The following is a 72089-nucleotide window of genomic DNA, read 5'->3' as shown; positions in this document are numbered from 1 at the left end:
CAACCCATTTCACTCCTGGTAAATTCGCTCCCTAAAATAAAATGTAGATATAAAAAAATATGTTTTAATGTTACATAATCGCTGGTGGCTGCCTGTAGTTGAACGACTGAATACATTCGATAATAGCAGGTCACTTGCTGGTCTTACCAACCGCAGCTGACAGCATTAATTGCCAGGCTTAGGATGATTCACTCCAAGAACAGTCATGTATAGTAATTAAAAAATATATTTAGATAAATTAATATTTTATATAAGTATTACAATTTAGTGTCCCTCCAATTCCTCAGGACAGGTCTGGCTATGGTATTCCTGATGAATATAGATTCCCAGATAATTGAGAAAAGAAATAGGTTGACGTGAGAAGACTCCAGGTGTCCGCCAGGGAGAAGGTCTGGAGGGCAGAACTTCCAAATATTACCCAAATATAAACATTTCACCTGCTGTACACTCTTCAGGCGGAGCTGGAGTCAGTGTTGTGATAAACAAGACACAAGAGACTTTCACGCGACGCCTCACGAGTTATTATACACCGTCAGTGTTTCATGGTGGATTTATACCTTTTTATCGACCTTTCTAACTGCTCCCGTTTCACCTTTCTCAGACTATTTATTGAAAAATGATTGAGATGCTTTTCATCTCTTGTATTCCTTATAGCCGCTGATGTAATTGATGGTGTCGAGGAGGTTGTCGATCCTGATGATCTCCCTGAAGAACCTGTGTCTAAAATGACCTACACTCAATGTGACACTTGGGATGCCCCTAAGAGAACAGAACACTATATGCCTGGTACCAACAACAGTTTGGAAAGTTACCATAACGCACGTCAGCGCTCAGTGACGTGCAGCATCACAGTGTTTGGAAATTCACCTCAACTTTGTTTAGCACAAGTGAAGAAAGTTTAGTTTAATCGGAGTAACAACAACGAGAAGAGGAAATATAAAGTTATGAACAAATGGCTGGATGTTCTCCTTGATCCAGATAACTAGATCATTTTTATACCAGTAACACCTTATAACTTGTATACAGTATAACACTCTTAATTTTTAATAAACGTAACTATTATTGTTCTTTTTTTTTTCTTAAATAATCTCACTTGTATTGTTATTTTTTTTACACTAACGAATTATTTCTGAGAGTAAATTTACCATGAGTCACGATACTGCAGTGAAATTACCGGAAGTGAATTCTCCGAGAACTATTTTTTTCATATTTTTCGATGAATTATTAATATTGGCGGCACTGACATATTTGTTCCTTTTATTGGCATCTTGCGGCACTAGACTAGACTACTATTACCCTGAGAGCATTACGTTGATTCTAAGTCCTTTTATATTGGTTTCTCTCGGCGTTAATATTCTCCATGCAATATTTTCTGAGGACGTTTTTCAAGTGGGGCTTTACTTAACTTGTCCTCCGGGGCCTGTTTTGTGTGTGTGTGTGTGTGTGTGTGTGTGTGTTTGTACTCTTTAACTCTGCTATTCTTCCATTTAGTCTCTCAGTTTCTATTTACTACCATTCTCTCTTGCACTACACCCTACCTACACCATACCCCACAAAACAAATCAGAACGTGACAAAAAACGCAAAGTCATATCAATGGTCCTCCACATTATGCGTTACAGCAGCAGCCAGTCTTTCTAAACTTTGCAACAGCTCCAAGCAAAATACGACCCTGCCCGCTGTTCCTCGTGATCCCTGAAACTTTTTGGCAGCTCTCAACCAAACTTTGACCATAACTGTAATTTTCACCCACCCACCAGAACACTCACTATATCAGGCATCTCGGGAAGACAATTGGAACTCTCTGGATTCCTAAAATGGAGTTGTTTAGGTCGAGGAATCCTGGTAAATAAAGCACGATTTTCGATCTTATGGGTTGGTGTTGCAAATGGTGAGGGTGAGGGAGGTGTTTGGGTGATGAAAGTGTTAAAGTTTGGGTCTGATAAAAAGGATGTTGTTGTTGTTGTAGTTAATGGGAGTATGTCTAGTTAGATTTTTCTTGTTCCTACATCCATGCACGTATTCACACCCATGCAGCCATAATCACTAGTTACATCCATCCATCTAACCACACAAACACAGCCATGCATCCGTAATTACGCCCCCCATAGTTACGCCCACATAGTCACGCCCACATAGTCACGCCCATATAATTATGCCCCTATAGTGACGCCCACATAGTGACTCCCATATAGTAAAGCCCATATAATCATACTCCCATTGTCACTCCCCTATAGTGACTCCCATATAATCACGCCCAAATAATACTGCTCCCATAGTCACGCCCACATAGTCACTCCCCCATAGGCATGCCCACATAATCACGCCCATATAGTCACGCCCCATAGTCACTCCCATAATCACGTCCCCATAGTCGCCCCATAGTCACTCCCCATAGTCACTCCCCATAGTCACTCACCCATAGTCACGCCCATAATCATGCCCCATTGTCACCGCCCCATAGTGACGCCCACATAGTCACGCCCACATAGTCACTCCCCATAATCACCCAACATAGTCACGCCCATATATTCATGCCCCCACAGTCACGCCCACATAATCATTCTCCCAATACCACCGCCCCACAGTGACGCCCACATGTCACGCCCACATAGTCACCCCCATAATCATCTAACATAGTCACGCCCATATTCATGCCCCCATAGTCACGCCCACATAATCATGCCCCCATAGTCACGCCCACATAGTCTCTCCCCCATAGTCACGCCCACATAGTCTCTCCCCCATAGTCACGCCCACATAGTCACGCCTATATAATCATGCCGCCATAGTCAGGCCTTCATATTCACGCCCACAGCCATACACCCAGTGACTGATTAATTACCCTCCTCCCTACTTCCTAATCTTCTCCCCCTCTTTTCCCTCACCTCCTCCCGTCTCCCTTAACACTCCTCCACACTCCCCTTCCCACCCCACCCCCCTTTCCCCAACCGCTTCTCCTCTACCTCTTCCGCTTCTTCCCCTTCCTCCCCTTCCTCCCCCTTTCCCTAACTTCTAATTTTTCTCATAGTATCCCTTCCCCTTTCCCCCATATTCTTCAACCCCCTCCCCCAATTCTTATCTCCTAACTCCTCATCTCCCTCTCCGTTAACCCACACCTCAATCTCCACCCACCCACCCACACCCTCACCCCCCCTATCTACACCCTCACACACCCACACCCCCCCACTCCACACCCCCCTGACCCACACCCCACCCACACCCCCTCACCCCCCACCCACACCCCCACACCTACACCCCCACACCTACACCCCCCACACCTACACCCCCCACACCCACACCCCACACCCACACCCCCACCCACAAACCCCACCCCCCACACCCACACCCCCACTCCACCCACACCCCCTCGCTGACAACCCCACACCCACACCCCCCACCCACACCCCCCACCCACCCACACCCCCACCCACACCCCCCACACCTACCCCACCCACAACCCCTCACCCCACACCCACACCCCCACCCACACCCCCTCACTCCACCTCCCACACTCCCACCCCTTCACCCCCACACCTTTCCCTCACACACCCCCCACCCACACCCCACCCACACCCCACCCACACCCCACCCACACCCCACCCACCCACACCCCCCACACCCACACCCCCACACCTACCCCCCACCCACAACCCCTCACCCCCACACCTACCCCCCCACCCACAACCCCCACACCCCACACCACACCCCCACACCACACCCCCACCCACACCCCCACCCACCTACAACCCCTCACCCCCACACCTACAACCCACCCACACCACACCCCCCACACCTACCCCCACCTACACCCCACTCCCACCTACAACCCCCCACCTACCCCCACCTACACCCCACCCACCTACAACCCCCTTGGCCCCCACACCTACACCCCCACACCTACACCCCCCACCCCCCACACCTACACCCCCTCACTCCACCAATAAGACAAAGCCATAGAGAATAATGACTGTGTACCAAGAGCTGATTAAACTCGACTCAGGAGGAAAAAAAAAATTAATATGATCGATTATTTACTGTCCCTCTCACCTCATCTAGCTAGGAAGAGTAGTTATGGCGGTGTGTGGACGTGGAACAGATAACCCTTCCATATACTCACCCTTCCGTCCCTTATACTGTCCCATTTCGACCTTTTACTTTTATCCTATTTTTTTTTCGATCTGTTTTCTGTTTTCCTTTTTCTTCTTTTCATTTTTTATTTTTATTTCTTCCTTCCTTTTTGTAATCTCTCTCCTCCCGTTTATTCCATCCCTCTTCTTCTCTATCTTTTTTTCTTGTTCTCTCGCACTCTTCTTCCCGTTTTCCTTCTCCTTCTCTCCTCTTCTTCTTCCTTTCCTTATCTCCCTCTCCCCCTTGTGTACCCTTCAAGTCTCCCCCTCCCACCTCCTCTTCTCCCCGCTCCCTCACTTCCTCCCCAACATCCTATCCTCCCACAGTGTAATTGAAGGTCGCTGGTTGAGGGGTGAAGAGGAGGAAGAGGAGGAAGAAGAAGAGACGAAGGGGGAGGAGGGGGGAGGCGAGGGAGGTGACAGAGGAGGAGGAAGTAAGGGAAGGAAGGAACCCGAGGGGAGGAAGGGGTAATGAGCCGATGATGAGGTGATGGGGAGGTAGTAAGGGGGAGGATGAGAGAGATAAGAGGGGTGGGGGTGGTAAAGTGATGGAGATAATGAGGGAGGTAGCGATGTAGGGGAGGAAGAAGGAGGAGGGGGGGAGTTAATGAATACGGAGGAAGACCCATGGAAAGGGTGGGAAAGAGGAAATGAGATAATAAGGTGGAAGAAGAAGAAGAAGAGCGATAGGAGATGAGGAAACGATAATAATAATGGAAGAGATAGCTGATGGTAATGATGATGATGATGATGTTGAAGATGACAATGATGATGATGATAATTATGATGGTGAAGTTGAGAGAGTGTATGACAGGGGAGAAGGAGTTGAATAATGAGATATGATGAAGAGATTAGGATAAAATGTGACGAAAGGAAATTGAGTCAATTATTTCTCCCCTTCCACAGCTTTACCGAGTCTGTAACACACACACACACACACACACACACACACACACACACACACACACACACACATGCTATATTTGTTTTACTCTTGTATATGAACCTAAATGTGAAAAAAGTGGTCGTAGTGTCATTATTGAAGTTAACTATTTATCCAAAGCGCAATATCTCTCCTACACTTCCCCCAAAACCCACAAATACCATCAAGAGCAACAAAAACATAACACACGAGACATCTCCACCGTCAAAGTTGAGGAAAAATGAGGTGGGGGTTCCTCAGAGACGGACACACGATGAATGTAGTGAGGAAATAGTAGTTCTGGCTGACGGGAGGTGGGTGGGGTGGGTGGGAGGTGAGTGGGAGGTTGGTGGGGTGAGGAGCTGAGTGCTGGGTGGGGTATTGGACGGGGTTCGAGGCGGGGCGGGGTACGGGGTGGTGTGTGGGACGGGGACTCGCTACCTACTATATGACACTCTCCATCACCGAGATTTTCGCCAGCCACCTTTCCACTCTTTTTCTTTTATTATTATTTACGTCTGTGTGTGTTATAGATCAGTAGTGTAACTTACATGACTCTAGGAAGCCTAACATAACTTTAACTAACCTAACCTAACGTGAGCTATTCTAACCTAACTTAATCTAACTTAGCCGAACCTAATTTAACCTAACCTAATCCATCCTGACCTAAATATCAGCGGTTGTTGGTTGGATTATAAGGTAAATATTTGTGTGTGTGTGTGTGTTTATATAAAGTTAGATTACTGAAACAACAGGTTATTTGTGTTTGTGTTTGTTTGCTTATATTTGTGTGATATATGTTTGTTATTTATAGCTGAAAGAAAAAGTGGAACACAATGTTATCTAAAACATACACACACACACACACACACTTCAATAAGCTCTTGCTATAATAACAAAAAATCAGTACTACAAGTCACATTAATTTAACAATTTACAACATTATAATAAAGGAAAACTAGAGCATAATGAATAAATAAATGATGAATAATAAACTATACTTATTGACAAAGCTTGGAGAACAGTTTGCCTATTCTGAGTAATTCAGTCAGGTCTTCACACTGAGGGTGGTATCACTTCTCACTACCACGCAGGACAGAGGTTCATACACAAAGAACTACATCATATTCATTAACAGTATATATAGGTCAGAGTCATGTGGGTAGTAACACTGTTCACTGACATGCAGGACAGAGGTTCATACACAAAGAACTACATCATATTCATTAACAGTATATATAGGTCAGAGTCATGTGGGTAGAAACACTGTTCACTGCCATGCAGAACAGAGGTTCAAATACATTAGAAGTCATATTCTATCTGAGGACTAATCAGTGTGGACTTGCAAGTTTTGGATAACAGCAAGAATGTCCTCAAGCACTCCTGATTCAATGTAAAAATTGCAAAGTTCATGATACAATAAGCTAGGTGGCCTTAAGTCTTTGACAGTGTCACATTCAATAATATAGTGTTCAATTGTATGCTTTGAAGGTTTATCACAAAGTTTACATGCTGAGTGTTCCGGTATGGGTACAGCGTTACTAAATAGCAATTCTGGCCACGACTACATCACATTGTCTGGTTCTGTCCTTATGCTGGCCATGCATTTCTCAATTCTTCTGGATCAGAGTTCATGATTTTTACCTGAATGTTTTTAAGTACAGCATTGGACAGGCCAAGGTCACGGTCAACATTTGCTGTCTTACATGCTTCATTGGCGAGTTCTATCAGCACGGTCATGATACCTAATTCCAACATGGGACAGAATCACCACACAAATTCAATACGAAGGTTGTTCTCATTAGCAGTTATCACATTTCTTTTAATATCACATACAACTTTAGACATAGAACCTGACGGGCTGTTCATTGATTTCAAAGCATTTTGGGAGTCACAGAATATTACCCCACTTCCATTTTCTTTGAGGTAGTCTGTGGCTAAGTAGATTCCAGTTAGTTCAGTTTGTGTTGTGCTGGCCCAGTTGTTCAGCCTTTGCTTGTTTGATACTATCATCTCCTTTTCTTTATATATTACAAATGCACAGCCTGTTCTACCTGTGTTTGTCTGCACAGACCCATCAGTAAAAGCATAACATTCACTTGATTTAATACTCTCTATGTGACTGTTAATAGTTTCTAGTGTAACACATCTCATCACATTGGTGTTTTAACATTTGCTTATTACTAACAGGAGCGTAATAAATAGGAACTGATATATCCAGCCGATACTAATAATGAATAAATACTAAATAATGAATAATTCATCGTCTTGTAAAACTTATGCTTCACTGTTCCAACAAACTCGACCGCGCCACCACGACCTTAATAAAAGTTTGTGTTTACATTAGTTTTACAATGTTTCACGCCAACGTTTAGTCAACCCGCACGTTTTTTTTGTATGCTCTCCTATTATTTCATATGTGTTTATCCTATTCCCTATTTGTTAGTTTTCCGGTTATTGTGTTGGGATTTATTAGTTATTGTTATTTAAGGTGTTGGTGATATTTGCAAGTTACATATTTCTTCTTGTTTTGATTTTCTTCTTTGATTTGCTTTCTTCTTATTCTTCAGCTTGTTTTAAGTAATGATGTTACCGTAAATATGTCATTACTGATTATATTCTAACAACTATTACCAGACTGTTTAGTAATATTTAATGAAGTTGCTCTCTCTCTCTGTCTCTCTGTCTCTCTCTCGCCCCCCCCCTTGTCAGCTATCCTTCCCCTCTCCGGTTTTTCCCCTATTCCCCCATCTCTTTCTCCCCTCTGCTGGTTCTTCTTCCCTGAGGCTGTTTGTTTCCTCCCTAGACTCGATTTGGTTCAGTGCCTCAAGAGATTTAATCGTGTTTACGTATTTGTATTCTTCTTTCTCTTATGTCTGCTTCTTCCTTCTTTGTGTTGTTGTTATTATTATTATTATTATTATTATTATTATTATTATTATTATTATTATTATTATTATTATTATTATTGTTATTATTATTGTCATTCTCATTGTTGTTATTGTTGTTGTTAATAATTCCTAACAAGTATTATATATTTTTATTTTATTATTTCCTTTTGTCGATATAGTTTGAAAAAAAAATGTTTATCCATCCCATCTCTCTTTCTCCTCAATTTATCATCATTTCCTTCTATACAACTTTAATATAATTTTAATTCTTATCTTCTGTACTGTCCTACCTCTCACATTCTCTCTCACTCCCTCCTTCTCTATTTATATATCTCTCTTTACTTCCTCCTCATCTCCTACACACTCTCACCCTCTTCCCTTTCTAAACATGTTGCCTCTGTTTCTCCCATTTTATCGCATTCTCCTTCTTCTTCTCTTTCTGGTTTATATTCTCCTTTTTACCTATTTTTGTATCTATTCTCTTTTCTTCCCCCTATCTTTCTTTCCCGTTTTCTTTATTCCATTTAATTGTACTCTTCCTTCCCTCTTCTTCTTCTTCTATCTTCTTTTTTGCAGTTATCCTTCTATTCAACTCGTATTCCCCCTCTCTTTATTTTCCAATGTTGTTTCTTATCTCTTCATCTTCTCACATGTCATTCTCTTCCATTCTCTCCTCCATCTTCTCATATCTCCCCTTCCTCCCTTTCTTCCTCTCTATTTATATCTTTACATTTTTCTCTTCTTCCTTGTCCTTTCTTTCTTCTCCCTCACTCCCTCCTTTCTTCTCCCTCACTCCCTTCTTTCTTCTGATTTTATCTTCTTTTTTTTCATATCTTCTTACGTTCCTCCTTCTTTTCCCGTTTTTCTTCCTCCTCTTTTTCCTCCCATTCCAACTCCTGTTCCTCCTTACGTCCCTCCTCCTCCTCCTCCTCCCACCGTTCCTCTTCCTCAACCTCCTGTTCCTTCTTCTCTTGTTCCTCCTCCTCCCATCCCTTTTTATACTTGAGTTCCATTATTTCCTCCTCTCATCCTATACCTTTTAGAGACGCGCACTGCATTCCAGGTCTGAGTAACCCCCCCTCCCCTTCCCACCTTCCTCTGCTCTACAGTATCACCTACCCCCTCCCACCTCCCTCTGTTCCATGAGTATACCTCCCATCTATCTCTATTCCATATGTCCTACCCCCTCCCACCGTCCTCTGTTCCATGTGTATCACCTACCCCTTCCCACCTTCCTCTGTTCCATTCATTCATACCTCAGTAAGCGCATTATCTCCCTTTTCCCCCCATTTTTTTTATCCTCGTCTTCTTTTCACTCCCTGTTTACGTGTCTTTGTTCCCTCTTTTTAGTCACCGCCTTGTGTATTTTTATTTATCTTTCTCAGACAGTGTTTGTAAGGTCTTATTCCTGTATACACTATGGCGTCTATCTCTCCCTCGTGTTTTACTAATTTTTTTACTGTCCATAACTACAAGACAGGGTATTATTTTCGATCCTATCTGTCTATTTATCTGTCTGTCTGTCTGTCTGTTGGTGTTCCCCCTAAATAACTCAGGAAGAGGTTTGGTTGATATGTGAAAAAATCCATATGATAATTTATGGATGAAAATCGCGGGAAAATTAACCAAATGTTGTTATGGTAACGATTGGCGCTCTGATGACACTGGGGGGTTGAAGAAAACGATGAGATTAGACAGTTTTTAAGGGTGACTACATTAATTTACCCAAACAAAGAGAAAAAACAATGAAAAGTGAGATAAAGAAACGAGTGAGAAAGCGAATAAGGGAGAAAGAAAGAGAGCTGAAGGGTATAATAAAAAGAAGTAAAACAAAGAGAGAGAGAGAGAGAATCCTTCATCAGGTCTCAATTCCACATAACAAACACTTTTCATCACGATTTCAGATACTATTTCATTATCATCCCCCCCTCCCCCTCTTAAGACCTATTTTTCATCCTCCCAAGTGTTGTTATTCTCTCGTTCACTTCAGGAGAAAAAAAATACTCGCATCTAATCATTACTCTCTCTCGCTCTCTCTCTCTCTCTCTCTCTCTCTCTCTCTCTCTCTCTCTCTCTCTCTCTCTCTCTCTCTCTCTGTGTTATCGTATTTTTTCTCTCTTTTGTATTTTCTTTTCTTGTCTAATATTTCTCACTTTCTTATATGTTCTATCTTATTTTATCTCCATTTCTTATTTTTTGTCTCATAGTAGGATATATTACTCCCATAGTAGGATATATTACTCCCATAGTAGGATATATTACTCCCATAGTAGGATATATTACTCCCATAGTAGGATATATTACTCCCATAGTAGGATATATTACTCCCATAGTAGGATATATAACTCCCATAGAAGGATATATTACTCCCATAGTAGGATATATTACTCCCATAGTAGGATATATTACTCCCATAGTAGGATATATAACTCCCATAGAAGGATATATAACTCCCATAGAAGGATATATAACTCCCATAGAAGGATATATAACTCCCCTAGATATTTTTATTCTCTCGGCGTCTCCTGTTCGCTTTCTTGCACACTTTACGACGAGGGATAATATTTCATCTTTTGTTTTCACTCCCTTGATATATTTGCTAGATATGTCAGCAAATTCTCCTCCTCCTCTCCTCCTCCCCTCCTCCTCCTTCGTGCCCCCTCTCCTCCGCCCTCCCGCTTCCCTCCTTCTCTCTCCCCTCTTTATTCCTTCTTCTCTTTCCCTCTCGTTTTTTTGTCTATTATCATCTTGTTTTCCTTAGTTTCTCTGTGTTTGTTATGCGTTTTTTCCACTTGCATTTTCCTTCTGCATCTTTTTTTTTAGTACGTTTTCTCCTCTTCTCTCCTCCTTCTTTCTTACGTCCTACTCATCTTCCGCCTTCTCCTCCTTCACCTTCTTCTACACGTTTTTACTTCGCTCGTATTCTTCGTTTTACTCGTTCACACCCAGCCTCATACACTCTTTTTAGCTCATCTTCTCCCACTCACCCTCTCCCACTCACCTTCTCCTAGTCACCCTGTCCCACTCACCCTCTCCCACTCACCCTCTCCAACACACACTACCCTACCTCTTCCCCACTCAATACCCACCCCCTTACACACACGCACACACCCAATCTACCTTTCCCATACACTCTTTTCCACACACCCTCCCCTTACACACTCCCTTACACATGCCTTCCTCCAACACACTCTCCCACAGATATCCTCATTACTTTCGCCAACACACCCTTCCCCACACACTCTCCCTAGCAATTCCCCCACACATTCTCCTTTACCCACACCCTCCCTCACCCCCACCACCCACCCCACCCCGTCACCCCCACATCCCCCAAAACTCTCCCCTCCCCTCCTCTCTCACCATGATGACACCTTGCACTATATCTGGTTCATTTCCCCCAAGATTTATAGTAGTCCCCCTTTAGTCTCCGACGCTCGTTTTCTCCCTTGTATTATTATTACCCCTCGCCCCCCATCCTCTTCTCACACAGGACTTACAAGATAAAAAGTTCCTCTTCTTCTTCTTTTTTTATCCTTTTATTCACAAAGAAATTCCCTCTCGTATGTAAATTTTCACGATTGTTGTGTTTGTTAGCTATTAAGGCGGGGAAGGAAGTCCATTACACGTTCTTATCTACCTTGTTTACAGTATTTGAGAGGGTAAACAACAACAAGGGCTTTATTTATAAGTACACGAACTGTTATGTGATGTTGGTGTTATGTTATACTTGTATAAGAGGGGGAAGGGGAAGACATGGTTAAGTTTGGGGTGATGTTTTGTGTTTACATTGGTAGTCTTAAGGGATGTGATAGAGGGATTTTGTACTTGATGGGAATTTAGGGCAGGATAATAAGGATTTTTCATGATTACATCCAGGGAACAATAGAGTTAGATAAGAGGTACTGTACTTATAGTGTGTTATAAGATTAGATACGAGGTTTTTGTACATAGGTTACGGGGCTATAGAAAAGAATAGTGGGCTTCGTCCTGACGTTAATGGAGCTTTAGAGCTGAAAAATGAGGTTTGTAAATGGATTATCTAAGGTGAAACACACACACACACACACACACACACACACACACATACACACACACACACACACACACAAACCAATCCATCCCGGGAAACACACATTAAGGACTTATTTTTGGCTTAGGTTAACTCGTATTTGTTTCAGTCTTTCGTGTATTTCTCTCACTCTCTCTGTCCCTCTCTCTCTCTATCTCTCTCACACACACACGTACGTTAACACCTTCATGTGAATCTATTAACACAGTTCCATTGACCTTAAGACTCACGGTGACCTACATTACACCGTCTATCTTCTCTCATTCAGAAACGTGACCCACAAACACGACTCTCACTCACTCATATTTTTGCTTTTATTCTTATTGTGTTTTTGTTTTCCATCTTTATATCACTTGTCTCCTTTGATCTCTTATGTTGGTTTATTATTTTTCTCTCTTTATTTCTGCTTCGTGGAGATGAATGGAGATGAATGTTGAAGTTATGTAAGATTATATTTTGTTTTGGACTTCCGTTGAATATGAAGTTTTGAGTTGTTTTGATAATGTTTTCCTTAATAATAATAAATTATAATAATAATAAACGGTTTATTAATAGAGTTGCAGCCGGTGGCTGAAAATATACAGACTTACATTTGATTTAGACATAAGATATAATATGCATTGAATACATTTACAGGGCTGTACAGTACATAAATGAGGAGTTGTTTATTATTTTAACAATAGATGGGATGGTGCTATTCTTATATCTATCGGTGCGGGCTCTTATGGGCTGAATTTTGTTGTAGTGGGGGGCTGCAGGTGGCAGGAGGTGGCGATGGCGAGGGTGTTGCAGTAGTCCACTGCCAAACCTTTCCAGTGCTTGGTGGTGGAGGCCACTGAGGGATGGCATTTCCAGGGTGGAGAGAGCGTTTGTGTAGCCGGAGTATTCTGCGCCGAGCATGATTCTGCAGGCCCTTTTCTGTACCTTCTCTAGCTGACGTTGTTGGGTGGAGTTGAGAGAAGACGTCCAGGCTGGTGACGCATACGTTAGTTTGGGGAGAATAAAGGCGTTGTAGATGGTCCTCAGCTCTGGCGTGGGTGTCCCAAGTGACCTAAGTCTTCGTAGCATGTAGAGACGGTACGAGGCTGCCTTGACTGTGTTATTTACATGGGCCTTCCAGTCAAGTTTGTTGTCTATAGTTACACCCAGGAGTTTGGCAGACTGCACCAGCTGGAGAGGATGGGCACCCACTGTGACTGCTGGGGCTTGCACTGGAGTGGTGGCGGTATTGATGTGCATGACTACGGTTTTGGTGTGGTTGATGGTGACCTTGTTCTCCGTAGTCCATGCCTGTAGCCTGTCCAGGGTGCCTTGGAGCGATGAGTAGTCTGGTGCGGTGTTGTCAACTGAAACCCCCACAGTGCAGTCATCCACGTACTTCCACCTGTGAGGAGTGTCCGATAGAGCGTCGTTGATCAGGATGAGGAAGCACAGTGGTCCCATCTTGGTCCCCTTTTGTGTGTGTGTGTGTGTGTGTCTGTGTGTATTTTTCGTGGGTTCAGATATACAAAGAGACTCAGTATATAAATTTAACTCCTTGGTAATACTAAGTGAACGTATCTGGTTTAGGTAGAGTCTCTGTGTGATTCTAGTGACATGTTAGACGTTAAGGTGTATTTTACGATTCCTGTTACGAGGAATTTTTAACTTACGATATTTATAAAGGGAATCTTGGCCTAGGTATTTGGAGTTAGTTTAAAAATATTTTGGGTATTTATTTATATATCTTTTTCTTTCTTTCCTCTTGCTTTCTTTTTCTCTTTTCTGTCTCTTCTCTTCATTCTTCCGTCTTTCTTCTATCCTCTCTTCCGTCTTTCCTCTCTCGTCTTCGATCTCTCCTCTCCATTCTTCCGTCTCTCCTGTTCCCCTCTCCCGTCTCCCATCTCTCCTCTCTCCTCTTCATTCTTCCTTCTCTCCTGTTCCCCTCTCCCGTCTCCCATCTCTCCTCTCCAGTCTTCCGTCTCTCCTCTTTCCTTTTCCCCTCTTCCATCGAGGACCCCGACCCACTCACCTCTAATAGACACTCTCTCCCTTCACAAAAACTCCCTCCACTTCCCTTCACTTCCCTCCGCCTAAAGTCAGTAGTCGTATCCTGTCTCTTGTCATATCTCTTTACACTGTTCATTACTTACATCTTTTATGCTTTTCCTTGTCTCTTTTTCTCGTTTTTTTTTCTTCTTCTGTCTCCTTTTGTTATTTCTTTACAGTGGTTCTTATTTATCTTATTCGTTTTTTGTCTTTTCTCCCTCTTTAATTGTATCCTATCTCCTTTTCCATTATCTCTTTTTAAATTATATATATATTTTTTTACTTTCATTAGAGAAGGAGGCACAGGGGGAGGGGGAGAGGGGTGAGGGAGATGGGAGGAAGGAAGAGGGGGGTGGGAAGGACAGGGAAAGAAAAGAGTGAAGGAAGGAGGAAGATGAGAGTCAAAGAATATCACCCCACCTCCATTTTCTTTAAGGTAGTCTGTACCTAAGTAGATTCCCATTAGTTCAGGTTTGTGTTGTGCTGGCCCAGTTGTTCAGCCTTTGTTTGTTTGACACTATCATCTCTTTTTCTTAATATATTACAATTGCACAGCCTGTTCTACCTGTGTTTGTCTGCACAGAACCATCAGTAAAAGCATAACATTCATTTGATTTAATACTCTGTGTGTGTGTGTTAATAGTTTCTAGTGTGACACATCTCATCACATCGGTGTTGGAGTGGGGAACCGATGGAGGGAGGGAGGGAGAGGGAGGGAGGGAGGGAGGGAGGGGGGAGGGAGAGAGGGAGGGGGCAGATGGTCGTATATATCCTATTTTCTGTTGTGGATGTTGACTTTAACTAGAGCTTGGAGCAGTGTTTTGGTAAACTGATGAAAGGACTAACCTCGAATGGAAAATGGATTGTGAAATTTAAAATCCTCGGTAAATAGTTTCGTCATCTCTTTGTTTACGTTTTGAATGATTGGTTCATTCATTAAACCAATTCCTTGCTGTTATTTTTCTCCTGATTCTATATTTTCCTCTTTTTGCTTTGTTTATGTCTTCTATCATCTTTCTTCTTCCATTCCTTAATTCCACTTTACTTTTATTTTACCTCTTTCCTCCTTCTCCTTCTATCGTTATTTTCTTACTTCATTTCATATTTGATCTACCTTATTTCACCTTAATTTCATCTTTCTCCCCTTCCCTGCTCCCAACCTTCCCTTTCTTACTTGTTTTCAGTTTTTCTTTCTTCTGCGTCTATTACTTCTCTTTCTCTCTTAGTTCAATCTGTCCCTCCTCTGCTTTCTTATCCACTGTGTTCTCTCTCTTTCTCTTTCTCTCTCTCTCTCTCTCTCTCTCTCCCTCTCTCCACCGGTCCCAGCCCCCTGCCTCAGTTCAACCCTCTGCTGTGTGACCCCTCGACCCTCCTAATGCTGGGAAGGGAAGGGAAGGGACGGGAACGAACGAGAGAGGAAGACAAGAGGTTAATATGGGAAGGGGAGGAAAGCTGTGATGGAAATATGGAGATGGAGGGGATTGACAGAATAACCTCCCCCTCCCTTTCTGCCTCCCTCCCTTCCACCAGCCCTCTTTTGGTCGGATGAAGAAAGACAGGAAAACCATGTGGAAGGGAAAGGAGGAGGGAGGGGGATAAATATGGAATATGAGGGGAGGGAGGGGAGGAGGGTAAAAAGGGGAGAGGAAAGAGGAAATAGAGATATGGAGAGAGAGGGGATATAGGGGGGTAGACATGCAGATGAATGGATGGTGATGGATTGAGTGAGCGGACGGATGATAGGAGGAGGGAGGGACTGGCTGAGGGAGGGTCGAGGGGGCGGAGGGAAGAAGGGACGGAGGGAAGAAGGGACATACGGACAAAGGGACTGAGGGAAGGAAAAACAAACGGAGGGAAGGTCGGAGGGAAGAAAGTATAGAGGGAGGGAAGGAGAGACGCAGGGACTGAGGGAGGGAGGGAGGGAGGGAGGGAGGGAGGGAGGGAGGGCATGTACCGGCTGTGTCTCATTAGACTTGGAAATACCTGACGCTAAACTTTTCATACCATTAGATGTCTTTACAAGTTGGTTTATATTCACAGTGATCAGATAACGCAACCGGTCCAAACCTCCCGAGTGTGTATTTTTTTTATTCTTGATATTACTTAAGTGACACGGACACATAAACACTGACATAGCTGATACATTGATATGTCTTGTACATTAATATTGCTTCTACATTGATATTACTTATATATTCTTCAATCAGTGATAAAGTTGTGTATGTTCTTATTAATAATATTGACGCTGTGTATATCTTAGCCTATATGTCCTTATATAGTATAGGTAGGATATTTTATAAACAAAATTCTTACTATATTCAATATTGAGAAATTGATATATGAGATTCAACAGAGCGTTGGATTTTCTGAAAAGAGGAAAAACAAATATTCATTCATGGACAAAACCCACAAATATTACAGTTAGGTTACGTTACGTTAGGTTATGTTACGTACTACGGTTAACGGTGTCAGGGGGATACATTAACCAGGTGATCATTAATATCCAGGGAACAGAATCATAATAACCCGCCGAGAATTCAATTGTCTGTCAACGCCGACGAGAATGACGTGTGGGAAAATCCATCCAAACCGTATTTTTTTTTCCACATGTCGATTAGTCTTGCATTCAGGCCACTCGACCATCCATGGAATGTTCCACTCTGCTTACTGCGGGATGTGTCGAGTATTCCCATGGAACCCTTGAATTATGCATTCCAGCGCCCGCTCCACACCCCCCCCCCTACCCTCCTTGGCCTGACTGAGCCCCTCTACCACAGTAAACATTCCAGAGACGCCCACAAGTGACTCCACACGCACACAGACACACACACACACACATACATACACACACAGACACACAGACACGCACACACAGACACACACACACACACACACACACACACACACACACACACACACACACACACACACACACACACACACACATTACCCCCCAACACCCAACAATTTCCATATTCCAGAAGGCAATTATGCACAATACCCGACATTCCAGAATTTAATAACATTATTTTCCAAACATTAAACTTAAAATTCCCTAAAATTCATCACAGGCAAGATACTGGTGATAGTACTAAACAGATCAGGTTAAATGTCAAGATGGAATTATATATCTACGACGATTCCAGTGCATCTCCAAGCTTTACGAGCGCTATGCAAGTCAGAGCGCGGTAGAGGTATGGGTCCTGTGGTTACGCGGTATGGGGTGACGTGAGGTAGGGTGGGAAACGTAGGGTGAGGTTACATGGGGTGGGGATAGGTGGGTGAGGTAGGGTGAGGTTACATGGGGTGGGGAGGGGTGCTGTAGGGTGAGGTTACGTGGGGTGGGGCAGGGAAGAGTTACGTAGGGTGAGGTTACGTGGGGCTGGGCAGGGAGGAATGACGTAGTATGAGGTTACATGGGGCAGGGAGGGGTGACGTAGGGTGAGGTTGCATGGGGTGTGGTGTGGAAGGGTGACGTAAGGTGAGGTTACATGGATTTTTTATTTTGTGGTGTGGTGTGGTGACGTACAGTAGGGTTAGGTTACGTTTTATAGGGTGAGGTGGCGTGTGATTGGTTAGTTGGTTAGATCTAAGGATGATAAAGAGGCTGTGTGGGATTGTTTGTGCAGGAATCCTCAGGATATGGATGTGGTAGGGAGGGTAGTGAAAATAGGGAGGAAGGGAGTGGATTGAGAGTGGGGAAGAAAGGGAAGATGGGAAATGCCGATGGGGAGAAAGGGGATAATGGGGAGAGCCAATGGGGAAAATATGAGGGGATGGGAAGGGAGGGAAGGATGTGTAGAGCCAATAGGGAGAGAAGAGAGGATAGGGAAAGGGGCTTTAAGACGTTATCTCAACAACTGGTCCGGCAGCTTTCCTCAACAATGATTCCCCCACTTCCCCCGGCCTCACAATAACATGTTTCCTCTGTCGTTTTATCTACTTCCTTTCCTCTCTTTGTGTCTTCCATTTATCACATCCCCCCCCCCCCCCCATCCCTCTTTCCTCCCTCTTTGCTTGTCATACTCTCTCTCTCTCTCTCTCTCTCTCTCTCTCTCTCTCTCTCTCTCTCTCTCTCTCTCTCTCTCTCTCTCTCTCTCTCTCTCCGTCTCATAAAGCCTTGTCATGGAGCATCAGGAATGAAACTAAATCTCATCTCCGTTGTCTTATTCTTCAGTTCGTCTCTGTTTTAAGTCCTCCGTCTCTCTCATCCGTTTAGATCTCTGTTGGTAATTTGTGACTGACGGTGTTTCCTGTTTGGTTGTTTGTTTTTGGCGAGGAAGTTCCAGAATACCAGACACTACTCATAATAAGCTTTACTAAACTTACTCACTACCAAGCATATACACTCTCCACTAAGCATACACACCCACCATCAACCATACACATCCACCATCAACCATACATATCCACCATCAACCATACACATCATCCACCAACCACACATATATCTACCAGTTACACATCCTCCTCCAGTCGCTTATTCCACCAACCACACACACACTCACACACTCACCTCACCAACAACACACCCTACCAACCACAAACCCCCTCAGGCAACAACCACACTGTCCTCACCACCTAAGAAGACCCCCAAGGCGGTCGGTCACCCACCAAACTACCTGCTGTAATTATCGCCAATTCTCAAGATAAGATCCTAATTGGTTGACTCTTCCAAGGGAACCTCAGACCACCTCCTACAGTCACTCTTTTGTACTAATACGATGTATCTACTCATGGGCGTGGGAGAAGGGGGATATGGGGCGTGGGGGAGGGGGTGTGGAGGAAGGGGGATGGGACGTTGAGGAAGGAGGATGGGGCGTGGGGCGTGAGGGATGGGAGGTTTAAGGAAGGGGAGGGAGTGTGGAGGAAGGGGATGGGGCGTGGAGGAAGGAGGATGGGGCGTGGAGGAAGCGGATGGGAAGCGTGGAGAAAGAGGGATGAGGGCGTGGGTGGACTGGGGGAGCGAAGATGTGGGCGTGGAGGGCATGGAAGAAGATAGATGGGGGCGTGGGGGCGTGGAAGAAGGCGGTTTAGGGCATGGGGGGCGTGGGGAAAGGAGATTTAAGGTGTAGAGTGAGTGGGAGAAGGGGATGGGGGCGTGGGGGAAGAAAAGAGATGAGTCATAGGGGACTAGGAGCTGGGGAAGGAGGAAATAGGGGCGTGGGGATTGGAAGGTGGGGACTGTAGCGTGAGGGAGGTGGAAGGTGGAGAGGGTGGGGAATGGGGTAATGGGATTGAGGTGTGGAAGCTGGGGGAGTGGAATTTAGAGTCATGGAATGTAATGGGAATAGGATAGGTATGGAGGTGCCTAAAGAGAAATAGGATAGTTAAAGGGAGAGACAAAAGGTTAGTATGATAGATGAAGGAGGCGAGAAGGGTAATGGTGTGGGATAGGGAATGGTGTGTGGGGTCATGGGATAGGTGAGAGAGATGTTGGGATAGGTGGATCAGGTAAGATAAATCCTCATCACAAGTATGTTAAGTTTGTTTGAATTTATTATAGAATAAATATACCTCCTTATATAAACTGAATTATATATAGTCATACTTCATATACTTATTATAGATTATATTTCGTGTCAAGGTGTAGTATAATATTGATTCAAGTTTCACACACACACACACACACACACACACACACACACACACACACACACACACACACACACACACATGGGAACACTGACTGACTGTTCTACTCCCCACATCACCTGACACGATGACTGGACAACCACACTTCACACACCTCTTAGTAAAGTCTCCCACGACACAGAGAGAGATATTGAGATAGTTATAAGCCCATTACAAAGTGGCGTGTAATGGTACTACTCACACCTGCCGTCAGCCGTGAAGTATGATAAGAAAAAGTGTTAGCAGCCTTGAGTGGCGATTTTATCATACTGAAATTAAGAGTATTATTGAATCTTAACTTCAGTGATGTTCAACTATGAGTATTATTAAAACATTTATAAATCCATCCTAACTGACCGTATCACCGGTATAATAAATTTCAGAATACTTATAGAAATTTATTGTATATAACACCGGATAATGATACTTTTCTCTATATTGTTATTATTTACTTTTTACCTGTCACCCCCCGCCCTACCCCCCCCCCCTACACCCCCCTAAAGAAAATAGAGTGGTGAGGGGGTGGGTGTTATTTGGAGTATTTCTGAATATTATAATAGGTGTTCCCCATCTCCAGTTTTGGTGAAGAAAATTAAGTGTCAAACCAAGTGACTTTTTTTTTTTTAATCTCAGCTCTAGGGATCGTTATTTATGAGTCAATTTGGATCACCTGAAGATAAGACACCATAACTTATTTAACCTGATGATTAAACACCTTAATGCTACGTTGGGGGGGGGGTTAGTTAGGGTAGATTAGATTAGATTAGGTTAGGTTAGGTTAAGTTAGTTTACATTTTGTAACTCTTAAGTTATGTTACTTTATGTTAAGTTAAGTTAGGTTAGGTTAAATTACGTTATGTTAAGCTACGTTATTTTAGGTTACGTTAGATTACGCCAAGATAAGTTAGGTTAAATTGGGTTAGGTTAGGTTAGAGGTTAGACTACATTAAGTTAGGTTAGCATTCGGGTGGGGGGTTGGGGCAGGGGTTGGTGTTTGGTGGTTAGGTTGGGGTTTCAAAATAAAATGAACCCTCACACACACACACACACACACACACACACACACACACACACACACACACACCTCCCCTGCACATTGACCTCGTTAGTGTGAGTTATAAAGATAGATATATAATAACTATAATGATGACCAATTTACTGGACACATCCCCGGTATACGAGTGTTGTATCGTCACCCAACTTAATCATATTTATGGGATGATTTAATGAAGGTCGTGAAAAAAGTTGTGTAAATAAAAACATGTGTGGATTTCTTTTTTCAGTTTGAGGGAAAATTATCGTGTTTTCCTTGTTGATGAGAAAGAGTTTGAGGGAAAATTATCGTGTTTTCCTTGTTGATGAGAGAGAGAGAGAGAGTGAGACGAGGAGAGAATAATAAAGACAAAAGAGAGAATGATAGACAGAGACGAGAGAGAGAGAGAATGAAAGACAGTAACGAAGAGAAAATGATAAATAGAGACTATAGAAAGAAGGATAGACAGACGAGAGAAACAAAGAGAGAGAGAGAACGCGAGAGAAACAAGTGTGGGGTAGAGAGAGATAGAAAGACAGACAAGGACAGACAAAAACAGAGGGATAGAAACAAAGAGAGAGAGAGAGAGAGAGAGAGAGAGAGAGAGAGAGAGATTTAGAAAAAGGAGGTTGAGAGCACTGTTGGGTTTTTCGCTCTGTTCGTTTACTCTTTGTATACAAAACACTGTGTCGGTCGGTGTTGTGTGTACCAATTGCTGCTATGACAATTCCTCACATTCTTTTTTTTTTTTTTGAGGCAGAGAGTAACTTACCTTTTTTTTATATTCTTTGTACTCTCAGCTAAGTCACTGCACTTTATCACTGTTACTTGTAGTTGCTTATCATTGTGTTGAATGTTTGTTTATCGGCGTGCGGTTGCTTCTCGCTGTCGTACTCTCAATAGAAGTCATTGTACTTTATCACAGGGACTCGGTATCGAATTTTTTATTCATTTTTCCCCCCCTTAGTTCTCTCAACCAAAGTCATTGTATTTTATCATAGGCACTTTTACATCAACGGTATTCTACTTCTAGTTTGTTACAGTTGCGCATTTTTTCTCGTTTTTGTTCCCTTCAAACACAGTGTTGTAAACAGTTGCCAGCAAAAGTCCTCCCACAGCCCTGTGTAGCAGGGCTGTGGGAGGACTTTTGCTGGCAACTGTACATTGTCAGAAATATACTTATACTCATCCCTAGTATCATCGTCTATGTTCACTGGTGGGCATTAATCTCCCTCTTGTGTTTTCATCTATGTACAGCTTCCTATACATATCCGTCTCTTACTTCATTATACATTTTCCTTATTGTACTTTTTAATAATTTCCCTCACATACAAGTTCGTGGAATTTTGTGATCTAATTCCTCTTTAATGGTCTTTCTTCTTCCTCTAGAGTTCAATTGTAATGCTTCAATCTTATAATTATTGTACGGATTTCCTACCTCCGAGGTTTCACTCTCTGTTGATGTTGCTGCTTATAATACATTAGTACCTGATGCACCTATCGTAACAACTTAATTAACGTGATACATCGTCAGTTATAATCCTACCTTTGATGAGGACAGTTCCATCTACCGTAGTCCAGTTTTATATATTGGTATTTAGACAACCTGGAGATGCCCTACGTGTAAGGATGATTGTCTGGAATTATGAGTACTACAATCACGCTTTGCAGTATTATAGTGTCGTCACTACTACCATTACCACTACCACTTACCGAGTATCACTATTACCATGACCACCACTACCGTCACTACTACCACCACTACCATTACTACTATTACCACTACTGCCTCCACCACTAACATCATCACCACCACCTCATCACCAACCTCACCACCACAACCCTCACCACTATTCTCACCTCCACCTCCACATAGACACCGACTCCCCCCCCCCTTCCCCCAACATTCACAGACCTACTACAGGAAATTCTCTGTGTGAGATAATAGTCGGCTCTAGGCCCCGACCCCCACCGAGTGAGGACCCACAGTCGACGCAGCCGAGGTAATGGCCGACCAGGGACACTAAAATTTGTTGTTAAGTCTCCTGCTGGTGCTCATATGGGGGAGGGGGGCAGGAGGTGGTAGTAAGGGGGGAGAAGAGTGGGAAGAGATATTAGGGAGGGGGAAATGGTAGTAGAAGAGAGGGAAAAGAGAAGGGGAAGGGAGGAAGTGTTAGTATAAAGGGAGGATGTGTGGGAGTAGTAAAGAGGAGATAGGAATAGAAGGAGAAGGGGGAAGAGAAAATGTGGAAGGGGGATTTTTTTTTTAGTTTTAACAAATTTATTGACAAAGCTTGGAGTACAGTTTGCCTATTCTGAGTAATTCAGTCAGGTCTTGACTCTGAGGGTGGTATCACTCCTCACTGCCACGCAGGACAGAGGTTCATACACAAAGAAATACATCATATTCATTAACAGTATATAAGAGGGAGAGGGAGAAACAGAGGGAAGATAAGAAGAGAATACGGGAGAGGGGAGTGGCAACAAGGAGTGGAGACAGGGAGAACAAAGTGGAGGAGAAGAGGAGGAAAAGAAGAGAGGAGAGAAAGGACAGGGGGAATTGATAGCAGTTGAGAGGGGAAGGGAGGACGAAGGAAGAAGAGGTAGAAAGAAGGATGAATAAGGAAGAAAAAAACATGATGAAGTAGGAGGAAGAGAGGAATAAGGGAGAAGGGTTCTTGTTCCTGCTGATTATTCTTATCACTTAAGAGACGCGACTAAAAGAGCTTCTCACTAGTATGTTTTAACGTCAGGAAATACATCGTGTTTTTAAGTGTGAGTGTGTGTGTGTGTGTGTGAGTGAGTGTGTGTGTGTGTGTGTTTGTGTGTGTGTGTGTGTGTCCCTTCAGTAAGCCACCGTCCTCCCTCCCTTCCCATCACCCCCCCCCTTCTTTTCTATCCTTTCGAATTGGCCAGAACGTATAGTAACAATTTGATGGTCCAACACACGGTCAGTGGGGAACACACCCTCCACCCCTCACCCTTCACCCCTCACCCTCCACCCCTCACCCTCCACCCCTCACCCTCCACCCCTCACCTCACCCCTCACCCTCCACCCCCTCACCCTCCCCCCCTCCACCCCTCCACCCCACCCCTCCACCCCACACCCTCCACACCACACCTCCATCCTCACTCTCCACCCCTCACCCTCCATCCCTCACCCTCCACCCCTCACCCTCCACCCCACACCTCCACCCCACCCTCCACCCCTCACCTCCATCCCTCACCTCCCACCCACCCCTCCACCCCTCACCCTCCACCCCTCACCCTCCATTCCTCAGTCCTCACCCTCGATACATAGGCTCTTTCTAATCCCTAATCTCCTTTTCTGGTCCTATCTGCCCCTTTTAACACACCCTCTCGCCTTCTGGTTCTAAATGCCCATTATACCCCTCCCCTCTAACTCCCTCTTCCCCCATCTCTTCATCCCAGTAGGTCAATCTGCCTCTCCTGATGCCTTCTTTGGTTCCATCTTGCCTTTTTTTTTTACTTTTCTCAAGAGATTGTGAAACCGTCCATTTCATCTTACTTCATCTACTAGCTCCTTTTCTGCCCCTCCTACCCCCTCTTCATGTGTTTCACATGCCTTTTTAGATTACTTATATTTCCTCTTTCTAATTCCCCTTCTCTTCCTTTCAAACTCTTCTAACGCCACTACTGCCCACATCTACCTCCTCAATTTCCTCTTGTACCCCCTTCTAGTACCCCTTCTCCTCCATTTGCTGGCTCTATCTCCTCTCTCTCCCTTTTCCCAGGTGGCCACTGTCTCAGGTGTAATTTTATCATCAAGAAGTCGTTCGTGTCATTATGCTCGGCTTCCGGGAGAGAGACAGCGACCTGCTCCCAGGGGCTTGTGTAGGGACTGAGGCTCTGTTTTGTGCTCTCTCTCTCTCTCTCTCTCTCTCTCTCTCTCTCTCTCTCTCTCCCTCTCTCTCTCTCTCTCTCTCTCTCTCTCTCTCTCTCTCTCTCTGCATGCCTAATGAAGAAGATGAAGTAATTATTTTCATATATTCTATGTGTGTGTGTGTGTGTGTGTCTAAAGCAGACATTTAATTTGAATTTACATCCCCTCCAAAAATCAAGTTTCATGCCATCTCTAACCTAACCTAACCTGTAATAAATAAAAAGTCATTGATTCTGTCTATGTAACGCTTTGAACATATACGACTTGGAGATTACATTACCACACTTCCCCTAGCAATTAAGTGAGACCTATTTCCACCACCCATTTCCACCACCCATTTCCTCCACCCATTTCCTGCCCATTTCGTAATTATTATAATGTATACAGTACACACACACACACTTGTATATATCGTCTCTCTCCCCCTTCTCCACACACACACACGCACACATATTTAAACGCACACAGCCTCCTCAAAACACGCACACACATAGTATCCTCGCGGTCTGTGTTATTACCACCGCCTCTTGTTAACCACACCGTCCCGTATTGTCAACTGATCGTATATTATTTCCTATACGGCTGCTGAGTACAGTTTATATTGGGGAAGATAGACTCAATAGAAACACTGAGTCCATTTATTCGGGAAAAATGGTACTCAAAGGAAGGATAAGTATATCTCTTCAATGGGTAAACTGTACTCGAAACGAAGGAAAGTACATCCATATATCACTAAAGATAAACTGTACTCTAAATGAACATGAGTAGATAAAGTTTACTCGAGATTAAAAGGAGTACAAAGAGAAATACATTCTTAAAAATTTAAACATGTACTCAAGATGGTTTGATAAACAGCACTCTAGATAATACACGAGTACATTCATATACCCACCTTATAACACGGACTCAGTGGAGGGAGTAACGGGAGGTTAAAAAGAGGTAGGTGTGTGTGTGTGTGTGTGTGTGTGTGTGTGTGTGTGTGTGTGTGTGTGTGTGTGTGTGTGTGTGTGTGTGTGTGTGTGTGTGTGTGTGTGTGTGTGTGTGTGTGTGTGTGTGTGTGTGTGTGTGTGTGTGTGTGTGTGTGTGTGTGTGTGTGTGTGTGTGGTATCATGCATTTTAGATTCATCTTTCACAGATTCTTTGTTTACGTTTTTAAATGTCTCTCTCTCTCTCTCTCTCTCTCTCTCTCTCTCTCTCTCCATTATTTATATATTTATCTATGTATTTTTCTTTATATTCTTCATTATCACATTCTTCTCTCATTCCCCACCACCACCACCACCAACGCTATTGTCACCCTCGCTACCACCGCCTCACCCCACCACCACTACCCTCACCGCCTCACCCCTCCACCACTACCCCCACCACTGTCACCCTCACATTACACACATCACTAAAACTTGAAAAATTTTTGCTCTCTGCTACTAAGTGATCTTACCAAATGTCCAAACTTTTATATAAAATTCGAGAGAAAGTTTTTAGAGTTTGAGTTAGGGTATTGAGGTGTTCCTTAATGTAGTTTGTGTGGTGTTGAGACGTGAGGGAATAAACTAAACTTTTAGTGTTACTTTTATACTAACACTGGACACCTATAAAAATATATACTGTATATGAAATGCGGTTAAACTGAATTATACTGTGCATGAATAACTTGTTTTTTTTTCATATTTCCTATTAATTTTACGTGGTATTGATTTCTACTCATATCGGCTAGAGTAAATATAGGTAACAAATAACTGGTGATTGGCTGCTTTGATATGCATTTACTAACTCCCTCCCGTGGGAAAACATATTCAGTTAGATCAAGAAAGGCGAGTATTTTAGGCTAAATAAATGCAGTCAATAAAGAACCTCATTAAACTTGGTTACACAGAGTAAAATGATTCACGACTCTCACAAGCAATATCAGTTCCACTCTTAAATCAGCGTCACATACAAACACTAGATTCGTACTCCAGCACAAGCACAATGTTGCAATGATTGCAATGTTGCTACCAATCAGGCTATACTCGTATACACGCACGAGTTGGGAATGCTACCAAATAGGAACGTTCAACACACACACATATACGAAGCGCTTCGAGCTCATGACCAGGCCAGCGCTGAATATCACTTTCCATGCAAATTGGACTACATTACCTTCCCTGAGGACGAATAGAATTATGTTAATTAAGGAAGAATATTTGCACCTGACATAAAAAATGCAATTATGGATAAAAATAATGCAAAGTATCTCACGATCTGTGAATGCGAGGATGAATTGACCTCTTGAATCAGCTGAAGCAGAAAGTGAACCACTTTGATTTTTCTACTCACTGACTTTGTGTTGTTTGTGGTTGCTGGTGTGTGATTTTACGCTGGTGAAAAGCTTCTTTGTTTCTAATTGTGACTGAGTTGGAGTCTATTGATAGTGGACCAAACCATGTGTGCAAATTACACCTGAATATTACAAGTATCTCAGACCAGCGGAACCTACCGGTAATTATTTTATTTTTTAGTTATTCTTTTTTTTGGTTTTCAGTTAATAGTGTACAGTTTTGGACAAAATTCCCTCGACATTTCTCAACATCTGGCTAAACTATATGTGCAAATTACAACAGACTTCTTTCAAAAGACGCTGATTTCATGCAACACAAACTGCTGTTTTAATTCGCTGTGGAATTAAGCAGAATCATCGGTTCTCTGCTACCTGTAATAAGTGTGTGTGTGTGTGTGTGTGTGTGTGTGTGTGTGTGTGTGTGTGTGTGTGTGTGTGCGCGCATGTGGAGTGTGTGTGTGCACATGTGGAGTGAGTGTGTGTGTGTGCGCGCATTTGGAGTGTGTGTGTACATGTGTGAGTGTGTGTGTGTGTGTGTGTGTGTGTGAGTGAGTGGAGTGTGTGTGTGTGTGCATGTGGAGTGTGTGTGTGTGTGCATGTGAACCGATGATTCTGCTTATTCCCACAGCGAATTAAAACAGCAGTTTGTGTTGCATGAAATCAGCGTCTTTAGAAAGAAGTCTATTTAGCATCGGTTACATACAACTGGATTAATTACCCGAAATGGATTAAACGTTTGAAAATAACATTAGTATAAATTAATGATAAACAGACAACCTCATAAACAGCCTGCACACAGCTGTGCCCGATGCATAATGTTCTTAAACATACTTACCGATTTTTTCTTATGTTTAATTGTCTAAACATGAATTCATATAGGTTGGCCCATTGCTCTATACATTTTGAAATCAAATTAAAAGTATATACCAGCAGAAAGGTATAATATAATACGAAACAACAAAGCCCAACCACTAATTAACGAGGAACTAAGTAACCAATCACCGATCACCTTTACATTCATTCATAATATTTACTACGTACTATCGTAAACAAACGGCCTTGAGTTGCCAACTGTCTCCAGGAGTGTTCAAAGAATCTTGAACGAGACTGTACATACAGTAAGTGAGAGAGAGAGAGAGAGAGATTGATTATGCGTGTGTTTGAGCATGTGTGAGAATGTGAATATTAGAGAGCGTGTATGAGTGAGCGTGTATGAGTGAGCGTGTGTGAGTGAGCGTGTGTGAGAGCTTTACGAGGAAGTGTGAATTATACGACCCCGCTTCTCAATAAGTCCAAAGTACAAGATATTTTCGCCTGTAACCTTCAGACAAAGATAAAACCGGTCCCGGTGACTCATCTCAGGTAATATCCAAGAATAGTCATTTTCCTGAGCCAAGATAGACCACTGAATTACCCAATAGTGTCTAAAATCACCCAAGAACAGACGGCGAGAATAGTTTTTATCAGAGGTCATAAACGATAACACTTAAACGATTTAATATCTGGGTTTTTATTTAAGACTAAAATACCTATACTTTTTTCTGGGTTTAGTGAGGTTTATTAGATACGGTAGTTTTAATATTTGGAGGTTTGAGGTTTTCTGAGCATTTATGATTCTCTTATTGTAGTCAAAAGAGGTTTAGATTCTCTGTTGTGACGGATGATGTTTTATAGAAACCTGAAGGGTTGTGTTGATGGGTGGTTGAAGGGGTTGAGACAGTAGTGTTGTTGGTGGCTGGAGGTTCAATATCAACACTTTCACCATTATAATATTATCATCATTACCTCCAACACTATTACTACTACTACAACTACCCGTACCGCCATCAACACTATCATCAACACCATTATCACTATCAACATTATTACCATCGCCACTACCACCACTATTACCAACAACATCACTAGCACTAACCACCAGCGCCACCACTACTACCACCACAACTACCATCACCACCATTCACATCACCATCCATCGTCTCCCTCATCACCACCACTACACCATCACCACCACCACCACACCATCACTACCACCACCACACCATCACTACCAGCTGATGAATGAACCAACACACCATTAACAAGAGTGAGTCATCTAATTACAGGCAATCGTTCAGTAATTATCAAGATGTGAGGCCTAATTTCACCAACATACGAGGCGCCACTATTCATCGCGTATACTGAGACTCACTTATGCACCTTTAAGCCACAGATAATTACGACACAATGAAATTTTCCACCTCGCTCATAAACGTCATGAGAGTAATGATGCTGGTGGCCGTTGTGTCAAGTGATTTGCAATAAGCTTTAGATGTTTTCATTCAATATGCAGTATCTAGGATGTAGTGGGCGGTTTTTTTATCGAAGTTGTTAACGTTACGATGGCGGAACTTTATCGTCCTTGTGGTTAAGTTAGGTTAGCTTAGGTATCGTTAATGTTACGATATTGTAACTATATCGTCTTGTGTAAATGATAAAGTAATGTATATGACAATTTTTAAAGAATGTTTATCTGTGTACTGTGTTTATATATCTTATCTACAGTACAGTATATAATACATTTTTTTCCTCTCGGCAACAGAAAAATAAAACTAATCAACGAGGAAAATTCTTAATATAAATATAATACACATAACTCCTGTCAGTCTCAACACACATTCCCGCTCACTTTTTCAAAAAAAAAATCATTATTGCAAAAAAATACAGAACAAAAATATTTCGCAGACTTTACGTCAAATTATAGAAAGGTTCTCGTATTTCCTCCATTCACTCTCCAGGTCTAAGCGACTGGAGGGGAATATAACAATCCATTTTTCTGCCGATACTTTTTACCCCAGAAATTCTATTAAAGGTGTCGTTATGTGGAGGGAAGGTCGACCGTCCCACCACCACCACCAGCCTCCCCTTGGTGGGCCTCGCCCCCTGCAGGGCCTGTGAACCCCTGAGACCTGGCCCACGCCACCCCACGACTCACGGTTAGGGGACTACTGGACCATGGGGCTACCACACCATACCACTATGTGTGTGTGTGTGTGTGTGTAGATGATTATATTAGGTCTATGGACCAACGAGTCAATAAATTTCTACTCCAGTCAACTTAAATGCTTAGTATATATCAGGTGCCTACAGGAGAGCTCAGGTTCTCAACTGGCTTAGCTATGTTAATATTGTTATTATTATCCACTCTGTATCTGTGTTTTTCTGGCTAAATAAACTGTTTCAATTCAATTCAATAAATATGTTTATACAATAATTCAGGTGTGTGAAACGTATGCCACAACCTAACCTAACCTGGCCTAACCTAACCCAAACAGAACCTGACTCAATCCAAACTAACCAAGCCCGATGTTTCAACAGGATAGTTTGGACCCGGTGTTGAGTCCTGCAGGGGTAGGGAGAAGGGGTTAATTTTGTCTGGAAAAATATACACCCCCCATGCCTCGCTAAATAACCTCAACCAACCAGCGTCGAGTTTCACGGACTGTCAGGGTACACGGGTTGGTATGAACGAGGCAATTAGCCCAGCGGGATAAATGCTTCAATTATTGGACACATTGGAAGCATCGGCAGAGCGAGCGGAATAGCGCGCGGGTGAGCGGTATTAATTTTTTTCTCTCTCCTTTTTGGCGGTGGAAAATATATAGTTTTTTATTACTAGACCTTCATGTTGGAGCTTACTGAGCCTTCATGTTGGAGCTTACTGAGCCTTCATGTTGGAGCTTACTGAGCCTTCATGTTGGAGCTTACTGAGCCTTCATGTTGGAGCTTACTGAGCCTTCATGTTGGAGCTTACTGAACCGTTATGTTGGAGCTTACTGAACCTTCATGTTGGAGCTTACTGAACCTTTATGTTGGAGCTTAATGAACCCTCATTTTGGAGCTTACTGAGCCTTCATGTAGGAGCTTACTAGACCTTCATGTTGGAGCTTACTGAGCATTCATGTTGGAGCTTACTGAACCTTCATGTTGGAGCTTGCTGAGCCTTTATGTTGGAGCTTACTGAGCTTTCATGTTGGAGCTTGCTGAGCCTTCATGTTGGAGCTTGAGCCTTGTTGGAGCTGAGCCTTCATGTTGGAGCTTACTGAGCCTTCATGTTGGAGCTTGCTGAGCCTTCATGTTGGAACTTGCTGAGCCTTCATGTTGGAGCTTACTGGCCTTCATGTTGGAGCTTACTGAGCCTTCATGTTGGAGCTTACTGGTCCTATATGTTGAAGCTTACTGAGCCTTTATGTTGGAGCTTGCTGAGCCTTTATGTTGCAAGTTACTGAGCCTTAATGTTGGAGCTTGCTGAGCCTTCATGTTGGAGTTTGCTGGACCTTTATGTTGAATCTTACTGAGTCTTCGTGTTGGAGTTCTCTAAAAAAATTTAGCTTCGCTTCTCGTTGCGTTTTGTGTGTGTGTGATACGCGTTACCCTTGGGTGAGAGTGGTCATGGGATTTAGTTAAGCTTTTAATGTAGAACCGTTGAGACTGTTTATATATATATATATATATATATATATATATATATATATATATATATATATATACTCCTCCCTGTATACTGTATATACTGTAGAATGGGTAAGAATTAAAAGCAAGGAAAAACACTCACTGACCCTCCCTTTGTTCGCTGACATTCAGTTCTTCATTCTTAATGCTGTAGTGTGTGTGTGTGTGTGTGTGTTTATCTCTCTCTCCTGTTGGCTAGAATGTGACTCACGCACCTGTAAAAATAATCAAGTTAAACCTGAAGCTGCAGTAGGTGACCAGCCCGATCTAGTTTACTTGAGTTCCTGAGCGATACTGAGGAGTCGCTGGCTAACACGGGGCCAGACTTCGCATATGTCACATTCTTCTACAGCAGACGGAGGCGAGGAGGGAGGTCGGAACACTCTTAAGAAGATGGAACGGAGATGTAAGGAATCTGAGTATGCTCAGGAGGATGTAGGGGGAGGGGGGTTGCGCAGGAGGATAATGAGGATGTAGGAGAAGGAGGAAGAGGATATTTTTCCACGTTAGGAGTCGAGAGATTCTGGAAGTACTGTATAGTGTTGTATATCGTCAATGTCAAACACATATTAAAACGCAGATTCTTACAATATCTCAAGGACGAATATGAACTGGTCATTGGCTACATTAAACTGCACTTGTAAAAATTAAAATACAATGCTAATGAAAACAAAAACAGTACTAGTTAGATTCTTTCATATGGAAATTAGACTAACGAAACGCAGTCAGCAATACTGTGAACTGGATCATGTTATTTTAACCAAACTATTCTCCTGTATTATAATAATAATAATAATAATAATAATAATAATAATAATAATAATAATAATAATAATAAATATGAATGAAATGAATAACGTGAAATTGAAGTTAAAACAAGGTGCTCGTTTCTCCTCCTTAGGTCAGTGAAGAGAGCAAAACGTGAATCAAGACAATTTGGTGATCATTTGGAGGTATGCGGTATAAGGTAACTCACCCCCTGAGTTTTATAGCCTTATACAGTACATGTGACCTATATTTTAAGTAAACCCTTTTAAGTGTATTGGTTTACTTAAAAATGTGTGGCTTTACATAAAGAGCTTGGGTTTACTTAAAGAGCGTGGGTTTACTTAAAGAGCGTGGGTTTGCTTAAAGAGCTTGAGTTTGCTTAAAGAGCTTGGGTGTACTTAAAGAGCTTGGGTTTACTTAAAGAGCTTGGGTTTGCTTAAAAGGACATGGGTTTCTGTAAAGGGTGTGGGTTCCCTTAAAATGGTATGGATTCACTTAAAAGGGTATGAGTTTACTTAAAAGTGCGTGGGTTTACTTAAATGGTATGGATTTACTTCAAGTAAACTTACACCTTTTTTGAGTAAATTCATACATTTCTTCTGTTCCATACTGCAAAAATTCCACCAGTCTCTCTCTCACACACACACACACACACACACACACACACACACACACACTTAAGATCCAAGTTCTAGAATTCTGAGAGCTTCGTATGCTAAATTTCCGCCCTAATCGAGAATGTATGAAGGCATTAAGCCGGCCCACTTTAACACAGGCACGAAGTTGGTCTCCAAAATTGTGCCGAAATTGCACTGAGACTCAACCTTGATCTAGACGCCTTCCCTTTATCTTTTCGTAAGGGGAAAAGTAAGTTATACTTCTCTGAGAATCTAGACTTCTGGAGCCGAGTTCCCCCCCAAAAAAGTTCTTACGTTAAATTTGGTCTTCTATCCCAATTAAAGAGAAACAAGTAATGTATAAATTTCTAAGACTCGGATTCTTTTAAAGGTTCTTAAGTTAAATTGTTATCGTAAATCAAATAGAAATGCATCTAACGGCGACATGAAAACAACGTCTAATATGGCATGAAAATTACACTAAGACTCTAACTTAGACACATTATCTTAGTCGTAGTTATAGGGAAAACAATTATTGTACAGATGTTTCAGTCTCTGGGTCCAAATTCGTACAAATTCATATAATGATTATCCTGGTAAGTGAAGATGTAGGAATGCGCTCAGGTGGTTGACTTAGCTAAACCATAAAAATAATGACTGAAAATTGGCTTCAGAATTACACTGAGATTCTACACAACTTAGATATTTTCTGCTGCAATTAGATACGTTCACGAAGTACCAGTGTAGGAACAAAATTAACGCACAGAATTTTTCTAAGGATTTATCGAACGAACCTTTGAGAATGTGGAGCCCGGGGCAATAATCTTGTGCTGGCGCCACAACGTAAGTGCTCTGTGGTAATTCTCCTGCCGCTGTTAACCAAGAGAACAAAAACATACCTTGAGATTATCTAGTTTCCGATGAGGAGGAAAATATGTTTTGCTTTGAGACGGTGTAAATTCTCATGGTCCTTCTCACACAGTCCACTTACATCCCTGTAAATATTTTAATGCAGAATTGTTCATGTTGTGAAATTAACTTTTTCTTGGCTTAGCACTGCTGGCCTGTAAATAAACACCTGCAGAGGACCCAAATTAGCCACTAAACGGGTACTCCTTACAACTGCTCTAAGAATTTGTTCAGTCGTAAATGTAAAATGAACATTGTTTTGATTTAGCGACAAAAACACCGTATTAACACCGACACTGCTGCTGTCATGAACAAATTAGTTCTGGGGGTTCGCTGTTCCTCTATGTTATAAAAATTACAAGTGGAGGGTTAGAAACTATACTCAAGCTTAACGCAGCCAAAAAACGTAATTTGTCCTCATTTAGAATAATATATATACAAAATTTAATTACTTGTGTTCATTCTACGATGCAAACTTGAAGTATATGTAGGTTTAATAGAAAATACTAATACAAGTACATATTTTCGTATAAAGTACAGGTCCAGTTATTCTCACGTGGTGTTAATATCACGTTGATTTAAGACTTAAATTGAAACTATTTATTCAACCAGAAAATTACAGGTGTTGATAGTAAAGTAATTATGAAATTGACATGGATGAGAAGCCGCCTGAGTGTTCTGGAAAAGGAAGCTGATAAACACTGTTAGAATTTAACTGTTTAAATATTACGCTACGGTGACTTCAACAACGTAGTCTCTGGTGTACCACAAGGTATTGTATTAAGACCACTGCCGTTTATGACATGTGGTCCAACAGTACCTAGGAGTTGTTTTCTTATGCAGATAATGGTGTAGATATGGCTTCCATCTCTTCCTCTCCTACACACACACACACTGCCTCCTTCCTCACACAATGCCTCCTTTCTCCTCCTTCATTTTCATCTTCACATCTTCCCTACAGACTGCCTTCTTCACTCCTTCCTCACACACTTCTTCCTCCTTCCTTCCCGTCCTCCTTCCTTTCCTTCATACAGCCTCTTCCCCATCCTTCTTCAAACACACTGCTTTCTTCCTGCGCCGTCCTTCCCTCACACTGTCTCCTCCCTCCTTCCCTCACACTGTCTCCTCCCTCCTTCCCTACACACTGTCTCCTCCCTCCTTCCCTACACACTCTCTCCTCCCTCCTTCCCTACCTCTCCTCCCCTCCTTCCCTCACACTGTCTCTACCTCCTTCCCCTACACTGTCTCCTCCTCCTTCCCTCACACTGTCTCCTCCCTCCTTCCCTCACACTGTCTCCTCCTCCTTCCCCACACTGTCTCCTCCCTCCTTCCCTACACACTCTCCTCCCTCCTTCCCTCACACTGTCTCCTCCCTCCTTCCCTCACACTGTCTCCTCCCTCCTTCCCTACACACTCTCTCCTCCCTCCTTCCCTCACACTGTCTCCTACCATACACAACGTCTCCTCTAACTTCCCCTACCGACCTACTACCACATATACCTTCCTCCTTCTTCCTCTTCCCTCATCCTTCCTCCTCCTCTCTTTCCTCCAACTCTACTCTCCCTTATTTCCCTTCCCTTTCCTGCTTTCCTTGTCCTCTTCTTCTTTCTCCCACCTCCTCCACTTCTTTCTCTTCCTTCTCCTCCTCTTCTTTCCTTCTCCTTCTCTTTCCCTCTCCTCCTTCCTCATCTCTACACACAGCCTCCTCCCCCTGTAAGCAGTAATCCCCCCACAACTTCCATAAAGTAACGGAAGGATCGATGACACACACACACACACACACTCACACACACACACACACACACACACACACACACACACACACACACACACACACACACACACACACACACGTCCGTCCGTCACACGTCCGTCAATCCATCCATCCATCCATCCATCCATCCATCCATCTCTCTCCCTCTCTTGCTCTCTATCTCTCTCTCTCTTTCTATCCATTAGTTCCCCTTTCTCATAACATTACACACATCGACTTCTATATCAGAGAGTGTAATTAACTGGGTGTCACACTGAACAGTCCCAGCAGAAGAATGAGTTTTAGTTTAATGCTGAGTGCTGAATAAATCAACTGAATCATATAAACAGAAGCCAGAGTGAATAATTTAAGCGAAGTGAAGGGCAAAGTGCGTGCTGTGTCCAGTGGTCTGTGTAGAGGGAAGGAAGGGGAGAGGGAAGGAAGGGGAGAGGGAGGGAGGAACGGGAGAGGGAGGGAGGGAGGGAAAGGGGCGTTTTAGAATGAGGTGAGCAAATCAGCTGAACAACACGTGCTCATATGCAACACAAATAATGTGTTTTGGTCTTTAAGGGTGAGTATTGAGTGGTGTGTGTGTGTGTGTGTGTGTGTGTGTGTGTGTGTGTGTGTGTGTGTGTGTGTGTGTGTGTGTGTGTGTGTGTGTGTGTGTGTGTGTGTGTGTCAAGAACCTAGCAAGCACGTAAGCAGTAGTCACTCACACATAAACACCACCACCACCATCACCACCATCCCCAACACCACCACCATCACCACCCCCAGAGCAATGATCACTATCACCAACACTCACGTTACAACAACACAAATACGGTGAGTCAGATTTCGCTTTAAGATGGGGCTGCTCATACTCTCCAAGTGTGGCGCTTTACGAGTGGGTTTATACGGCCTATTAAACCCCCTCTGGCGCTGTCAGGGGTGATAAAACAAGGACGCCCTGCCAGTGTTAAACCTGAAAGTGAAATCCACGTAAGGGATGACTTGAAAACGTGTTCATTCTAGTGAGTTATTTAAGTGTGTTAAGTGTATATGTAGTGATACTTGTAACTTGTACAAGGGAACAAACAGCTGGGCACACAGACAGACAGACAGACAGGCAGACAGACAGACAGACAGACAGACAAACATACAGGCTGACTGACAGACAGATAATCGGTAATATCATCGCACTGTTTTAGTAGGTGATGGAATGACGAAAATTGTTCCTGAATGATGTTTATGTACTGATGTCGTTCTGAATTTCTTCTACCCGTACTTGTATCCGTACCTGTACGTGTCTCTGTACCTGTACTTGTCTCTGTATCTGTACTTGTATCTGTACCTGTACTTTTATCTGTACCTGTACTTGTATCTGTACATGTATTTGATCCTGTTATAGTATATGCACCTGTACGGAGGACTTGTACCTGTACTTGTATCTGTACCTGTACTTGTATCTGTACCTGTAGTTTCTGAACTCATAAAGTGAAATAATGAATTTCTCACCAGGGTTCAACACTATTTTAATTACTGTTTGTTGAGCGACTATTGTTTACCTCGCAACTGAAGGCTGTGTTACTGCTGCCGTTCCTGTCTTACGTGGCGTGTCAACCATACTTGTGTATAATGACGCTGGGAAAATGTATTTTTTGTTTATGAATCGGAAATTATTTTATCCTCTAGATTCATAAGATTGTATTAGTAATTGGGAAGATCTCTCTCTCTCTCTCTCTCTCTCTCTCTCTCTCTCTCTCAGAACAAAGAACAAAACCAAACCTTACCCCACCATCATCCTCCCCACCACCCTACTCACCTTCCCCACTACCCCCACCCACATACCCCACCACCCCCCACCCCATACCCCACCACCCGACCCCACATTACCCCACCACTCCGAACCCCACCTTCCCCACCACCCTACCCTTTCCCCCACCCCACCCACCCACCTTCCCCTACCAATGTCAGGCATATCGCTGTCGTTTCACACACACACACACACACACACTAACATCACCCATCATTAATAACACACTACATGCCTCCACCTGTCATACTCACCTTGATGTTATCGTTTCATTGTTATTCACATCATTAAATATACACGAGATTGGATGAGATATCAATTTAGTGTCATTTCGTAACCTGCATATTAATTTTATATCGAGGCCTCAAGCGCCGTGTTTATATTCTGATGGAAATTTTGATAAACACACAGTTGACTATTGCTTCACTGTTCACTGCACCGATTTTTTTTTTTTTTATGGGGATTACCCCACCCGGGCACATGTCACTGACCCACATCACGGCCTGGGGGGCGAAAATTTAATAATAATAATAATAATAATAATTCCGATAAGTAAAATTTATAATAAAAAATAATAATGATAACAATAATAATAAAAATAACACTGCAATAATAATAATAATAATAATAATAATAATAATAATAATAATAATAATAATAATAATAATAATAATAATAATAAAGAAATACAAAAATGAAAAAAAGATCAAGAGTGAGAAACAATATATGTATGCTCTGTTGTCAATGGTAAGAGAAACAATTGAGACCCTGCAATTGTGTGTAAATGAGGCAGAAAGTCAGATCAGCAACCTGGAACTTGGTCACAATTTTCGTGATGCCATATGGCAGCAGGGTCTACCATTAGACAATACATTATGCTTCCATTATCTTCCCAGGCGGTAGTACCTCCCTGTTTGGTAGCTGCCTAGTACCTACTTACCTCTGCTGTTTTCTTTATGAAGATATGACTGTTCCAACTCCTTATTTAGCCCCTTTATTACGAACACTTAATCTCTTTAGTACGATGATTTAACCCCTTGATTACGATGATTTAACCCCTTGACTACGGTAACTGAACCCCTTTAGTACGATGACTTAATCCCTACAGTTCGATGTCATTGCACTCAGTAGATTATGAAATCGTAGTCAATGGGTTCAGTTATCGTACTCAAGGGGTTAATTCATCGTACTCAAGGGGTTAAGAAATGAAAGTTATATCACCTGAAACAAGTATATTTACTCGGGTTATGACGTAGTAAAGACTCCGACTCCCACTACATTTATTTATATCTTTGTAAGTTGTCCGTATCTGTGAGTCTTAGACAGTATAACGAATAACACATCCCAGCCTGGCGAACACAAGTTCCAGCCTGGCGAACACAAGTTCCAGGCCTGGCGAACACGAGCTCTCTGGCTGGTGAATACTAAAACTTAGCCGAGCAAACACCATGTTCCATTGTAGTGAACAGCCAAGTCCGTTCTAGTAAACACAATATTCGGTCTAGTGAACACCATACCTAACCTTAGTGAACACCAAGTCCAGTTTAGTGAACACCACATCCCGTCCTAGTGAACACCATATCCTGGCTTAGTGAACACCATATCCCGGCCTTGTGAACACCATATCCCGGCTTAGTGAACACCAGGTCCCGGTCTAGTGAATACCCGGATTAGTGAACGCCATGGGGACGTGTGGCCGCTGTAAACACACAACACCGACGCCACTCACACAATGGCAGGGTTTTGTGGTCTGCTTTTTAAGACCGTAGATGTATGGCGGCTGTACCTCCCTCTAGTGTGAAATAGATTCCCTGGGAACTTCGTGACGTGGGGGGAGGGAAGGTTCGGCTGTGCGTGTAAGTACGTGTGTATGTGTGTGTGATTATATATATTTTTATGCGTGTGCGTTTGTGCGTGTTTCTGTGTCTGTGTATTTTTCGTCTGTAACTGTGTGTGTGAATGTCTCTCTCTCTCTCTCTCTCTCTCTCTCTCTCTCTCTCTCTCTCTCTCTCTCTCTCTCTCTCTCTCTCTCTCATACAGACTACAACCACACCCAAACACTCACCAAAACGCCCCCCCAAGTCACCCCCCTCCTCCTCCTTCTCCACTAGTCTAGCAGCTTCTTGCAGCATCACCACAGCAGGAGCTTACAGCAGTCATTTCCGAGACGACCGCAGTAGCAGCAGCAGCAGCAGCAGACGTCTTGCAGATGTCCACACAACGGCCCCCCAACACCGCAACTAGCATCAAATTTTTATTTACGCCAGTCACAATGTTATACGTGTGTGTGTGTGTGTGTGTGTGTGTGTGTGTGTGTGTGTGTCCGTGGTGTGGTTGATGGCTGTTTGTTATTCTTTGAGGACGTCCAGGACACAGGGAGGACAGCGTGTGGCGTATGATCGATTTTAATGAGTGTGAACTGAACAACTGAACACTGCCAATACAAATCCTCCCCTGAGAGCAGAAGACAATGTTTGATCTTATTTCTTATTCGCTTTCTTCTCCCTGTTCTTGTTTTTCTTCTTGTTTTCTTGTTCTTGTTTTTGCAAATATATACAGTAGCAATTTAATCCCCTCCCCTGAAAAAATTACACTGTTTTTTTTAATCGTTACTTATTTTATTCTGCTCCTTGTTCTTTTTCATCTTGTTGTTGTTCTTCTTGTTCTTCGTGTAAACATAAAACACTTCAGCGTCACTCATTCAATTTTAGGTAAATTAATTTTGAACTCAGCATTATTGTATCTAAATGCAATAACCAACCACTTTTCTTTACTTATTATTTTGACCATTCAAGAGATGAAACTGGGTCAAAGGTCAAACAATCAACCAACTAATAACGTATATTTTTTTCCTGTCGTTCAGTATGGGGGAGACATATTGCTTTAGCTTGCAAAAATTCTTGGTATTATTGTTGGGAGTTTCTGAAGTGTGATACTACTGACTGCAGCTTAAAAGCGTTCCTGAAATTGTGTGCGTGCGTGCGTGCGTGCGTGCGTGCGTGCGTGCGTACAGAAAAACGGAAGAAAAAACAAATTGTCTTTTTATTCCTTCTCACACTGAGTTAATCCGTGGCGAGGCACAGATGTTCGCAAATAGACGGAAGCTGACGGAAGGCGACGGTGTCCGCTTCTCACCTGGCCGACACTCGCTCAGGTGAGACGCCCACCGCCACCACCTTCCCTGCACACCCTGTTAGTCCTCCCTCCCCTTGTGCTCACGTCTCCCGCTGAGTCGCGCTTGAGATCACACCGTTTGTCTGTGCGAGGAAGGATGCCGCGGTTTTGCAGCAGCTACCTGTATTTTTTGTGTACGTTTGAGTGTAACACGGAAATTAAAAACAGGTTTTTCGCTCGATTTTCTTAAAAGGGGTGTAGTACCGCTTGTTGGACGAACGTTATGTAACAGATTAATAAAACATGCTATTAATAATAAAAATAGTTATTATTATTATTATTATTATTATATTCTTATTGTTGTTAATGATATTAATAATATTAGTAGTAGTAAGTGTAGTTGTGGTAGCAGTAGTAGTAGTAGAAAGTGTCATTAATATTATTATCATGCGTAGAAAAGTCGAACCCAGGCACCTGAGTAACGGGGTCGTGTTCACCACCCCTGAACCACCGTCGCATCAGTGCCTTTAAAAAAAATATAAGTGCGTCATGCGTAGCCTTTGAGCGAGTGTTAAGTGCCACTTTACACCCGCCTAATACTCTAAACTCGCAACATAAATCAGACCAAATACCAGTAAGGATGATTTGAAAACATATAATTATGCTTTTAAAGAGCTGGAGCGGCATCACCTGTCACAAGCGGTGTATGTTACCCAGTGTTCTTACCTGCTGACGTGCACCAACACACACAAGCATACGGTCTTACTAGAAGCTGGTCAAAAAGTCCCTGTGTACCTGCAATAATAATTAATAATAAAATTGTTCCTTAATTGTTCCTTGTTATACCTGCATTGTAATATATCTTGTTACACTTACAGTATATATTAGAAATGGTCATAAGTCAGTCTGTAAGTTCATGTGTACCGTCTCCAATATTTGATCTTCAGTAGAACAAGGTATATAACAATGCAGGTATAACAAATAACAAGTATATTGTTAATTATTGTAGGTGTACAGGAACAATTTCATCACCTTCTAATAAATCCACTTCAATGTCCACTACTCCACAAAAGTCCACTACACCTTCAATCACTCCACTAAAATCCACTTCAATGTACACCACTCCACAAAACTCAACATCACCCTTCATCACTCCACTAAAGTCCACATCACTCTCCACCACTCCACAAAAATCCACATCACTCTCCACCACTCCACAAAAATCCACATCACTCTCCACCACTCCACAAAAGTCCACATCACTCTCCACCACTCCACAAAGCTCAACATCACTCTCCATCACTCCACAAAACTCAACATCACCCTTCATCACTCCACTAAAGTCCACATCACTCTCCACCACTCCACAAAATTCCACATCACTCTCCACCACTCCACAAAAATCACATCACTCTCCACCACTCCACAAAAGTCCACATCACTCTCCACCACTCCACAAAGCTCAACATCACTCTCCATCACTCCACAAAACTCAACATCACCCTTCATCACTCCACTAAAGTCCATCAATCACTCCATCACCCTTCATCACTCCACCAAAGTCCACATCACTCTCCACCACTCCACAAAAATCCACATCACTCTCCACCACTCCACAAAAATCACACATCCACTCTCACACCACTCCACAAAAGTCCACATCACTCTCCACCACTCCACAAAGCTCAACATCACTCTCCATCACTCCACAAAACTCAACATCACCCTTCATCACTCCACTAAAGTCCACATCACTCTCCACCACTCCACAAAATTCCACATCACTCTCCACCACTCCACAAAGCTCAACATCACTCTCCATCACTCCACAAAGCTCAACATCACTCTCCACCAGTCCACAAAAGTCCAAACACTCTCCACCACTCCACAAAGGTCCACTAGAGTCCCCCAACACGCTGGAAACACGTCTGGGCTGTGTGGTGGAGGCGGCCCTAACAAGTGTGATGGTGGGAGGGTCGTGCCAGGCAGGGAGGAGAGGGGATTAAGAGCCCTACACGACAAGGTAAATGAAAGTCCCAGAGCTAATGCCTCGTAATGGTAGGAAAAGGAGGAGGAGGAGGAGGTGTTTGTTCCTTACCTACCGCCTAAGGTCTTCACACACACACATATACATACATACCTTCCAACCTTTCATATTTAATTTCTAATCCCCCTTCCAATCCTTCATATTCACCTTTAACCTCTTCCAATCCTTTATTTTCATCATCTTACTCTTCCTAATCCTTCATATTCACTCGCCATCCCATTCCATTCATACATACCCTTCAAATCCTTCGTATTCACTCACCAATCCCACCCAATCCTTCACATTCACTCACCAATCCCACCCAATCCTTCACATTCACTCACCAATCCCACCCAATCCTTCACATTCACTCACTATCCCCTCCCAATCGCTCTAAGAAGCAAAAGATGGACAAATTGGACGATAGGCCAAACACAGGGATGACAATCTTAGTGACAGCGAGTGAAGACATTAAGTGACCTGCAGTTTCTTCATATGGCGACTCCTCTCTGACCAGTGTCTTGTCCCCACCCCTCACCCCACCAGGAGAAGGGAAAGGAAGAGGAGGAGACGGGAAGGAATTAAAAAGAATAAAGAAGAGATTGAGGGAAATAGAGGAAAATCAGAGATAAAAGAGAAAAAAACAGGAGGAGAAGTAAGATGGGATACAAAGTGTAAGAAGGAACAAGAACAAGAATATGAACAGGAACAAGAGGAACAGGAACAATAATAACAAAAACAAGCACAAGAACAACAAAAACCAACAATAACATGAACAAAAACAACAACAACAAGATCAGGAACAGGAATAACAAGAACAATAAAAAAGTAGAAGACGAACAGTAAGAAGAAGAGTGCGTGGAAAATGAGATGTTACAAGAGATAGAGAGATGGAGGGAGGAGGAGGAGGAGGAGGAGGCGTGTGTGAGACAGTCCTGCCAGAACTCATTAAGTGTTTACCCGTGTGGAGGAGACCCGTGTTGATGCCCAGGTGGTGAGGTGAGGTGTGTGATGGGGGTATTTACAGCCATTGGTGACCTTACAGCTGTTGTCCTGCCTCCTCCTCCTTCCCTTTTAACCCTTGACCATCACTCACACAATGTCCCCTTCCAATCCTCTCCCCCTCCAATCTTTGACTGTCACATGATTTTCCCTTCCAATCCTTCCCTGCCTCTCCACATCCTCTTCCAATCCTTCCCTATTACCACATGTCCCCTTCCAAACCTTCACCTCCACCTGTCGCTTCCTCTCACCCTTCCCACACACCACGTCCCCTTCCCTTCACCCTTCTCCAACACTGCCACCCCTTTCTTTCACCCTTCCCACACACCAGTTCCCCTTCCTCCAACCTTCCCACACACCACATCCCCTTCCTCTCACCCTTCCCACACACCACCTCCCTTTCCTCCCACCCTACCCACACACCACGATCCTCTTGCCCCCATCCTTCCCACACACTGCCTCCCCTTCTTCTCACTCTTCCCCCACACACCACCTCCCCTTCCTCCCACCTTCCCAAACACCACCTTTCCTTTCTACGTAACATTATCCACCTTATTAAACATTTACAACATCCACTACCCTCTCTCAACCTCCTTCACTACGACACACTTCCTTCACATCGCACACTCATCTTTTTTCATCTTCCGTCACTCGATTCTCTGCCTCCCTTTTCGCACCCCCCTCCTCCCTCCCCCTTCCTCCTCCTCTTCCTCCTCCTCTTGGATCATTCATTTTAAAACGGGGCTGAAAAATGAGGGCGAGGGGTGTGTCTCCAGCAGCCGCCCGTGTTACATTGTACACACACACACACACACACACACACACACACACACACACACACACACACACACACACACACACACACACACACACACACACACACACACAAGTACATACGTATCTGCCTACTTACAGTAAATGAATATCCACGTAATGCAGACTTTACCAATGATGCTTTGTCGATATACACTGTAGTAGGGTATACTGTATATACCATGATAAAAATGCTAAAATTTGGGCTCCAATTTGGAATAAAGTTATTTTAGGATCTCGGTACAAACAACAGATCCATTTTCGCTTGCCTCTTGTGATTTATTCCCGGCAGTTTAAGCTTTCTCTATTTACTGGAAGATCTTCGCAAGATACTACTTAACAGCGACGTGGCATTTCAATTTCAACCTTCCACTACAATTAAAACTTTTCAGGGGTATTCCAGGTAAAGTTTAATCTGTAGTTCAGAGTCTTGTTGAAGTTTTAACTCGCTCTTCCTAATTCTCACCACTTAGTTCAAAACTATTTTAAGTCGACTGTAATTCAGGATCTGAGATTATTTTATATCGTGGAGGTCTGGAAGGTCGAGGCGTCTTCAGCAACCACCACCTCCCGAGATAACATCTATGGTCCCAAACCCCTCCTCCTACACCTCCTGTGGCCTTCTCTCTCTCTCTCTCTGTGATATAGTTGTGGCCAGAATTAGGCTAGGATACAGACACATCTGACAAGTTAGTAACGCTGTACCCATACCGGAACACTCAGCATGTAAACTTTATGATCAACCTTTAAAGTATGCTGTACACTTGAACACTATATTATTGAATGTGACACTATCAAAGACTTAAGGCCACCTGGCTTATTGTATCATGAACTATGTAATTACTACATTGAATCAGGAGTGCTTGAGAACATTCTTGCAGTCTATCCTAAATTTGCTAGTCCACACTGATTATTCTTCAAATAGAATATAACACTAATGAATATGACCTATAATGTATATGAACCACTGTCCTGTGTGGCAGTGAACAGTGATACCACCCTCAGTGTCAAGACCTGACTGAACTATTCAGAATAGGCAATTTGTACTCCAAGCTTTGCCAATAAAGTTGTTAAACTAACTAAAACTTCTGTGGTCCCAACCCTTACTCCTCCACTCCCACCTCTCCTCCTCCCCCTCCTCCTCTTCCTGTGACCTCTCCCTCTCTCTCTACCTGCCTCTTCCTCTTTCTGTTCTCCTCTACCATCTCCTCCTCTTCTTTATCTGCCTACCCCTCCTCCTCTTTACCTACCTACTCCATTTACAGACCCAACCCTTGCTACTCCACTTACATCCCCTCCTCCTTCTCCTGCGACCTCCCCCCCCCTCTCTACCCCCCTCCTCCTTCGTGTGGAGGACACGTCTGGCCTTGATTAATTAGCTCTTCTGTCACTCACTTTATTTCTATAGAGTAGCTCACGAACCCATTTTTGGTCGCTCATTTCTTGTTGGCTTTCCAGTGATTGCCAGAGTCTGTTTTAAGTTGCCAGTGATTGCCAGAGTGTTTTAAGTTGCCAATGAATGCCTGAGTCTGTTTTAAGTTGCCAGTGATTGCCAGTCTGTTTAAGTTACCGTTGATTGCCAGAGTCTATTTTAAGTTCTCATGGACTGTCAGTCTGTTTTAATTTGCCAGGGATTACAAGTCTGTTTTAAGTTGCCAGGGATTGTCAGCGCCCGTTTTAAACCATCATGAGATGTCAATGTCGATTCCAAGGTGATAAAAATTTTCACTGTTTAAGTGAACAGTGATCACCACTGCCTATGCTCCCGAGGTCTTTTATATCCTGATTCGAGGTTTTTTCTTTTATCTCTTTATATAAACGATTGGTAATCCTCTGGCTCTCTTGTTGAGTCATCGTTATCCGAGACGAACGAGGAAAAGGCTCAATGATTTGGCAGAAACGTCACTCACATTACTCTTAAGACGAGGATGTTGGGGAGTACAGTATAAAGGGAAGGACCCGAGACGACTTGTTTGGCCTCCTAGATGTTGATATTCCCGGCGTAAACACTCGACTTTCTCCTGAGGCTGCGGGGTCAAGACGCCCGTCTAAGATATCGGCAGAATCACTTATGAGTTGAGTTAACAACCTTGAGGTGAGATGGTTGGTAGGCCATACTGTGGGGGGACGCTGGAGGAGCCACTAAGTGGAGGTGGTTTGCCCCTGGTTGTGTGTGCTGGGGCTGGGAGGTGGTGGCTGCCTAGTGTGTCTCCCAGGCCGTGTGTGCTGGGGGAGGTGGGAATCGTGTACCTGGTGTGTCTTGAGCCACCGTGTGTGCTGAGGGAGGCTGGGAAGGTCATTGGCTTTGCCCTAGCGTGTCTTGGCTTCCGAGCCGTACGTGCTGGGGAGAGCTAGGAAGGTCATGTGGCTGCCTAGTGTCTTCGGAAGCCGTCCGTGCGCACTGGGGGAGGTGAAAGGTCGTAGCTACCTAGTGTGTCTCTCCCTGAGCCGTACGTGCTGGGGGGAGGGTGGGAAGGTCGTGGCTACCTGGTGTGTCTCCTGAGCTGTGTGTGCTGGGGGAGGCTGGGGAGGTCGTGGCTGCCTAGTGTGTCTTCCGAGCCGAGCCGTACGTGCTGGGGGAGGGTGGGAAGGTCGTGGCTAACCTGGTGTGTCTCTTGAGCCGTGTGTGCTGGGGGACGCTGGGAAGGTCGTGGCTGCCTCAGGGGTTTAGGGGAGAGGTGGAAAATTTTCATGTTTTTATTATTGGGAAAAGACAGAAATAAAGTAGTTGTTTACTACCTGGAGTGGTATATGGTGGAGTGAAGGCGCTAGTACCCGCTGTGGTGGGGAGCACGTGTTAGCCCTTACTGAGTGCTGTGTATAATATTATGACCACAGTAAGATGTTATGTGTCCAACACTACCAACACACCCTGCAACACCTATCATAACGCACTCTACAACACCCATCGTAACGCACCCTACAACACCCATCACAACACACTCTACAACACCCATCATAACGCACCCTACAACACCCATCATAACGCACCCTACAACACCCATCACAACACACCCTACAACACCCATCATAACGCACCCTACAACACCCACCATAACGCACACTACAACACCCATCATAACACACACTACAAAACCCATCATAACACACCCTACAACATTCATCACAACGCACCCACCTATAACATTTATCACAACGCACCCACCTACAACATTTATCACAACACCCACACCTACAACACTCATCACAACACACCCTACAACATCTATTACAATACCCACACACCTACAACACCCACCACAACACAGACACACCTACAACACCTATCATAACACACCATCCTACAACATTCATCACAACCCTTCACAACACACCTACAGCATCCATCATAATACCCACACCTACAACACTCTTCACAACACAGACACACCTACAACACCTATCATAACACACATCCTACAACATTCATCTCAACGCACCCACCTACAACATTCATCACAACGCATCCACGTACAACACTCATCACAACACACCCTACAACATCCATCACAACACACCCTACAACATCCATTACAATACCCACACACATACAACACCCACCACAACACACCCTACAACATCCATTACAATACCCACACACATACAACACCCACCACAACACACACTCATCACAACACACCCTACAACATCTATTACAATACCCACACACCTACAACACCCACCACAACACACACCCACCACAACACACACCCACCTACAACACTCATCACAACACACCCTACAACATCTATTACAATACCCACACACATACAACACCCACCACAACACACACCCACCTACAACACTCATCACAACACACCCTACAACATCTATTACAATACCCACACACCTACAACACCCACCACAACACACACTCACCTACAACACCCCCCCCCCCATAACACACCCTGAACGTTTACCCAACCTTCTGATCACCAAGCCTCACCCTCCCGAGACTCAGTGTATGTAGTAGGCTATTGTATCTTTTATTATACAGTGTATTGTAGTCTTAGTGGTCCAGGATATCGCTCATCCATCATCCACACCCTTGTCGACCATGGCGGCGCGAGGCTTAATCGACCCCTGAATCCAATTTCCACATTAGCCTTCCACCATCTGCCACGACCATTGTGACGGTCGCTACCCACACTTTTAATTGTCCACAGGCTAGGCCCATCGACACTTCCCTGCCGTCCGTCTGTCAGAGTTCTAGATTCCACCCGCCCGCCCACTATCTGCAGGGCTTTAATCTACATTCCTGTCAAGTGACGAATATAAAGGCCATGTGTATTCGTTCAACTGTAGTCAAGAACGCGGTCTCCTAGCCAAAGCGTTCGAATCGTTCCTGTTATCATCCTCGTCTGACCTCTTGGAGATGGGACCAATATCCTAAATTAAGCTTTAAAAAACAAATATATTTCTCCTCCTTCAAGAGCTCTCGCATTTAGACGTAGGATAAACCAAGGATTCGACAACTCCTTCAATTCCGTATCAACAGTTCAAGTTTCTCAAGGCTGATATGACTCGATTATTAATGAAGAAACAAAAAGTTCAAATTAATTGTAGCAGTAAGAGTTTAAGTTATTGTGAGTCTCTCTCTCTCTCTCTCTCTCTCTCTCTCTCTCTCTCTCTCTCCATTACCTACCCTAATCCTCTTTTCTTTCTTCTTCTCCACCTTTGTCATTTACTCTCTTTTTTGCTCTCTCCATTTTTCACGTTTCATTGTAATTTTTTCTCGTTTTATTCCTATCTTCTTATGCTTTCAATCGTTTATCGTCTTTTTTCTCTTCTCCCATACTACTGTATCTCTCTTCTTCGCCTCACGTCATTCTTCTCTAAATCATATTACAACTTTTCCTCTTCCTTTCTTTTCTATCTCTTTATCTTCCCCTTCTCTTGTAATTCTGTCTTCCATTTCTCCTTTCTCCTCATTCTCTTATTTCTCTGTTCTCTTTTATCTCTTTCATAAATCTTTGATTTCCTTTCTATTTTTTTCTCCCTGATATTTATCCTCGCGTTTCTTAATTCCCCACTTCCCTGTTTCCTATTCTCATGTTTCTCTCTTTCCCATATTTCCCCATTTTCCTGTTTTATTTCGGTATTCCCCTGTTTCTTCACCTCTTCTTCCCCTATTTTAGCCCGTGTGTGCGTTTCCCACTTCAGCGATTATTCTTCCCGCCGTCTTCGTTACGATCTATAAATTCCGCAATAAATTCCTTTCCAATAAATTTCTAAGAATTCGTTCAGAAATATAAGATTTTGCCCTCGGTCGGAATCTTTTGTCTTTAACTTGGTAATTTTCTCAACAAAACCTTCGTGTTGGTGATGAATTGTGTCACTAGAGGGTGATAAGGAGAGAGAGAGAGAGAGAGAGAGAGTACACCTTCCCCTTAATATTTCCCCCCTCTGTACTAAGGCTTTTCTCGTCCCCCTTCCTCCAGTCCCTCCAACCAGCCATCCTCTTGTCCCCACAAATCCCCAGCAGGGACCAGGGAGGGCCACGGCAGGACGGGAAATAAAAATACATAAATCCCATAGCCGGGCCGAGTTTTTGTCGTGTCTCTGGGCCTCCATATTGGGTGGTCAGCTCCAGTGTCTAATGCACCTCGCCCGCCTCCCTCCAGGGGTCGCTCGCTACCAGAGCCCGACCACCGCAGCCTCTTCCCTCCCACCATCCCTCCCTCCCTCACCCCCCTCCCTCACCCCCTCCCCTCCCCCTGCCTCTACCTCTAAAAGGTCTTCTCTGTTCTCTTAACAGGACCCTACCGCCGACCTTCTTAACAGGACCCCTCTCTGTCAGGGTTTCAGGGTTCCTCAGTTACCTCAGTTAGGCCTTATGATTGGTTTCAGGTTCCATAGTTACTGACATATTTCAGAATTCCTCAGTTACTTCTTCTGGCTTGTTTCAGGGTCATCTTTCCCTTATGATGTCCTTCCCTTAACAGACACCTACTGAGTCCTTCTAAGAGGACCTTTTGCCAGATATCAGGGTCTTATTTTGGGTCTATTTACAAGTCTCTGGGTCGTGGTCACACCATTAAAAAAGTATTTGTTTTTATCTAAGTTTGCCCCTTATCGACACCTTCTAACTAGACCATCGACCAGTTTTCAGGACCTCAGTTACACCATTCGTGTAAGTCCTCAAAAAACATAAATTCATTTGTTACAATGTCTTTTGCTTCTATTAAATGTCTCTAGAGTTATTCTTACAAGTTTTTCAATACTGTGACTCTGAGATATACTTATATTTTTAATCGTCAGGTGTGGGCGTTATGATAGACCTTGAGAGGGTCCTTCTAGATTAGGTTAGGTTAGGTTAGGTTAGGTTAGGTTAGGTTAGGTTAGATTAGATTAGGTTAGGTTAATCCTGCACCATTTATCAACCCTTGTTTAAACTTTGTGGGTTATTAAAAATTCTTTCTGTTATATCCCTTTAAATGGTTTTTATTTTAGGTCGTCTTAACTGACTTGTTCAGATTCCCTAAAATGTCATCTAGGTCCCCCAACCCCTGACTGGGCCCCACATCATGTCTACCCTAAATGACCCTAGACCAGGTACGCCTCCCTCCCTCCCTCACCCTTATCAGTCCTCTTCCAGTTCTCACCAATCTTCTTACCTGCCTGGTCCTCTCTACCTGGCTATTGATGGGCCACTAATTACACCCCTCATCGCAGCTACCACAGTCTCCCCCTACCACCCATTGTCACTGCCTCTCTCTCAATAAAGGCTGGTGGATCACACTCACCTTTCACCAAGTATGTCATCACAAGCGTCTCTCTCTCTCTCTCTCTCTCTCTCTCTCTCTCTCTCTCAAACCATGATAACAAGAGTGCTTTGTCTCCTTACTGACCCAGGGTAGGTGAGGATAGATGGTAGGTACTCGTTATTCAAATGATTTATATCAGAATGTCTATATTACACTGGCACCACTACATTGGTAACACTACGTCACACATACCGCTATTTACTACACTGGTAACACTGCATTGATACTACATTGGTAACACTACACTGGTAACACTATATTGGTACTACATTGGTACTACACTGGTAACATTATATTGGTACTACATTGGTAACACTACATTGGTACTACACTGGTAACACTATATTGGTACTACATTGGTACTACACTGGTAACACTATATTGGTACTACATTGGTAACACTACATTGGTACTACACCGTGAGAGTACTTGGTCATCCGCCGCGTCCGTCACCTACAGCCCGGAAACTAAATTACAACCCATGACGTACTACCACTATTACCTGCCTAATTTCCTTCAGGGACCGGTGATTGCCCCTCTCCCATCTGTCCTCTCCCTTCCCTTCCCTTCTCTCAATCTTTACCCCTTCCCTGTCTATCTTATCCCTTCTCTTCCCTCTTTCTTTATTCCTTTCCTTTCCATCTTTTTGCTCTCCCCATCACAGTCTATTCCATCCCTTCCACAAGTTCTGTCCATTCCTTTCCCTTGCTTTCACTAGTTTCTCTTTCATTTGTCCTCTCCCATCCTTTCCATTCTCTCTCTACTCCCTCTCGCCCCATTTCGTTCTTTCTTTCTTCCTGTCTTATTATATTTCATTTTTTCCCTTCCTCTTTCCCTCTATCCTCTTCCATTGTTCCCCCTCTCTGTCTGACTCCCTTCATTTTCTCCCTTCTCATCTCCTTCCCTCTATCCCTCCCTCCATCATCCTTCTTATTTTTCCTCCCTCCCTCCATCCATCCTTCCTATCCCCCCCCCCCTTCATTCTCTCCCATATCCTTTCCCTCCATCCTTCCATCTCCTACTCTCCTTTCCCTCTTTCAATCCCTACCTATCACCCTCCCTCTCCCCTCTCTCAGCCTCTATCTATCTCTCCCCATTTCACCCTCCCCCATCTTGCCTCATCGACCGACCTATACAGGGTGACAGAGAGGGACGTCGTTCTATGTTAATTTCACGTCCCCTTGAGAGTGTCAGCCGCCGGTCCTCCTCCTACCGTACTAGAACACGAATCTCAGACTGACGTACGATCAAAATTTCATGGTGAATGTGTTAAGATATGTGTTTGTCTGTCTGGTTTAAGCTACAACGTGAAAAATGAAGGTGTCAAAATTGCGGAGTCAGTAATTGTACTAAGATATGTGTTTACGTGTCCTCAAGGAATGTGATTTTTATCGGGGGGAATATGTAGATACTTGTGACTTTTAGGTTTGTCTTCATTTGGTTGGATGGGTTGAGATGTTGTATGAGAGAGAGAGAGAGAGAGAGAGAGAGAGAGAGAGAGAGAGAGAGAGACCTCACTAGCTTACAGTTAGAAAAAAGGAAGAGGATTAAGAAGAGTGACTCGTGATCACAATGACTTACACTCCACCACCTCCCCCTCCTCCTCCACCACCTCCAACAACAATCTAACGCTTCCCCCTTCTTCTTCCACCTCCTCCAACAACACTCCAACACCCCCTCCTCCTCCACCACCTCCAAAAACACGCCACCACCTCTCCATCTTGCTCCACCACCTCCAACAACACTCCAACGCTTCCCCCTTCTTCTTTCACCTCCCCCAACAACACTCAACACTCCAACAACACTCCAACACCTCTCTCTATCCTCCACTACCACCTCCCCTTCCTTCTTCCATTATAATACTGATGGATAAAATGTAAAAAAATACCTTTATCCGAATAATTTATCATCTGGACTTAAACTTACTTATTTTCTTAACTTAATACGTATTGACAAATTTAATTGAGTCCAACCTAACCTAACCTAACTTAACCTAACCTAACCTAACTAAAGCTCAAGAGACAACGCCAGACACCTTAACTCGCCTCCAGAAGCAAGTTAATTAACGTCACTTTTATTATGTTATTATAGATGAAAGATATTTAGTGAGCGCTGTGTAATGAATGGTCCGGGTAGAACTAGTCACACACCTCGCAACATTCCACCACCACCACCACCACTACTACCACCAGTATCACCAACACAAACTACCATCACTCTCAACCACTACTAACTACTATCACCACCATCACTAACCACCACTAACCACTCACCACCACCACCAACACCACTCACCACCAACACCACTCACAACCACCACCATCACCAACACCACTCACCACCACTCACCACCACCACCACCACCATCACCAACACCACTCACCACCACTCACCACCACCACTACTAAATCACGCCGACCATCTGGCCTCCGCGTCACCCTCGACCACACACGCTCACAGACCACAAACGCCACACTATCGCCAGAGATCTACCTGCCACTTCCCGTGTTACTTTCCATGAGCCACTTCCCTTGTTACTTTCCATGAACCACTTTCCTTGTTACGTTCTATAGGCACTTCTCTTGTTACGTTCTATAGGCACTTCTCTTGTTACGTTCTAGAGGCACTTCTCTTGTTACTTTTCATGGGCCATTTCCCTTGTTGTTTTCCATTAACTACTTCCCGTATTTGTTATATTTTGGTCACTTTCCTAGTCTATTGTTGCTCTCCTTGTGACACTTTCTCTAACTCCTTAATAACCATTACGGCGTCCTTAAATAAAAGGCTTCTTCCCTTGAGCTACTTCCCTAAGATATGATTGCCACCATTTCTTAACTAAACGCTACTTAGCATGAGCTACTTCCCCGAAACATGTTACTGTTGACCTACGTTCCTTGGAGACAGTGTCCTTCCTACACTTAATACTACTTACCCTGGGTTACTTACTTATGCCTTTCCTTCTTACACTAAATGCTACTTACCCTAAGCTACTTCCTTATAATAGGACAGTATCCTTCCTCCCTTTACTAAATGCTACTTGCCATAGGCTACTCTCCGTTCTGTCTTTAGGCAATTTCATGGTTGCGTGAATTACTAGGAAGTTCACACACACACACACACATCCATTCAGCCATTTGGGGGGAATTTTTAACATCTTGTCTTTTGTGAATCAATGTCCTGGCTCCCATCTTACGTGTCTTCATCAACGTCACTCTTGTAAAAAATGACTTACGATCCGTCTGGGTTTCGGGAGTCTAATATTAGTTTAATTATTCTTCTTTCTTCGTTAGCTTACAGTGTGATTGGTGTTTTTTTTTGTATTTATTAGTTTTTATCGTTAAATACTGATGTATATATAATGTCATTGATGCTAGTAATAATGATATATAATGTCATTGATAATAATAATAATAATAATAATAATAATAATAATAATAAATAATAATAATAATAATAATAATAATAATGTCGATAACAAAGAGAAAAACAATATTAATCTTTAGTTTATTTCTGAGAATGGTACAAATAGAAACTAGCTCCGGTGTGTGTGTGTGTGTGTGTGTGTGTGTGTGTGTGTTATTAGTTCGTCAAAGCAGAACATGAACACACAGCACCCGTAGTCGGCTTTTCACCTCGCTCATGTTATTGCAGGAAGCCTCACTCAACTCCCGGGAGCAATTTCCGACACACTGATGACATTACGACAGCCATTGAACAATAAAGCCTTTACAACAGCTAAAAGCGGCTACACTACCTAGCTGTGGTGTTTCTAAAGCTACGATTTACGAAAGAGCTTCATATAAAAGTATCCTCAACACAGGGAACTTATACTAGCAGTCTGACGTCACAACAGCGGACGGCGGTGACGGTTTCCGGTAAAAGTAAACATTCACTGGAAAAGAGAATTACAGAAAAAGTAAAAATTTTTGCTTTGAAGAAAATTCATTTAAATAGATTAGCTAAAATGAGGCAACATTAGGTTAGGTTAGTGGCTATTTTCCTCTTGACTTTTTCTTACATTCGTGGTGACAGTCACACGGGAAACATCATGGATGACTCTGGCCATAACCACTACACCAAATGTGTGTCTCCGTTTGTAAAGAATGCTTATACAGCATTCACAGTAAGCAGACATGAAGTGTTATTCATAGTCACACCAAGACTCAACCGCTACCTCCTCACACTTACAACAACGGGACCTCAGTGTGATGTATACATTAGACGGGTTGTGGGAGGTGCTGGGTGGTTCATCTGGTCATTATCTCATTCTTCAACGATTAAAACTGTATATTCACACACACACACACACACACACCCAACTGTGCATCTCAACCTACAGTAAACTTGATCTTCCCAACCTTGGAATGTTGAACCTCAGCTGAAACCCTCCAGTTATAACATTGTACAGGAGGGAGTGAGTGTTGTGGGGTTGTTAAGATCAGAACAAAAGAGCCAACAACACCTGATAAATAAACCTCGCTCCAAATAGGTGTATTTTTGTGCCTCTGTCAACAAAACTTGGTCATCCCTAAATTTGACAAATTTATCAATCAATTTGAGGGACTTGATGCGAGACATTGAAGATCTCGCTAAGAAAAATATACATTATCAGACGGAAGTTATAGTGCACAATGAACAGGACCAACTTGTTCATACAGAAGACAGGAATAAGGAATATAAAGCGTGATTCATGTACTGTATATGCTGATAAGTTCAAAGGAAACACCAAAACACGAAGTTCCTAAGCGCTTCCGTGTAATTCACATCGTCAGGGGTGAGTACCAGTCTGTATTCACCCCTGAAGAAGTGAATTACACGGAAACGCTTGGGAACTTCGTGTTTTCTTGTTTCCTATATGGTTATCAGTATATATATATATATATATATATATATATATATATATATATATATATATATATATATATATATATATATATATATATATATATATATATATATATATATATATATGTGTGTGTGTGTGTGTAATATCACAGTGTGTGTTGTCTGACATTCTCCCACCACCACCCCTCTCCCCCTCGTCATCAGGCAATACAGAGAGATACGTTTACTTACGTCAAGACAGTTTACAATGTTAGTGTGACAACACGGGAAGACTTTATTGGTTTGGGTAATACGTGGAAGACTCTTAAGTCGGGCACTGTAGCTTTACTGAGACCTGGTGATGTTGTTGTGACATGATATTTAGACTACGAGAAGTTAGTGTATTGAGTGGCTGTTGCTTATTGATACCTCCTGCCTCCCTACCTTCTTATCTCCTTACCTCCTGCCTCCTTACCTCCTTACCTTCTTCCTCCTGCCTCCTTACCTCATACCCCCTTACTTCCTGCCTCCCTACCTCCTCTCTTACCTCCTATCCCCTTACCTCCTGTCTCCTTACCTCCTACCTCATTACCTCCTGTCTTACCTCCTGCCTCCTTACGTCCTGCCTCCTTACATCCTGTCTCCCGCCTCCTACATTTACCTCCTCCTACCTCCTGCCCCACCTCCCACTCCTGTCTACCTCCTGCCTCCTTACCTCCTGCCCTTCACCTCCTGTCTCCTTACCTCTTGGCTCCTTTACTGCCTGCCTCTCACCTGCCTCTCACCTCTCCTCCTTACCCTCTGCCTCTTCACCTCCCCTCCTCACCTCCTGCCTCCTTACCTCCTGCCTCACCTCCCACCTCACCTCCTACCTCCTTACCTCCTGCCTCCCTTACCTCCTGCCTCTTCACCTCCTGTCTCACCCCTGCCTCTTCACCTCCTGCCTCACCTCCTGATCCGCCCCAGGTAGGTGAAACTGTTTATAGTGTTGAGGGAACACCCGTTAAGCACCGCAGACTGTAAATAATTCATATCAGTGTTGTTGTTGTTTTGGGGGGGTGGGAGATAATGATGCACTCTTGTCTTATAATCACAACAAGACATTATATTACCCACAAAGGTTCACCTGTTTGTTGTTCGTAAGATCTATAAACCATTACGTAGAAATTTACATACTTTACGGGAGACATTAAAAGTATCCTTCTAAGACACTCCCTGTCCATTATAGGGATATATTGTATAGATCCGGTTAGAGACGACGATGTTCTGTGTGTGTGGGGGGGGGGGCGGTGGTGGTCACTGTAAGAGTCATACCTGTTAGCCATCAAATGACCGGCCAGGTAGTGTACACCGTCTGGACACAAAGAGACAGAACAATAATCGCTATGGTAAAAATATTCCATAAATATTATCCTGAAACAGACAAAATATCCATAGAAATTCTGTCGTGTCTTAACCAACAAGCTAAAATTGCCGTCTAGATTTGAACACTTGTATATAAACGATAAGACAAAAGACACTTGACTAAAGGAGGAACACACGACATGGCTGGACCACGACACACAGCCTCCCACCACTGTCAACTGCAGCCACAGGATCACGACACAAACTGTAGTCATTGTGCAGGAGCATTACTGTCTGCAACACTGATAGTAATGCTTGATCACTTGTGGTAATATATGGTGTGTGTGTGTGTGTGTGTGTGTGTGTGTGTGTGTGTGTGTGTGTGTGTGTGTGTGTGTGTGTGTGTGTGTGTGTGTGTGTGTGTGTGTGTGTGTGTGTGTGTGTGTGTGTGTGTGTGTGTGTGTGTGTGTGTGTGTGTGTGTGTGTGTGTGTGTGTGAGGGACACCCAAGAAGAACCTGAGCCTTATCTAGAATGACCCTCTCTCCTCCACTATCCCGCCCTCCCTCCCTAGACTCTTACTCTTCCAAACTCCTCCCTTTCCTCTGCCTTTTCCATCGCCTACCCTTCCCATACAATCTCTTACCTACTATTTACCAACACTTCCCCTCCCTCCCCGTGGCTAATCCCCTCTCCTTCCCAGCACTCTTGCCTCCTTCCCTCATCCTACACCCCCTCCTCAATTCACATTCTCTCCTCACCACTCTACTGCCCTCCTCCCTCTCTCCCCTCTCCCTCAGTCTTCTCTACCTTTTCCCCACTCTCATCTTCTTATCTCCCTTGACAAACCACACGAACCTTCCCTTCTCACCCAATATTAAGGTCTCTCCGTATTCTTTGTCTTTTCTCTGTTATTTAGTTTCCCGTGTTCTTTTTCTCTTGTTTTATTCTATATTCTTCTGTTATGCTACTCCCCTATTCATCTTTTATCGTCCACTTACTTGGTTCTTGTTTTGCTTTGCTTTACTTTCAAGGCAAATCATCTTTTTTTTTCTTTCCTTCATGAAAAAAGTCAATTAAGGTAATTTTCTTTTATCTCTTGTGTCTATTCTTCCTTTTCCTTATCCTTTCTTTCCCTTTCATAATCGTTCGCCTTAATTTAGAACATAAGAACATGAAAATGGAGGAAACTGCAGCGGGCCTATTAGGCCATACTGGGCAGTCCCATTTACACCCAACCCCTATTGCTCATATATCCATCCAACCTTCTCGTCTTTCTACCTTCCATATTTCCTATTTTCTTCCTCTCTTTATCCTCCTCCTTCTTCTCCTCCCGTTATCTTCAAGTGGCCTGACTCTTGCCTTTCACAGATGTCACCGCGATATTGGCTCAGTCACCCCCACTGGCGAGGTGACAGGCCGACTCTACCTGCCGCAATTCTACCCTGTCCCAGCTCTACCTGTCCCAGCCCTACCTGTCCCAGCCCTACCTATCCCAATCCCTACCTGTCCCAGCACCTTCCTGTCCAAACCCAACTAATTCCATCTCCACTTGTCCCAGTTGTACCTGTCCCAGCGCTACATGTCCCAGCTCTACATGTCCCAGCTCCACATGTCCTAGCTCTACATATCCCAACTTGAATTCTAACTGTTCCAACTCTCTCTCTCTCTCAAGTTTAGCTACCATGAATGTTAATTAGTTAGTGGACAGAGGATGGTTCTTTACGGTGGTTATGGTAATGAGGCTGGGCCCTGGGTGGTAGGTGGCTGGGGTGGAGGGCCTGGTGGTAGCCGGGAGGAGGGCCCTGGGTGGTGGTATGGGGGGAGGGCCTGGGTGGTGGTGTGGCGGGGGAGGAGGTCCTGGTGGTGTGCTGGGAGGAGGGTCTCTGTGGTGTGGCTGGGGTGGAGGGCCCTGGGTAGAGGGTCTTAGTGGTGGTGGTGTGGCTTGGGAGGAGGAGGGCCCTGAGTGGTGATGTGGCCAAGGAGGAGGGCCCTGGGTGGTGAGAGGAGGGCCCTGGGTGGTGATCCTTAGTGGCCGGAGGAGGAGGGCCCCTGGTGGTGATGTGGCCGAGGAGGAGGGCCCTGGGTGGTGGTGTGGCCGGGGAGGAGGGCCCTAGGTGGTGGTGTCGCCGGGGCTGCCTCCTATCTCTCCTTCCCTTGCGATAATAACAAATGCAAAAGTAAATTACTCAAATATTTGCTACAGTGTTCAGTGTGTTTACGATTCAGCTATATTCGCTTTTAAATCACTGATGATAATAAATTCCTTCTGACTACTTAAGAAATTCATGAGGTGGGGTAATGATAATAATAAGTTAAACCACGCTTATTTAAACCTGTTAAATCCCACTTATTTAAACCTGTCATCAGCGTTAATATTCCGGTTGATCTCATGCTGTTCGGTTGTGGATAATTAATCATCTTACCATTTAAATGTTTGATTCCACTGGACGCTTGAAAATAGTCGTCTAATGAGATGATTCCCATTAAATGTCAAACTCATTTCGATAAATCTATCTTTTTATCTATTTTTTTGTAATCTATTGTTGTTGTTTTTATCTTTTATCATACCTCATATTAGATAGTTATTCAATTAAACATTAAAAAAAATAATCCGTCAGATATGACTTTGAATCGATTTCTTATCAACTATTATGTTTGTTTTCTCTATTTAAATTTGTTCTTCTTTAAAGCTTATATCATACATGTTAAGGCTGAGGTGTTAGAGTCTTGGGTTAATAGTGGCACCATTATAAAGTCATCGAGAGGGGAGCTATTTACAGGGAGTTATTGAGTCATACAGCTCAAACTTAATATAAACCGTTCATTACTATCTTTATCATCTGCCAATTATATTTTACCCAATCCTTTAGTGTACATTTAAATATACCCGTGTGTTATATTATCCTCATTCAACTCTATATTAATGTTCCTATCAGAAATATCAAAGTGTTTTAAATATTCGGGGTAATGGAAAAATATGACTGTCAACTCGGTATAGATTTTGGCTTAGCGTGTAGTGGTTGGAGCAGGTGGTGGGGAGATGCTATCACACCTTGTTTAGCTGAGCGACTGGGTGTTGTCTTGGGAGTGGGTGAGGGCGGGTAGGGGTGGAAGGTAAGGGGGAGAAGGTAATGATAGGGAGGGAGGGTAAGGGTGAGAGAGGGTCAGAGGGAGAGAGGATAAGAGGGAGGTAGGGTAAGAGGGAGAGGGTCAGGAAGAGAGAGGATAAGGGGGGCAATGGGGAGAGAGGGTAAGAGGAAGGGAGGATAAGGGGAAGGAGGGTCAAAGGAAGGGAAGGTAAAGGAGGAAAAGGGAAAAGATGATCAGGGGATGAAGGTAAAGGGAAGGGAGGGCAAAGGAGAGGGAGGATCAGGGGGGGATGAGGGTGAGGAGACGGAATGGTAAGGGAGAGGGGTCCTAAGGTGAGGTGGAGGGAAAGGAGGGCCGGTGAGGAAGAGAAATTGGGAGAGATGAGTGGGAAGAGCATATGCGATGGAGTGGGAAGGGAAAAATGCTTTGATAAGTGAAAGGGTGAGAGAGAAAGAAGACCTTCAACAGTGAGAGGGAGTAGGAGAGAGTAGAGACCTTGAGAAGTGAGAGGGAGAAGGAGAGAGTTGAAATCTTGGGAAGAGAGAGGGGAAAGGGGAGAGTAGAGACCTAGAGACCTTGAGAAGTGAGAGAGAGAAGTAACGAGTAAGAGACCTTGAGAAGTGAGAGGGAGAGAAAGAGAGAAAAAAGAGAAACCCCAAACAAAATAAAGCAAGTGACTAAGTAAATGAAGAAATAAAAGCAAATAAACAAAAAATAAATAGAAGGACCTAAGTCGATTAACCCATTTACACGATTATAGCTTAATTGACCCTTCCACACCCCCCTCCCCCGTCCCACCACCTTAACGACCCGGATTCTTAAACGACACTCTACCCTCCCCCCATCCTCCTCCCATCACCACCCTCCCCATCACCACCCTCCCATCCTCACCCCCTCCCACCCTCCCCCTCCACCCACCCGTCACCCTCCTCCCCTTCATACACACCCCCGGACTCATGCATAATGGGCACCTGAGTGGCTCCTTTAATCGCCACATCGTTACTCATTAACTCCGGGCTAAATTCGCGAGCGGGTTGGTACCATCTTCCCACTCCTTCTCTTTCTTCTCCTTCTCTTCAAGCTCTTCCTCCTCCTCCTCCTTCTCCTCCTTCTTCTGCAGCTCTCTCTTCTCCTTCAGCTCCTACAATCCCTTCTTTCCTCTTTTTGTCCAGGCTTTTATTACTCCCTCCTTCCATCACTCCTTCACCACCTTTTCCTCGTCCTATCCTTTGCTTCTCTTCTACTCTTTATTCCTCCATCCTTCGCTCCTCCTCCTCTTCCTCCTACCCTTTGCTTCCCTTCCGCCTTATATCTCTTCCTCACTCCTCTTCCCTTCCCCCAACCCTTACTTAATGGTTAACAAATTTATTGGCAAAGCTTGTAGTACAGTTTGCCTATTCTGAGTAATTCAGTCAGGTCTTGATACTGAGGGTGGTATCACTTCTCACTGCCACGCAGGACAGAGGTTCATACACAAAGAAATAGATCATATTCAATAATAGTTCATATACAGTAGAAGTCATATTTTATGTGAAGGCTAATCAGTGTGGGCTAGCAAATTTTGGATAGACAGTAAGAATGTCCTCAAGCACTTCTGATTCAATGTAGTAATTACATAGTTCATGATACAATAAGCCAGGTGGCCTGAAGTTTTTGACAGTGTCACATTCAATAATATAATGTTCAAGTGTATGCTTTAAAGGTTTATCACAAAGTTTACATGCTGAGTGTTCCAGTATGAGTACAACGTCACTAATTTGCCAGATGTGTCTGTATCCTAGCCTAATTCTGGCCACGACTGCATCACATTGTCTGGTTCTGTCCTTGTGCTGGCCATACCGGTACCTCTTGTCACAATTTTTTTCATATTTACTAATGGTACAACTACCAGGTCTCTCTGCATTTCTTAGTTCCTTTAGATCAGAGTTCATGATTACGAGTTGTATGTTTTTAAGTACAGCAATGGACAAGTCAAGGTCCCGATCCACATTTTTTTTCTTGCATGCCTCATTGGCCAGTCTATCGGCACAGTCATGCTTCCTAATTCCAACATGGGACAGAATCTAAACAAATTAAATACAAAAGTTGTTCTCATTGGCAGTTATCACATTTCTTTTAATATCACAGACGACTTTAGACATAGACCCTGACGGGCTGTTCAATGATTTCAAAGCACTGTGAGAGTCACAGAATATCACCCCCACCTCCATTTTCTTTAAGGTAGTCTGTGGCTAAGTAGATTCCAGTTAGTTCAGTTTGTGTTGTACTGGCCCAGTTGTTCAGCCTTTGCATGTTTGACACTATCATTTCCTTGTCTTTATATATTACACACGTACAACCTGTTCTACCTGTGTATGTCGACACAGAATCATCAGTAAAAGCATAACTTTCACTTGATTTAATACTCTCTGTGTGACTGTTAATAGTTTCTAGTGTATCACATCTCGCCACATCGGTGTTTAACATTTACTTACTACTAACAGGAGTGTAATTAATAGGAACTGATATATCCAGCCAAGGAGGAATGGCATTAATGGGTTCGTCTGGGGTGATTGGGTCATTCAGTTTCAAGAGATCAGTAACACTCTTACGAAGCCACGCCCCATAGAGAGTCTTTTGTGGAAGGTTGGTGAGATAGTCAGGATTATTTAGACAGAACATCAACTCAGTTTGAGCTGTAGTTTGGGAACCATTGTCCTTCAAAACTTTGACACAAAACATGGTATTAAGTAGAGCTATCCTCTCAGATAGGGAGGGCAGCCCAAGCTCCTTCCTTATGTTTACATTTCTGGTAGATTTTAGCATCCTAGAATGATGTGCATGGCTTCATTTTGTACCTAACCTAACCTAACCAACCCTTACTCCTCCCCTTCTCTTCACCCTTCTTCACCCACTCTCACTCTGATTCCCTTTAGTTCATTTTTTCTCCCTTCACTCCTTCCTCCTTCCCTCCCCTTTCTTACCCCTTCCCTCACTTTTCCTTTCTTCTCTTAATCCCTCTCACTTCTCCTCCCTTTCTTCAGTTCGCCTCCATTCCCTCACTTCTTCTATCTACCCGCACTTCCCTTCCCTTCTCTCACTCCTCTCCCTTACCTTTCCCCTCTGATATGAGTTATACCTGAAACACTAAGATTTAAACGGCATCATAAAAATAAAATATAAAATAAGAATTCACACTTGATTTATCTTATTTATTTAAACTGTTTATTGCCATCTCCTTTCATAATTGAGTTTTTTAATAATAATGATATTATTATTTTTATTATTATTATTATTATTATTATTATTATTATTATTATTATTATTATTATTATTATTATTATTATTATTATTATTATTATTATTATTATTCTTTACCTTTCTGTTTTTGTCACTCACATTTCTCTGTGCCTGTCACTGTCGTATCTCTCTGCTCCTGTCACTGTCATATCTCTCTGTTCCTGTCACTGTTATATCTCTGTTCCTTTCACTGTCATTCTTCCTCTGCTGTCACTGTCATTCCTCTTTGCTGTCACTGTCATATTTCTCTGCCCCTGTCACTGTCGTATCTCTGTGTTCCTTTCACTGTCGTATCTCTCTGCTCCTTTCACTCATTCTTCCTTGCTGTCACTGTCATTTCTCTCTCTATATACTGCAGCGTGTGTATGTACTGTATATGTATGTATATTTCACGTCACAGTCTAACTCACTCCTATGGAAATGGACAACGTTTTTTCCTCCCATTTTTTCCTTCTGTGTCAAAAATTTCCTCGAACTAAGTGAAACAGCTTCAGGTCGCCACCATTTCCAGGTCACTATCATGTCCAGTTCACTAACAGGTTCAGGTCCCCAACAGATTCAAGTCACCAACAGGTTTAGGTCACCAACAGGTTGACAACAGGTTCAGATCACCAACAGGTTCAGGTCCCCAACAGATTCAGCTCATCAACAGGTTCAGGTCACCAACAGGTTCAGGTCACCAACAGGTTGACAACAGGTTCAGATCACCAACAGGTTCAGCTCTCCAACAGGTTCAGCTCATCAACAGGTTCAGGTCACCAACAGGTTCAAGTCGACAACAGGTTCAGATCACCAACAGGTTCAGGTCCCCAACAGGTTCAGGTCACCAACAGGTTCAGATCACTTAACAGGTTCGGGTCCCCAACAGAGTTCCAGATCATCAACAGGTTCAGGTCAACAACAGATTCAGATCAACAGGTTCAGGTCAACAACAAATTCAGATCACCAACAGGTTCAGGTCCCCAACAGATTCAGATCACCAACAGGTTCAGGTCACCAACAGGTTCAGGTCAACAACAGATTCAGATCACCAACAGGTTCAGGTCAACAACAGATTCAGATCACCAACAGGTTCAGGTCAACAACAGATTCAGATCACCAACAGGTTCAGGTCAACAACAGATTCAGATCACCAACAGGTTCAGGTCAACAACAAATTCAGATCACCAACAGGTTCAGGTCAACAACAGATTCAGATCACCAACAGGTTCAGGTCAACAACAGATTCAGATCACCAACAGGTTCAGGTCAACAAACAGGTTCCAGATTAACAACAAATTCAGATCGCAACAGGTTCGGGTCAACAACAGGTTCAAGGTCACCAACAGGTTCAGGTCCCCCAACAGATTCAGATCACCAACAGGTTCAGGTCAACGCTGGGTTCAAGTCACCGCAGGTTCAGGTCCCCAACAGATTCAGATCACCAACAGGTTCAGGTCACCAACAGGTTCAGGTCCCCAACAGATTCAGATCACCAACAGGTTCAGGTCAACAACAGGTTCAGGTCACCAACAGGTTCAGGTCTAACAGATTCAGATCACCAACAGGTTCAAGGTCAACAACAGGTTCAGGTCACCAACAGGTTCCAGATCGCAACAGGTTCAGGTCCCCAACAGGTTCAGATCATCAACAGGTTCAAGGTCACAACAGATTCAGATCACCAGGTTCAGGTCAACAACAGATTCAGATCAACGGGTTCAGGTCCCCAACAGATTCAGATCACCAACAGGTTCAGGTCACCAACAGGTTCGGTCTAACAGGTTTCCAGATCACCAACAGGTTCAGGTCAACAACAGGTTCAGGTCTGCAACAGGTTGGGTCCCCAACAGATTCAGATCACCAACAGGTTCAGGTCAACAACAGGTTCAGATCACCAACAGGTTCAGGTCAACAACAGATTCAGATCACCAACAGGTTCAGGTCAACAACAGATTCAGATCACCAACAGGTTCAGGTCAACAACAGATTCAGATCACCAACAGGTTCAGGTCAACAACAAATTCAGATCACCAACAGGTTCAGGTCAACAACAGGTTCAGGTCACCAACAGGTTCAGGTCCCCAACAGATTCAGATCACCAACAGGTTCAGGTCAATAACAGGTTCAGGTCACCACCATTTTGCACCCTAAAACGAAACCAACCTCCCCGGAAGCTTAACTGACAACCGCTTTGATTGGTCGACAGCCATTTCATCTGAGGAAAAGAAATTCGTGATACATAACAGGTGTTATATGACAGGTGATACATGACAGATGACACATGACAGATGACACATCGCAGGTTTTATATGACAGGTGATACATGACACATGGCAGATGACACATGGCAGGTGTTATATGACAGGTGATACAGGGCAGGTATTATAAGACAGTATTACATGACAGGTGTTATATGACAGTGTTACATGATGGGTGTTATTTAACAGTGTTACATGATGGATTTTATTTGACAGGTGTTACATGACAGGTGTTATATGACAGTGTTGCATGATGGGTGTTATTTGACAGTGTTACATGATGGACGTTATTTGACAGGTGTTACATGACATGTGTTTCATGGTGGGTATTATTTGACATTTGTTGTATGAAAGGTGTTACATAACGGGCGTTACATGACAGATGTTATATAACAGGTGTTGCCCCCGGTTGGCTATTGGCGAGAAATAAGTTGTCATTTCGCACTTAGAGACTGTTTTCAAAATCCACCCAATTCATAATTACTTAACTTGAACAGTGTGTAGTTTATTGTGTGTAGTTTATGGTGAAGAGTAGAGTTTTCTGACGGACACCAAAAAATTCGATTAGGGCGACCGAACTGTGAGCCGCTTACCTTATACTGTGTAAGTGTGTGTGTGTGTGTGTGTGTGTGTGTGCGTTTTAGTTTCTACATACTGCCATGTTGAAATTTATATTTTTTTAACTGATTACAAACATTAAGTCAAACACGAGCGTAAGTGTCCACCAAATTCCCTCGTTCAACATGAGAGGACCACCGCACTGAAAGAAATATCGGCAAGAACCAATTACAACGCGACGAGTGAGGCCATCCGAGTTTTAATTGGACCGCTGCTGTGAAATATTGGACCGTCGGACGGGTAGGGGGAGCCTCCTCCCCCCCCTGGCCTTGGTGAGAGGGATGGGGAGTGTCCTGTCTGGATAGGATGGGGTAAGGATATAGGAAAGGGAAAATTGCCCGCCTAGATGGAAGGGGAAAGGAATAGAGAGGAGAAGCAGAGAAAGGAGGAAATAAGCTAAACTACCTGGGAAACTTGAGGGAAATTACCCAGCCTGAGGAAGATGGCAGGAGTGAAGCAATTATGAGGGATGGGGAAGTCCCTAGTTAGGAGGAAGAGGTGTTGGGGAAATTTACCGATTTTGTTATGAGTACTCAGGGAGATAAACAATCTATCTGTCTATCTATCTTCCTGTGTGTTCGTCAGTCTGAACGTCCGTCCATCCTTTCTCTCACCATATTTCACTTTTTTATTTTCACTCAAAATAAAAAATCATACAAACTTTCTTCCAGAGTAATGAAAGCGGAATTCGGGGCTTCAGGGCGCGTCATTTGTGGTTTACCGGTCCAAGGAGGCCCGTCACCACTGAGGGACCTGAGGCTTTCCTAGGGGCGATTCCTTAGCCTCACTTTAGACCCCTTCTCCGCCGAACCTTGCCCTATATCTACCCTGACGTACGTGTGTGTGTGTGTGTGTGTGTGTGTGTGTGTGTGTGTGTTATTTCTCTCAGGATGTAAGGCACGGTATCACCTCATGTTGTCGCTGTGTTGGTGTTATAAAAACATAGGCAAAAAATATATGACAACTTCACTAAAATCCCTTCAAATGGATAATGTAACCAGGTGGTGTGACCTCTTTTATTTGACCTAAGACTTATGATGAGTGACCTGAGATTTATGGCATGACTTGTGACCTGAAACGCATGACATTTGACCTGGAAGACGACCTGCGACTCGGGATTTATGGACAATTGACCCAGAACCCGTGATCTGGTAGGATTTAATGCCATTTGAACTTTGACCTTTATGCTCGTCAAGCGTCTCATCATCCTAATTTTCATATTTATTTTTTCACTTCTACATGCATATTCCTCTACCTATCATTCCCCCCTCTCTTACCCCCCCATCTCATTCCCTTATCTTCTTTCTCTCCTCATTCCCCTACCTTCTCTCCCTTCCTCTCATTCCTTTACCTGCCTCCCCTCTCATAACCTTACTCCCCTCCCTCTAAATATGACAAATTTTGTGACAAGAGGTACCGGTATGGCTAGCATCAGGACAGAACTAGACAATGTGATATAGTTGTGGCCAGAATTAGGCTAGGATACAGACACATCTGGCAAGTTAGGAACGCTGTACCCATACCGGAACACTCAGCATGTAAGCTTTGTGATAAACCTTTAAAGCATACACTCGAACACTATATTATTGAATATGACACTGTCAAAGACTTCATGCCACCTGGCTTATTGTATCATGAACTTTGTAATTACTATATTGAATCAGGGGTACTTGAGGACATTCTTGCTGTTTATCCCAAATTTGCTAGCCCACACTGATTAGTCTTCAATTAGAATATGACGTCCAATGTATATGAACCACTGTCCTGCATGGCAGTAAAAATGACATCACCCACATGACTCTGACCTATATATACTGTTAATGAATATGATGTATTTCTTTGTGTATGAACCTCTGTCCTGCGTGGCAGTGAGAAGTGATACCACCCTCAGCGTCAAGATCTGACTGAATTACTCAGAATAGGTAAACTGTACTCCAAGCTTTGTCAATAAATTTTTTAAACTTAAACTAAAATCCCTCCCTCCCTCTCTTTCATTTCCTTATCTTTCCTCTTTTCCTCCCTCCTCTCATTCCCTTTCCTTCCCTCCCTCTCATTTCCTTACCTTCCCTCCCTTTCATCCCTTCACCCTCCCTCCTTCCCTCCCAACGTACCTGACCCCAGTTCGCTTGACCCGCCCTTGAGTCCAGACAATAATACCAGGGTGGGGATTTACCTCATCTGGTTGGGATAATCTGGCGAAAGATTTGTCAACAACGAACCAGAGGGAGAGCTTTACCCTTGTGGTACATTTTGCTGGAGTTATTATTATTATTATTATTATTATTATTATTCTTTAACATCGAGTCTTCGTGGGTCACCTGAAGATTAGACACCCTAGCTTATTTTTCCTGATTATTAAACACCTTAGCCTAACCTAACCTATCCTATCCTAATTGAACGTAACTTAACCTAATCTAATCTATCCTAATTTAATTTAATCTAACCTAACCTAACCTAAGATAAATAAACTGGGGTGTCTAATCTTAACGACATATAAATAAGTAAATAAATAAATAAATAAACAGGTAAATTTGCATATAAACAAGATAAAATACAGCAAAAGTCAACAAACAAACAAAGCACTAGAGTACGGCAGGAGGAGCACTCTACATCACTCACTCAGGGCCAGATACAAGACCCCCAAATTTAAATATTACCTCCACTGACCCATAAACAACAACACCCTCACCCCTCCCCCCATCCACCCTAACCCTTCCCCCCTCCCTCACCCTCTCCCTCCACCCTTCCTCACCCTCTCCCTCCACCCTTCTTCACCCCTCTAGTGGTGAGTGGCTGTAGGGGGAACCTTGTAGAATGTAGAGTCTGGCTATACGTAACGAGTGAGGAGTAAATGAATTGTGAATAATAGAATAGTAATATAATGGTAATAATAGCAAGACGATAAAAAGCAAGCGATACAGGTGGAAAAAGCGATAAATTATTAGAGTCGGGAAAGAATAATAATAATAATAATAATAATAATAATAATAATAATAATAATAATAAAGAAGAAGATTATTCAGTATTATTAGTAATGTAAATATTACTTATTTTGAAAGACTGTAAAATAATTTGACAAACAGTGTGTTTATTGTTCTTTCCCACAACGTATCGTTCAACAACAGAAAAGAGATAAGCGTAAAGTTGTGTTTACAGCTTTATGTGTCAGTGACCTTAGCCATGGGTAAACTTATTAATGACTCATACGAGGTAATATGAATAATACGAAGCATTAGGAATATGTACTAACTAGCGTGAAGTTTGTATAGTTATTATTGTGAAGAAGTTTCATGACATTTTTGACGTTATTCAGAGCTTTGTGTTTTTACCAATATATCTTCTTCATTTCTTCTGGTTCCCTATCCCCCTTCTCCACTCTCAGACATTAGCGGTCGACATCTTGAATTGAACTTTGTTATATTCGTATTCAAAATAATTGTATATAATTCTTCAAGTTTGTCAATATTGACTTAATGTTCACCGATGTAGAAATATTAACAATGACTACACTGTATTAGAGTTATAGAATCACGCGAAGATTAGGCACCCTAGCTTATTTCACTTGCTAATTAGACCTCACCTAACCTAATCACTCAGGTAGTTTTAGGGTGTGTGAATCATCAGGTGAAATATGCTGTGGTGTGTAATCTGCAGGTGATCCCTTGTTTACCCTTTCGTCGGCATCACGTTCATGAATTGCATGTTTTAGTTTGAAGTTGTAGTCACAGGTTTTAGAAATAGCTCTTAAAGGAAGTGGAAAGGGTGGCACAGTGAGGTATGGGAGAGGTCCAGGGAAAAGAAGAGGGAAAGGAAGAGGGAAAGGGAGAGAAAACGAAAAAGAGAAAGGGAATAAAAGAAAGTGATAGAAAAGGGAAAATATTAGAAAAGGGAAGGGGATAAGAGGGAAAGAAAGAAATATAAAGAGAAAAGGGAAAGGGAAATAAAATAGAAAGGGATATAAAAGGAAAAGGCGAAAAGGGACATAACACGATCGAGAAAGGGGAAATGAAGAGAACGGTGAAAGGAAGAGAAAGTAGAAAGAGAGAGAACATAAGAACATAAGCTAACAGAGATAACTATTCTACATAACGACCTTGTTGATGATATAACGAAGAGAATCGTGGAAGTCCTTCACATGCAGCAGAAACCCGTCCACGAAAACCTTGCATAAAATATCTTGAAGGACAATATTTATTGTTGTTCAGCCGTGTTAGAGTGAGACAAATATCTATCAACTGTAAAAAACATACCACCCCTCCCCCCTCACATAGTCGCCAGGCAGAGGTAAGATCCCTGACGGTGTGAAATCCGTACTCTAAAGGAAATTCCCCAGTGGTGACCCGTATCTGTTAAAAATGTACCCTTGGTGTGATAAATATCCTCTTCTGGTAGTAGATAACAGCCTCGTTAGCGTGCAATAAATACCTCTGGATAGAACCTCAGGGACAGATAGCTATACTGTGTAGGTGTTACATAAGCACTACCTCGGTATGTGGTGAGCTTAAGGCAGAGAGAATTGCCCGTTATAGTGTAACATAATGTACAGTACACTCGAGGTAGTTTTGATGGGTTCCAGGTATAGTTTTTACGGCAGTGGTGGCGTAAGTAAGGAGACGGTGAATTGGTGTAGTGTGACCATTTGAAAACCACTGTGGCCTCTCTGTGTCTCCCTGACTCACCCAGAGCAATACGTGGTTTGGTCCTATTCCCCCACCCCCCAACCCCCCACCCCAACCCCCACCCAGCACCCACCCAGCCCACCCAACAATATATGTGACGAGGCCAGGTAGGTGTGTGTGTGTGTGTGATGAAGAGGAGTTAGGGAAGAAAGTGTAAGGAAGAGAAGAGAAATGAAGGGATTAAAAAGAAAACGGGAAGTAGAGGAAAGAAGATAAATGGGGGGAATAAAGGGTGTAAAAAAAATTGTGTTATTTGGATGTTATTGTTCGTATCTCGTATTCCTATCATTTAGCGTTTTCTCCTCTTCCCTCCTGTTCTTATACGTTATTCCTTCCTTCTTCATTTTTTGTTCTCTTTTTGTTTTGCTAATTTTTCCTCACCTATTTCGTTCCATAAGTATCAGTAGAAATTTAGACGTGGATGAGAGAGAGAGAGAGAGAGAGAGAGTTACCTTGCTCTCCCTGCCGCCTCACTTCCCTCACACGCATTCTTGTTCTTTCTTCCTCGCTTTTGTCATCTCCTCTTTCTTTTCCTTATTTTTTCCTCTATCTCCTCGCTCATCCTATTTCTCTTCTCATCCTCTTTGTTTTCTCTTCATCCTATCCACCTCTTTCCCCTCCTCGTTGCCGTTCTCTCCTCCTCTTCTTTCTTTCTTTCTTCATCCACGTCGTTTTCTCCTCCTCTTCCTCTCCCTTCTTCTTTCTCTCTTTCTTCTCCCCACCATCCTCTTCCTACTCCTCCCTCACTCTTCTTCTTTCTCTCTCCCTCCTCCCCACTATCCTCTTCCTTCTCCTCTCTCCTTCTCCTCTCTCCTTCTCCTCTTCCTCCTCCTTTTTTTCTTTTTTTCTCTTCCTGCTTCCCACTATCCTCTTCCTTCTCCTCTCTCTTTCTCTTCCTCTTTCTCCTTTTTCCCTCTCCTTCTTTTTCCCCTCTCTCCTCCTTCTCATCCTCCTCCTTTTCTTCTTTTTCTCTTCCTCCTCCCCATCATCTTCTTCCGTCCCCTCTCTCTTTCTCCTCCTCTCTTGTGAATACTA

General features: G+C 43.2%; 1 protein-coding gene across 1 annotated transcript; it reads left to right on the top strand.

The window, feature by feature from the left end:
• Positions 1-40343: 40343 nt before the first annotated feature.
• LOC121866800 lies at positions 40344-65618 on the top strand. The gene is made up of 3 exons (XM_042366536.1): positions 40344-40414; positions 64077-64302; positions 64389-65618. The coding sequence occupies exons 1-3, from the start codon at positions 40344-40346 to the stop codon at positions 65616-65618; spliced, it is 1527 nt and encodes a 508-aa protein (XP_042222470.1).
• Positions 65619-72089: the final 6471 nt, after the last annotated feature.

This window comes from Homarus americanus, unplaced genomic scaffold (genome assembly GCF_018991925.1).
Source record: "Homarus americanus isolate GMGI-L3 unplaced genomic scaffold, GMGI_Hamer_2.0 scaffold25240, whole genome shotgun sequence".
In the NCBI taxonomy this organism is placed as follows: Eukaryota; Metazoa; Arthropoda; class Malacostraca; order Decapoda; family Nephropidae; genus Homarus; species Homarus americanus.
Note: the sequence above shows the minus strand (reverse complement) of the source record. Positions and strands in the feature narration are given on the sequence as shown.

Coding starts and splice junctions, on each gene's coding strand:
- LOC121866800 (XM_042366536.1), top strand. CDS start 40,344: ATGTTCGCAAATAGACGGAAGCTGACGGAAGGCGACGGTGTCCGCTTC. Junction 40,415..64,076: donor CCTGGCCGACACTCGCTCAG/GTGAGACGCCCA, acceptor GGTCCCCAACAG/ATTCAAGTCACCAACAGGTT. Junction 64,303..64,388: donor CAGGTTCAAGTCGACAACAG/GTTCAGATCACC, acceptor GGTCCCCAACAG/AGTTCCAGATCATCAACAGG.